Raw genomic sequence first — 72,089 nt, 5'->3', positions numbered from 1 at the left:
TATTGTTGATATGAAAAAAGATTTATCCAGAAAGCCGTGGCGGAGTTTTTTTCTTTCTTTTCTGTTTGGTCATTTGTCTCTTCGTTTAGTTTTTGCTTACTTGTAGGGGTAAATTCAGTAAAAAAAATCTCCCATTGACTTTAATGCTAATCTATGTGTGGGAATAAATTTATACCTGATTTACCTTTAGAAATTAAAATCTTTCATATATCATTCATGAAAGTACAAATGTAGCCCTATCTTTTGCAACAATAAAAACATAGGGTCATGCGGCATTTTTGGGGATTCACATGGCCTTGTTTACAAGCAATGTAGATTCGCACTGAATTCCTATACTGACCCCCATTACTTTTCAACCCTGAAGGGAAAAAAGTTAGTCCATTCAGCATATATTTTTTTATTTTTTTTCAACTCTAGTTTTGATCCATCTACCAAAAAATATTTATTACAAACATTATCTGCCAATCAGAAGAGCATATAACTTCAGTGTTATACAGAAAGCTCTCCCCTAAATGGGCGGTCCCTGATGACGTATGTTTATTTACTAAATTTACTGTATATGTCTGCAGAAAACTAGTAGTACACATTTTAGACAAAATGTAGTTCCTACGAGTAGCTGTTACTTTGTGCAAAACTAAAAGACAATGGGCAATGAATTGATACAAATCGAAAGGCTCCACGTTACAGGGTGACGGTAGAACCCATGACGGAAGTTTCACGTGAATAATGAAATAAATATTTGAAAGTATGATGTGTTTGCCTTGTTGCCTAAATCGGAAGTACCTGTTCTTATACTATGATCCACTTTTCGGGAACCAGTGTGCTCTACCATGTAATATGTTGCTTTTTTTCATCACAGTCAAGTCGGGATCAGATAATTTGGCTATCAAATAAATGCCACTTTGTTGTAACTTAAGTCGAAATAGTCATCAATGCTTAAGATTGCATAGTGGTTTTATTTAAGAAAACACATTTGAAGCAAGTGCGTGTGTGCAATTCTATATCATTCGTGTTTTTTTTTCCCTTCATCTCTCACAAAAATACAAATAAAAGCTAATGTTTAACTAGACTTGAGGTGAATTTCTAACACAATGGCTTTAATTTGCATGGACTATTTGCCACTGGACGTTAAGCAAAAACAATCAAATCAATCCACTACACTTGATGCAAAGAAACACTCGCAGTGCTTAGTCTATCCGATTTATAGGATATTGTTGTCAGCAATTAGTGCACATGGAAAATTAAGAACTGCGTGAATATAGTGGGGGTGAGAGGTCCTTTACAATGAGCAAAAAGTGGTGGGGCATAGCCATTTAGATATGATAAACAACCTTTCACGACAACGTACCTGACGTGGGACCCACACACGTTTAATAAAATGTAAATGGGATGATTATAAGGCTCTTATTTTTTAAATGTTATTACTAACACCCCCCTTTTGTCATTCAACCTGAAGAGGACAGAAGAAAGACTACTAGTATCTAAGATTAAAGTCTTTCGCCTCATGAACGAACGGGTTTCATTCCGTCCCGTTCAGGGCAACGTTCCCAACAGATGTAGACTGTGGTTTGAAATCATAGCATGCAGTGCAAACTTAAATGTATAGATTATTCAATTAAAAGGGTGTACTATATCGAATTTTTGCAAAATTTTTGTTTATTAATACGAAAAAGCCCTGACAAAGACTCATTCTATGATTGAGTCGGTGTTTTAGATTTTTAGAGATTATTAGATTTTAATCTATACATAGCACAATTTCAAAAAACAAGAAAAACGCCACAAGCCGCAAACGTATACTATACGTATATAACCAACCAGAATTTTGCCAATACCTTCTCTGAGGAAACTTTACAAAATGGGTAGTATATAATGGTTTCAAACCCATTACATCGTATGCTTACCTCTGAAAGACGAAGCTTGTTTTGTTACGAGTAATGTTTGGAAAACAATTTTTTGGTGTTTTTTGCTTTTTGCATTGTTTTGGTTTATATTATTTTATGAAGAAAAGGGGGATACCTTGAAATAGATTTTCAAATGATAAACATCAGCTATAAAAGGCGAAATAACCTTCACTGTTTAGTAAATGAGCAACAACGTTGTTGACGCATGAAACAGTCATATGAATCATAGGAGATGCAGTGTATACATCAATCAAACCAACAACTCAAAACGGAACGGTATGAAATTCGCTGTGTTTTGTTTGTTGTATTGTTTTAGGAGAATCTCAATGTGGAAATATTCACTTCTGTCCACGTGCAAGTGGTGGAGTTTCAATAAAGTTGTCTGACTATTGTTGATATGAAAAAAGATTTATCCAGAAAGCCGTGGCGGAGTTTTTTTCTTTCTTTTCTGTTTGGTCATTTGTCTCTTCGTTTAGTTTTTGCTTACTTGTAGGGGTAAATTCAGTAAAAAAAATCTCCCATTGACTTTAATGCTAATCTATGTGTGGGAATAAATTTATACCTGATTTACCTTTAGAAATTAAAATCTTTCATATATCATTCATGAAAGTACAAATGTAGCCCTATCTTTTGCAACAATAAAAACATAGGGTCATGCGGCATTTTTGGGCATTCACATGGCCTTGTTTACAAGCAATGTAGATTCGCACTGAATTCCTATACTGACCCCCATTACTTTTCAACCCTGAAGGGAAAAAAGTTAGTCCATTCAGCATATATTTTTTTATTTTTTTTCAACTCTAGTTTTGATCCATCTACCAAAAAATATTTATTACAAACATTATCTGCCAATCAGAAGAGCATATAACTTCAGTGTTATATAGAAAGCTCTCCCCTAAATGGGCGGTCCCTGATGACGTATGTTTATTTACTAAATTTACTGTATATGTCTGCAGAAAACTAGTAGTACACATTTTAGACAAAATGTAGTTCCTACGAGTAGCTGTTACTTTGTGCAAAACTAAAAGACAATGGGCAATGAATTGATACAAATCGAAAGGCTCCACGTTACAGGGTGACGGTAGAACCCATGACGGAAGTTTCACGTGAATAATGAAATAAATATTTGAAAGTATGATGTGTTTGCCTTGTTGCCTAAATCGGAAGTACCTGTTCTTATACTATGATCCACTTTTCGGGAACCAGTGTGCTCTACCATGTAATATGTTGCTTTTTTTCATCACAGTCAAGTCGGGATCAGATAATTTGGCTATCAAATAAATGCCACTTTGTTGTAACTTAAGTCGAAATAGTCATCAATGCTTAAGATTGCATAGTGGTTTTATTTAAGAAAACACATTTGAAGCAAGTGCGTGTGTGCAATTCTATATCATTCGTGTTTTTTTTTCCCTTCATCTCTCACAAAAATACAAATAAAAGCTAATGTTTAACTAGACTTGAGGTGAATTTCTAACACAATGGCTTTAATTTGCATGGACTATTTGCCACTGGACGTTAAGCAAAAACAATCAAATCAATCCACTACACTTGATGCAAAGAAACACTCGCAGTGCTTAGTCTATCCGATTTATAGGATATTGTTGTCAGCAATTAGTGCACATGGAAAATTAAGAACTGCGTGAATATAGTGGGGGTGAGAGGTCCTTTACAATGAGCAAAAAGTGGTGGGGCATAGCCATTTAGATATGATAAACAACCTTTCACGACAACGTACCTGACGTGGGACCCACACACGTTTAATAAAATGTAAATGGGATGATTATAAGGCTCTTATTTTTTAAATGTTATTACTAACACCCCCCTTTTGTCATTCAACCTGAAGAGGACAGAAGAAAGACTACTAGTAACTAAGATTAAAGTCTTTCGCCTCATGAACGAACGGGTTTCATTCCGTCCCGTTCAGGGCAACGTTCCCAACAGATGTAGACTGTGGTTTGAAATCATAGCATGCAGTGCAAACTTAAATGTATAGATTATTCAATTAAAAGGGTGTACTATATCGAATTTTTGCAAAATTTTTGTTTATTAATACGAAAAAGCCCTGACAAAGACTCATTCTATGATTGAGTCGGTGTTTTAGATTTTTAGAGATTATTAGATTTTAATCTATACATAGCACAATTTCAAAAAACAAGAAAAACGCCACAAGCCGCAAACGTATACTATACGTATATAACCAACCAGAATTTTGCCAATACCTTCTCTGAGGAAACTTTACAAAATGGGTAGTATATAATGGTTTCAAACCCATTACATCGTATGCTTACCTCTGAAAGACGAAGCTTGTTTTGTTACGAGTAATGTTTGGAAAACAATTTTTTGGTGTTTTTTGCTTTTTGCATTGTTTTGGTTTATATTATTTTATGAAGAAAAGGGGGATACCTTGAAATAGATTTTCAAATGATAAACATCAGCTATAAAAGGCGAAATAACCTTCACTGTTTAGTAAATGAGCAACAACGTTGTTGACGCATGAAACAGTCATATGAATCATAGGAGATGCAGTGTATACATCAATCAAACCAACAACTCAAAACGGAACGGTATGAAATTCGCTGTGTTTTGTTTGTTGTATTGTTTTAGGAGAATCTCAATGTGGAAATATTCACTTCTGTCCACGTGCAAGTGGTGGAGTTTCAATAAAGTTGTCTGACTATTGTTGATATGAAAAAAGATTTATCCAGAAAGCCGTGGCGGAGTTTTTTTCTTTCTTTTCTGTTTGGTCATTTGTCTCTTCGTTTAGTTTTTGCTTACTTGTAGGGGTAAATTCAGTAAAAAAAATCTCCCATTGACTTTAATGCTAATCTATGTGTGGGAATAAATTTATACCTGATTTACCTTTAGAAATTAAAATCTTTCATATATCATTCATGAAAGTACAAATGTAGCCCTATCTTTTGCAACAATAAAAACATAGGGTCATGCGGCATTTTTGGGGATTCACATGGCCTTGTTTACAAGCAATGTAGATTCGCACTGAATTCCTATACTGACCCCATTACTTTTCAACCCTGAAGGGAAAAAAGTTAGTCCATTCAGCATATATTTTTTTATTTTTTTTCAACTCTAGTTTTGATCCATCTACCAAAAAATATTTATTACAAACATTATCTGCCAATCAGAAGAGCATATAACTTCAGTGTTATACAGAAAGCTCTCCCCTAAATGGGCGGTCCCTGATGACGTATGTTTATTTACTAAATTTACTGTATATGTCTGCAGAAAACTAGTAGTACACATTTTAGACAAAATGTAGTTCCTACGAGTAGCTGTTACTTTGTGCAAAACTAAAAGACAATGGGCAATGAATTGATACAAATCGAAAGGCTCCACGTTACAGGGTGACGGTAGAACCCATGACGGAAGTTTCACGTGAATAATGAAATAAATATTTGAAAGTATGATGTGTTTGCCTTGTTGCCTAAATCGGAAGTACCTGTTCTTATACTATGATCCACTTTTCGGGAACCAGTGTGCTCTACCATGTAATATGTTGCTTTTTTTCATCACAGTCAAGTCGGGATCAGATAATTTGGCTATCAAATAAATGCCACTTTGTTGTAACTTAAGTCGAAATAGTCATCAATGCTTAAGATTGCATAGTGGTTTTATTTAAGAAAACACATTTGAAGCAAGTGCGTGTGTGCAATTCTATATCATTCGTGTTTTTTTTTTCCCTTCATCTCTCACAAAAATACAAATAAAAGCTAATGTTTAACTAGACTTGAGGTGAATTTCTAACACAATAGCTTTAATTTGCATGGACTATTTGCCACTGGACGTTAAGCAAAAACAATCAAATCAATCCACTACACTTGATGCAAAGAAACACTCGCAGTGCTTAGTCTATCCGATTTATAGGATATTGTTGTCAGCAATTAGTGCACATGGAAAATTAAGTACTGCGTGAATATAATGGGGGTGAGAGGTCCTTTACAATGAGCAAAAAGTGGTGGGGCATAGCCATTTAGATATGATAAACAACCTTTCACGACAACGTACCTGACGTGGGACCCACACACGTTTAATAAAATGTAAATGGGATGATTATAAGGCTCTTTTTTTTTAAATGTTATTACTAACACCCCCCTTTTGTCATTCAACCTGAAGAGGAAAGAAGAAGGACTATTAGTATCTAAGATTAAAGTCTTTCGCCTCATGAACGTACGGGTTTAATTCCGTCCCGTTCAGGGCAACGTTCCCAACAGATGTAGACTGTGGTTTGAAATCATAGCATGCAGTGCAAACTTAAATGTATAGATTATTCAATTAAAAGGGTGTACTATATCGATTTTTTGCAAAATTTTTGTTTGTTAATACGAAAAAGCCCTGACAAGGACTCATTCTATGATTGAGTCGGTGTTTTAGATTTTTAGAGATTATTAGATTTTAATCTATACATAGCACAATTTCAAAAAACAAGAAAAACGCCACAAGCCGCAAACGTATACTATACGTATATAACCAACCAGATTTTTGCCAATACCTTCTCTGAGGAAACTTTACAAAATGGGTAGTATATAATGGTTTCAAACCCATTACATCGTATGCTTACCTCTGAAAGACGAAGCTTGTTTTGTTACGAGTAATGTTTGGAAAACAATTTTTTGGTGTTTTTTGCTTTTTGCATTGTTTTGGTTTATATTATTTTATGAAGAAAAGGGGGATACCTTGAAATAGATTTTCAAATGATAAACATCAGCTATAAAAGGCGAAATAACCTTCACTGTTTAGTAAATGAGCAACAACGTTGTTGACGCATGAAACAGTCATATGAATCATAGGAGATGCAGTGTATACATCAATCAAACCAACAACTCAAAACGGAACGGTATGAAATTCGCTGTGTTTTGTTTGTTGTATTGTTTTAGGAGAATCTCAATGTGGAAATATTCACTTCTGTCCACGTGCAAGTGGTGGAGTTTCAATAAAGTTGTCTGACTATTGTTGATATGAAAAAAGATTTATCCAGAAAGCCGTGGCGGAGTTTTTTTCTTTCTTTTCTGTTTGGTCATTTGTCTCTTCGTTTAGTTTTTGCTTACTTGTAGGGGTAAATTCAGTAAAAAAAATCTCCCATTGACTTTAATGCTAATCTATGTGTGGGAATAAATTTATACCTGATTTACCTTTAGAAATTAAAATCTTTCATATATCATTCATGAAAGTACAAATGTAGCCCTATCTTTTGCAACAATAAAAACATAGGGTCATGCGGCATTTTTGGGCATTCACATGGCCTTGTTTACAAGCAATGTAGATTCGCACTGAATTCCTATACTGACCCCCATTACTTTTCAACCCTGAAGGGAAAAAAGTTAGTCCATTCAGCATATATTTTTTTATTTTTTTTCAACTCTAGTTTTGATCCATCTACCAAAAAATATTTATTACAAACATTATCTGCCAATCAGAAGAGCATATAACTTCAGTGTTATACAGAAAGCTCTCCCCTAAATGGGCGGTCCCTGATGACGTATGTTTATTTACTAAATTTACTGTATATGTCTGCAGAAAACTAGTAGTACACATTTTAGACAAAATGTAGTTCCTACGAGTAGCTGTTACTTTGTGCAAAACTAAAAGACAATGGGCAATGAATTGATACAAATCGAAAGGCTCCACGTTACAGGGTGACGGTAGAACCCATGACGGAAGTTTCACGTGAATAATGAAATAAATATTTGAAAGTATGATGTGTTTGCCTTGTTGCCTAAATCGGAAGTACCTGTTCTTATACTATGATCCACTTTTCGGGAACCAGTGTGCTCTACCATGTAATATGTTGCTTTTTTTCATCACAGTCAAGTCGGGATCAGATAATTTGGCTATCAAATAAATGCCACTTTGTTGTAACTTAAGTCGAAATAGTCATCAATGCTTAAGATTGCATAGTGGTTTTATTTAAGAAAACACATTTGAAGCAAGTGCGTGTGTGCAATTCTATATCATTCGTGTTTTTTTTTTTCCCTTCATCTCTCACAAAAATACAAATAAAAGCTAATGTTTAACTAGACTTGAGGTGAATTTCTAACACAATAGCTTTAATTTGCATGGACTATTTGCCACTGGACGTTAAGCAAAAACAATCAAATCAATCCACTACACTTGATGCAAAGAAACACTCGCAGTGCTTAGTCTATCCGATTTATAGGATATTGTTGTCAGCAATTAGTGCACATGGAAAATTAAGTACTGCGTGAATATAATGGGGGTGAGAGGTCCTTTACAATGAGCAAAAAGTGGTGGGGCATAGCCATTTAGATATGATAAACAACCTTTCACGACAACGTACCTGACGTGGGACCCACACACGTTTAATAAAATGTAAATGGGATGATTATAAGGCTCTTTTTTTTTAAATGTTATTACTAACACCCCCCTTTTGTCATTCAACCTGAAGAGGAAAGAAGAAGGACTATTAGTATCTAAGATTAAAGTCTTTCGCCTCATGAACGTACGGGTTTAATTCCGTCCCGTTCAGGGCAACGTTCCCAACAGATGTAGACTGTGGTTTGAAATCATAGCATGCAGTGCAAACTTAAATGTATAGATTATTCAATTAAAAGGGTGTACTATATCGATTTTTTGCAAAATTTTTGTTTGTTAATACGAAAAAGCCCTGACAAGGACTCATTCTATGATTGAGTCGGTGTTTTAGATTTTTAGAGATTATTAGATTTTAATCTATACATAGCACAATTTCAAAAAACAAGAAAAACGCCACAAGCCGCAAACGTATACTATACGTATATAACCAACCAGATTTTTGCCAATACCTTCTCTGAGGAAACTTTACAAAATGGGTAGTATATAATGGTTTCAAACCCATTACATCGTATGCTTACCTCTGAAAGACGAAGCTTGTTTTGTTACGAGTAATGTTTGGAAAACAATTTTTTGGTGTTTTTTGCTTTTTGCATTGTTTTGGTTTATATTATTTTATGAAGAAAAGGGGGATACCTTGAAATAGATTTTCAAATGATAAACATCAGCTATAAAAGGCGAAATAACCTTCACTGTTTAGTAAATGAGCAACAACGTTGTTGACGCATGAAACAGTCATATGAATCATAGGAGATGCAGTGTATACATCAATCAAACCAACAACTCAAAACTGAACGGTATGAAATTCGCTGTGTTTTGTTTGTTGTATTGTTTTAGGAGAATCTCAATGTGGAAATATTCACTTCTGTCCACGTGCAAGTGGTGGAGTTTCAATAAAGTTGTCTGACTATTGTTGATATGAAAAAAGATTTATCCAGAAAGCCGTGGCGGAGTTTTTTTCTTTCTTTTCTGTTTGGTCATTTGTCTCTTCGTTTAGTTTTTGCTTACTTGTAGGGGTAAATTCAGTAAAAAAAATCTCCCATTGACTTTAATGCTAATCTATGTGTGGGAATAAATTTATACCTGATTTACCTTTAGAAATTAAAATCTTTCATATATCATTCATGAAAGTACAAATGTAGCCCTATCTTTTGCAACAATAAAAACATAGGGTCATGCGGCATTTTTGGGCATTCACATGGCCTTGTTTACAAGCAATGTAGATTCGCACTGAATTCCTATACTGACCCCCATTACTTTTCAACCCTGAAGGGAAAAAAGTTAGTCCATTCAGCATATATTTTTTAATTTTTTTTCAACTCTAGTTTTGATCCATCTACCAAAAAATATTTATTACAAACATTATCTGCCAATCAGAAGAGCATATAACTTCAGTGTTATACAGAAAGCTCTCCCCTAAATGGGCGGTCCCTGATCACGTATGTTTATTTACTAAATTTACTGTATATGTCTGCAGAAAACTAGTAGTACACATTTTAGACAAAATGTAGTTCCTACGAGTAGCTGTTACTTTGTGCAAAACTAAAAGACAATGGGCAATGAATTGATACAAATCGAAAGGCTCCACGTTACAGGGTGACGGTAGAACCCATGACGGAAGTTTCACGTGAATAATGAAATAAATATTTGAAAGTATGATGTGTTTACCTTGTTGCCTAAATCGGAAGTACCTGCTCTTATACTATGATCCACTTTTCGGGAACCAGTGTGCTCTACCATGTAATATGTTGCTTTTTTTCATCACAGTCAAGTCGGGATCAGATAATTTGGCTATCAAATAAATGCCACTTTGTTGTAACTTAAGTCGAAATAGTCATCAATGCTTAAGATTGCATAGTGGTTTTATTTAAGAAAACACATTTGAAGCAAGTGCGTGTGTGCAATTCTATATCATTCGTGTTTTTTTTTTTCCTTCATCTCTCACAAAAATACAAATAAAAGCTAATGTTTAACTAGACTTGAGGTGAATTTCTAACACAATAGCTTTAATTTGCATGGACTATTTGCCACTGGACGTTAAGCAAAAACAATCAAATCAATCCACTACACTTGATGCAAAGAAACACTCGCAGTGCTTAGTCTATCCGATTTATAGGATATTGTTGTCAGCAATTAGTGCACATGGAAAATTAAGTACTGCGTGAATATAATGGGGGTGAGAGGTCCTTTACAATGAGCAAAAAGTGGTGGGGCATAGCCATTTAGATATGATAAACAACCTTTCACGACAACGTACCTGACGTGGGACCCACACACGTTTAATAAAATGTAAATGGGATGATTATAAGGCTCTTTTTTTTTTAAATGTTATTACTAACACCCCCCTTTTGTCATTCAACCTGAAGAGGAAAGAAGAAGGACTACTAGTATCTAAGATTAAAGTCTTTCGCCTCATGAACGTACGGGTTTAATTCCGTCCCGTTCAGGGCAACGTTCCCAACAGATGTAGACTGTGGTTTGAAATCATAGCATGCAGTGCAAACTTAAATGTATAGATTATTCAATTAAAAGGGTGTACTATATCGATTTTTTGCAAAATTTTTGTTTGTTAATACGAAAAAGCCCTGACAAGGACTCATTCTATGATTGAGTCGGTGTTTTAGATTTTTAGAGATTATTAGATTTTAATCTATACATAGCACAATTTCAAAAAACAAGAAAAACGCCACAAGCCGCAAACGTATACTATACGTATATAACCAACCAGATTTTTGCCAATACCTTCTCTGAGGAAACTTTACAAAATGGGTAGTATATAATGGTTTCAAACCCATTACATCGTATGCTTACCTCTGAAAGACGAAGCTTGTGTTGTTACGAGTAATGTTTGGAAAACAATTTTTTGGTGTTTTTTGCTTTTTGCATTGTTTTGGTTTATATTATTTTATGAAGAAAAGGGGGATACCTTGAAATAGATTTTCAAATGATAAACATCAGCTATAAAAGGCGAAATAACCTTCACTGTTTAGTAAATGAGCAACAACGTTGTTGACGCATGAAACAGTCATATGAATCATAGGAGATGCAGTGTATACATCAATCAAACCAACAACTCAAAACTGAACGGTATGAAATTCGCTGTGTTTTGTTTGTTGTATTGTTTTAGGAGAATCTCAATGTGGAAATATTCACTTCTGTCCACGTGCAAGTGGTGGAGTTTCAATAAAGTTGTCTGACTATTGTTGATATGAAAAAAGATTTATCCAGAAAGCCGTGGCGGAGTTTTTTTCTTTCTTTTCTGTTTGGTCATTTGTCTCTTCGTTTAGTTTTTGCTTACTTGTAGGGGTAAATTCAGTAAAAAAAATCTCCCATTGACTTTAATGCTAATCTATGTGTGAGAATAAATTTATACCTGATTTACCTTTAGAAATTAAAATCTTTCATATATCATTCATGAAAGTACAAATGTAGCCCTATCTTTTGCAACAATAAAAACATAGGGTCATGCGGCATTTTTGGGCATTCACATGGCCTTGTTTACAAGCAATGTAGATTCGCACTGAATTCCTATACTGACCCCCATTACTTTTCAACCCTGAAGGGAAAAAAGTTAGTCCATTCAGCATATATTTTTTAATTTTTTTTCAACTCTAGTTTTGATCCATCTACCAAAAAATATTTATTACAAACATTATCTGCCAATCAGAAGAGCATATAACTTCAGTGTTATACAGAAAGCTCTCCCCTAAATGGGCGGTCCCTGATCACGTATGTTTATTTACTAAATTTACTGTATATGTCTGCAGAAAACTAGTAGTACACATTTTAGACAAAATGTAGTTCCTACGAGTAGCTGTTACTTTGTGCAAAACTAAAAGACAATGGGCAATGAATTGATACAAATCGAAAGGCTCCACGTTACAGGGTGACGGTAGAACCCATGACGGAAGTTTCACGTGAATAATGAAATAAATATTTGAAAGTATGATGTGTTTACCTTGTTGCCTAAATCGGAAGTACCTGTTCTTATACTATGATCCACTTTTCGGGAACCAGTGTGCTCTACCATGTAATATGTTGCTTTTTTTCATCACAGTCAAGTCGGGATCAGATAATTTGGCTATCAAATAAATGCCACTTTGTTGTAACTTAAGTCGAAATAGTCATCAATGCTTAAGATTGCATAGTGGTTTTATTTAAGAAAACACATTTGAAGCAAGTGCGTGTGTGCAATTCTATATCATTCGTGTTTTTTTTTTTCCCTTCATCTCTCACAAAAATACAAATAAAAGCTAATGTTTAACTAGACTTGAGGTGAATTTCTAACACAATAGCTTTAATTTGCATGGACTATTTGCCACTGGACGTTAAGCAAAAACAATCAAATCAATCCACTACACTTGATGCAAAGAAACACTCGCAGTGCTTAGTCTATCCGATTTATAGGATATTGTTGTCAGCAATTAGTGCACATGGAAAATTAAGTACTGCGTGAATATAATGGGGGTGAGAGGTCCTTTACAATGAGCAAAAAGTGGTGGGGCATAGCCATTTAGATATGATAAACAACCTTTCACGACAACGTACCTGACGTGGGACCCACACACGTTTAATAAAATGTAAATGGGATGATTATAAGGCTCTTTTTTTTTAAATGTTATTACTAACACCCCCCTTTTGTCATTCAACCTGAAGAGGAAAGAAGGACTACTAGTATCTAAGATTAAAGTCTTTCGCCTCATGAACGTACGGGTTTAATTCCGTCCCGTTCAGGGCAACGTTCCCAACAGATGTAGACTGTGGTTTGAAATCATAGCATGCAGTGCAAACTTAAATGTATAGATTATTCAATTAAAAGGGTGTACTATATCGATTTTTTGCAAAATTTTTGTTTGTTAATACGAAAAAGCCCTGACAAGGACTCATTCTATGATTGAGTCGGTGTTTTAGATTTTTAGAGATTATTAGATTTTAATCTATACATAGCACAATTTCAAAAAACAAGAAAAACGCCACAAGCCGCAAACGTATACTATACGTATATAACCAACCAGATTTTTGCCAATACCTTCTCTGAGGAAACTTTACAAAATGGGTAGTATATAATGGTTTCAAACCCATTACATCGTATGCTTACCTCTGAAAGACGAAGCTTGTTTTGTTACGAGTAATGTTTGGAAAACAATTTTTTGGTGTTTTTTGCTTTTTGCATTGTTTTGGTTTATATTATTTTATGAAGAAAAGGGGGATACCTTGAAATAGATTTTCAAATGATAAACATCAGCTATAAAAGGCGAAATAACCTTCACTGTTTAGTAAATGAGCAACAACGTTGTTGACGCATGAAACAGTCATATGAATCATAGGAGATGCAGTGTATACATCAATCAAACCAACAACTCAAAACTGAACGGTATGAAATTCGCTGTGTTTTGTTTGTTGTATTGTTTTAGGAGAATCTCAGTGTGGAAATATTCACTTCTGTCCACGTGCAAGTGGTGGAGTTTCAATAAAATTGTCTGACTATTGTTGATATGAAAAAAGAATTAATCCAGAAAGCCGTGGCGGAGTTTTTTTCTTTCTTTTATGTTTGGTCATTTGTCTCTTCGTTTAGTTTTTGCTTACTTGTAGGGGTAAATTCAGTAAAAAAAATCTCCCATTGACTTTAATGCTAATCTATGTGTGGGAATAAATTTATACCTGATTTACCTTTAGAAATTAAAATCTTTCATATATCATTCATGAAAGTACAAATGTAGCCCTATCTTTTGCAACAATAAAAACATAGGGTCATGCGGCATTTTTGGGCATTCACATGGCCTTGTTTACAAGCAATGTAGATTCGCACTGAATTCCTATACTGACCCCCATTACTTTTCAACCCTGAAGGGAAAAAAGTTAGTCCATTCAGCATATATTTTTTAATTTTTTTTCAACTCTAGTTTTGATCCATCTACCAAAAAATATTTATTACAAACATTATCTGCCAATCAGAAGAGCATATAACTTCAGTGTTATACAGAAAGCTCTCCCCTAAATGGGCGGTCCCTGATGACGTATGTTTATTTACTAAATTTACTGTATATGTCTGCAGAAAACTAGTAGTACACATTTTAGACAAAATGTAGTTCCTACGAGTAGCTGTTACTTTGTGCAAAACTAAAAGACAATGGGCAATGAATTGATACAAATCGAAAGGCTCCACGTTACAGGGTGACGGTAGAACCCATGACGGAAGTTTCACGTGAATAATGAAATAAATATTTGAAAGTATGATGTGTTTACCTTGTTGCCTAAATCGGAAGTACCTGTTCTTATACTATGATCCACTTTTCGGGAACCAGTGTGCTCTACCATGTAATATGTTGCTTTTTTTCATCACAGTCAAGTCGGGATCAGATAATTTGGCTATCAAATAAATGCCACTTTGTTGTAACTTAAGTCGAAATAGTCATCAATGCTTAAGATTGCATAGTGGTTTTATTTAAGAAAACACATTTGAAGCAAGTGCGTGTGTGCAATTCTATATCATTCGTGTTTTTTTTTTTCCCTTCATCTCTCACAAAAATACAAATAAAAGCTAATGTTTAACTAGACTTGAGGTGAATTTCTAACACAATAGCTTTAATTTGCATGGACTATTTGCCACTGGACGTTAAGCAAAAACAATCAAATCAATCCACTACACTTGATGCAAAGAAACACTCGCAGTGCTTAGTCTATCCGATTTATAGGATATTGTTGTCAGCAATTAGTGCACATGGAAAATTAAGTACTGCGTGAATATAATGGGGGTGAGAGGTCCTTTACAATGAGCAAAAAGTGGTGGGGCATAGCCATTTAGATATGATAAACAACCTTTCACGACAACGTACCTGACGTGGGACCCACACACGTTTAATAAAATGTAAATGGGATGATTATAAGGCTCTTTTTTTTTTAAATGTTATTACTAACACCCCCCTTTTGTCATTCAACCTGAAGAGGAAAGAAGAAGGACTACTAGTATCTAAGATTAAAGTCTTTCGCATCATGAACGTACGGGTTTAATTCCGTCCCGTTCAGGGCAACGTTCCCAACAGATGTAGACTGTGGTTTGAAATCATAGCATGCAGTGCAAACTTAAATGTATAGATTATTCAATTAAAAGGGTGTACTATATCGATTTTTTGCAAAATTTTTGTTTGTTAATACGAAAAAGCCCTGACAAGGACTCATTCTATGATTGAGTCGGTGTTTTAGATTTTTAGAGATTATTAGATTTTAATCTATACATAGCACAATTTCAAAAAACAAGAAAAACGCCACAAGCCGCAAACGTATACTATACGTATATAACCAACCAGATTTTTGCCAATACCTTCTCTGAGGAAACTTTACAAAATGGGTAGTATATAATGGTTTCAAACCCATTACATCGTATTCTTACCTCTGAAAGACGAAGCTTGTTTTGTTACGAGTAATGTTTGGAAAACAATTTTTTGGTGTTTTTTGCTTTTTGCATTGTTTTGGTTTATATTATTTTATGAAGAAAAGGGGGATACCTTGAAATAGATTTTCAAATGATAAACATCAGCTATAAAAGGCGAAATAACCTTCACTGTTTAGTAAATGAGCAACAACGTTGTTGACGCATGAAACAGTCATATGAATCATAGGAGATGCAGTGTATACATCAATCAAACCAACAACTCAAAACTGAACGGTATGAAATTCGCTGTGTTTTGTTTGTTGTATTGTTTAAGGAGAATCTCAGTGTGGAAATATTCACTTCTGTCCACGTGCAAGTGGTGGAGTTTCAATAAAGTTGTCTGACTATTGTTGATATGAAAAAAGAATTAATCCAGAAAGCCGTGGCGGAGTTTTTTTCTTTCTTTTATGTTTGGTCATTTGTCTCTTCGTTTAGTTTTTGCTTACTTGTAGGGGTAAATTCAGTAAAAAAAATCTCCCATTGACTTTAATGCTAATCTATGTGTGGGAATAAATTTATACCTGATTTACCTTTAGAAATTAAAATCTTTCATATATCATTCATGAAAGTACAAATGTAGCCCTATCTTTTGCAACAATAAAAACATAGGGTCATGCGGCATTTTTGGGCATTCACATGGCCTTGTTTACAAGCAATGTAGATTCGCACTGAATTCCTATACTGACCCCCATTACTTTTCAACCCTGAAGGGAAAAAAGTTAGTCCATTCAGCATATATTTTTTAATTTTTTTTCAACTCTAGTTTTGATCCATCTACCAAAAAATATTTATTACAAACATTATCTGCCAATCAGAAGAGCATATAACTTCAGTGTTATACAGAAAGCTCTCCCCTAAATGGGCGGTCCCTGATCACGTATGTTTATTTACTAAATTTACTGTATATGTCTGCAGAAAACTAGTAGTACACATTTTAGACAAAATGTAGTTCCTACGAGTAGCTGTTACTTTGTGCAAAACTAAAAGACAATGGGCAATGAATTGATACAAATCGAAAGGCTCCACGTTACAGGGTGACGGTAGAACCCATGACGGAAGTTTCACGTGAATAATGAAATAAATATTTGAAAGTATGATGTGTTTACCTTGTTGCCTAAATCGGAAGTACCTGTTCTTATACTATGATCCACTTTTCGGGAACCAGTGTGCTCTACCATGTAATATGTTGCTTTTTTTCATCACAGTCAAGTCGGGATCAGATAATTTGGCTATCAAATAAATGCCACTTTGTTGTAACTTAAGTCGAAATAGTCATCAATGCTTAAGATTGCATAGTGGTTTTATTTAAGAAAACACATTTGAAGCAAGTGCGTGTGTGCAATTCTATATCATTCGTGTTTTTTTTTTTCCTTCATCTCTCACAAAAATACAAATAAAAGCTAATGTTTAACTAGACTTGAGGTGAATTTCTAACACAATAGCTTTAATTTGCATGGACTATTTGCCACTGGACGTTAAGCAAAAACAATCAAATCAATCCACTACACTTGATGCAAAGAAACACTCGCAGTGCTTAGTCTATCCGATTTATAGGATATTGTTGTCAGCAATTAGTGCACATGGAAAATTAAGTACTGCGTGAATATAATGGGGGTGAGAGGTCCTTTACAATGAGCAAAAAGTGGTGGGGCATAGCCATTTAGATATGATAAACAACCTTTCACGACAACGTACCTGACGTGGGACCCACACACGTTTAATAAAATGTAAATGGGATGATTATAAGGCTCTTTTTTTTTAAATGTTATTACTAACACCCCCCTTTTGTCATTCAACCTGAAGAGGAAAGAAGAAGGACTACTAGTATCTAAGATTAAAGTCTTTCGCCTCATGAACGTACGGGTTTAATTCCGTCCCGTTCAGGGCAACGTTCCCAACAGATGTAGACTGTGGTTTGAAATCATAGCATGCAGTGCAAACTTAAATGTATAGATTATTCAATTAAAAGGGTGTACTATATCGATTTTTTGCAAAATTTTTGTTTGTTAATACGAAAAAGCCCTGACAAGGACTCATTCTATGATTGAGTCGGTGTTTTAGATTTTTAGAGATTATTAGATTTTAATCTATACATAGCACAATTTCAAAAAACAAGAAAAACGCCACAAGCCGCAAACGTATACTATACGTATATAACCAACCAGATTTTTGCCAATACCTTCTCTGAGGAAACTTTACAAAATGGGTAGTATATAATGGTTTCAAACCCATTACATCGTATGCTTACCTCTGAAAGACGAAGCTTGTTTTGTTACGAGTAATGTTTGGAAAACAATTTTTTGGTGTTTTTTGCTTTTTGCATTGTTTTGGTTTATATTATTTTATGAAGAAAAGGGGGATACCTTGAAATAGATTTTCAAATGATAAACATCAGCTATAAAAGGCGAAATAACCTTCACTGTTTAGTAAATGAGCAACAACGTTGTTGACGCATGAAACAGTCATATGAATCATAGGAGATGCAGTGTATACATCAATCAAACCAACAACTCAAAACTGAACGGTATGAAATTCGCTGTGTTTTGTTTGTTGTATTGTTTTAGGAGAATCTCAGTGTGGAAATATTCACTTCTGTCCACGTGCAAGTGGTGGAGTTTCAATAAAGTTGTCTGACTATTGTTGATATGAAAAAAGAATTAATCCAGAAAGCCGTGGCGGAGTTTTTTTCTTTCTTTTATGTTTGGTCATTTGTCTCTTCGTTTAGTTTTTGCTTACTTGTAGGGGTAAATTCAGTAAAAAAAATCTCCCATTGACTTTAATGCTAATCTATGTGTGGGAATAAATTTATACCTGATTTACCTTTAGAAATTAAAATCTTTCATATATCATTCATGAAAGTACAAATGTAGCCCTATCTTTTGCAACAATAAAAACATAGGGTCATGCGGCATTTTTGGGCATTCACATGGCCTTGTTTACAAGCAATGTAGATTCGCACTGAATTCCTATACTGACCCCCATTACTTTTCAACCCTGAAGGGAAAAAAGTTAGTCCATTCAGCATATATTTTTTAATTTTTTTTCAACTCTAGTTTTGATCCATCTACCAAAAAATATTTATTACAAACATTATCTGCCAATCAGAAGAGCATATAACTTCAGTGTTATACAGAAAGCTCTCCCCTAAATGGGCGGCCCCTGATCACGTATGTTTATTTACTAAATTTACTGTATATGTCTGCAGAAAACTAGTAGTACACATTTTAGACAAAATGTAGTTCCTACGAGTAGCTGTTACTTTGTGCAAAACTAAAAGACAATGGGCAATGAATTGATACAAATCGAAAGGCTCCACGTTACAGGGTGACGGTAGAACCCATGACGGAAGTTTCACGTGAATAATGAAATAAATATTTGAAAGTATGATGTGTTTACCTTGTTGCCTAAATCGGAAGTACCTGTTCTTATACTATGATCCACTTTTCGGGAACCAGTGTGCTCTACCATGTAATATGTTGCTTTTTTTCATCACAGTCAAGTCGGGATCAGATAATTTGGCTATCAAATAAATGCCACTTTGTTGTAACTTAAGTCGAAATAGTCATCAATGCTTAAGATTGCATAGTGGTTTTATTTAAGAAAACACATTTGAAGCAAGTGCGTGTGTGCAATTCTATATCATTCGTGTTTTTTTTTTTCCTTCATCTCTCACAAAAATACAAATAAAAGCTAATGTTTAACTAGACTTGAGGTGAATTTCTAACACAATAGCTTTAATTTGCATGGACTATTTGCCACTGGACGTTAAGCAAAAACAATCAAATCAATCCACTACACTTGATGCAAAGAAACACTCGCAGTGCTTAGTCTATCCGATTTATAGGATATTGTTGTCAGCAATTAGTGCACATGGAAAATTAAGTACTGCGTGAATATAATGGGGGTGAGAGGTCCTTTACAATGAGCAAAAAGTGGTGGGGCATAGCCATTTAGATATGATAAACAACCTTTCACGACAACGTACCTGACGTGGGACCCACACACGTTTAATAAAATGTAAATGGGATGATTATAAGGCTCTTTTTTTTTAAATGTTATTACTAACACCCCCCTTTTGTCATTCAACCTGAAGAGGAAAGAAGAAGGACTACTAGTATCTAAGATTAAAGTCTTTCGCCTCATGAACGTACGGGTTTAATTCCGTCCCGTTCAGGGCAACGTTCCCAACAGATGTAGACTGTGGTTTGAAATCATAGCATGCAGTGCAAACTTAAATGTATAGATTATTCAATTAAAAGGGTGTACTATATCGATTTTTTGCAAAATTTTTGTTTGTTAATACGAAAAAGCCCTGACAAGGACTCATTCTATGATTGAGTCGGTGTTTTAGATTTTTAGAGATTATTAGATTTTAATCTATACATAGCACAATTTCAAAAAACAAGAAAAACGCCACAAGCCGCAAACGTATACTATACGTATATAACCAACCAGATTTTTGCCAATACCTTCTCTGAGGAAACTTTACAAAATGGGTAGTATATAATGGTTTCAAACCCATTACATCGTATGCTTACCTCTGAAAGACGAAGCTTGTTTTGTTACGAGTAATGTTTGGAAAACAATTTTTTGGTGTTTTTTGCTTTTTGCATTGTTTTGGTTTATATTATTTTATGAAGAAAAGGGGGATACCTTGAAATAGATTTTCAAATGATAAACATCAGCTATAAAAGGCGAAATAACCTTCACTGTTTAGTAAATGAGCAACAACGTTGTTGACGCATGAAACAGTCATATGAATCATAGGAGATGCAGTGTATACATCAATCAAACCAACAACTCAAAACTGAACGGTATGAAATTCGCTGTGTTTTGTTTGTTGTATTGTTTTAGGAGAATCTCAGTGTGGAAATATTCACTTCTGTCCACGTGCAAGTGGTGGAGTTTCAATAAAGTTGTCTGACTATTGTTGATATGAAAAAAGAATTAATCCAGAAAGCCGTGGCGGAGTTTTTTTCTTTCTTTTATGTTTGGTCATTTGTCTCTTCGTTTAGTTTTTGCTTACTTGTAGGGGTAAATTCAGTAAAAAAAATCTCCCATTGACTTTAATGCTAATCTATGTGTGGGAATAAATTTATACCTGATTTACCTTTAGAAATTAAAATCTTTCATATATCATTCATGAAAGTACAAATGTAGCCCTATCTTTTGCAACAATAAAAACATAGGGTCATGCGGCATTTTTGGGCATTCACATGGCCTTGTTTACAAGCAATGTAGATTCGCACTGAATTCCTATACTGACCCCCATTACTTTTCAACCCTGAAGGGAAAAAAGTTAGTCCATTCAGCATATATTTTTTAATTTTTTTTCAACTCTAGTTTTGATCCATCTACCAAAAAATATTTATTACAAACATTATCTGCCAATCAGAAGAGCATATAACTTCAGTGTTATACAGAAAGCTCTCCCCTAAATGGGCGGTCCCTGATCACGTATGTTTATTTACTAAATTTACTGTATATGTCTGCAGAAAACTAGTAGTACACATTTTAGACAAAATGTAGTTCCTACGAGTAGCTGTTACTTTGTGCAAAACTAAAAGACAATGGGCAATGAATTGATACAAATCGAAAGGCTCCACGTTACAGGGTGACGGTAGAACCCATGACGGAAGTTTCACGTGAATAATGAAATAAATATTTGAAAGTATGATGTGTTTACCTTGTTGCCTAAATCGGAAGTACCTGTTCTTATACTATGATCCACTTTTCGGGAACCAGTGTGCTCTACCATGTAATATGTTGCTTTTTTTCATCACAGTCAAGTCGGGATCAGATAATTTGGCTATCAAATAAATGCCACTTTGTTGTAACTTAAGTCGAAATAGTCATCAATGCTTAAGATTGCATAGTGGTTTTATTTAAGAAAACACATTTGAAGCAAGTGCGTGTGTGCAATTCTATATCATTCGTGTTTTTTTTTCCCCTTCATCTCTCACAAAAATACAAATAAAAGCTAATGTTTAACTAGACTTGAGGTGAATTTCTAACACAATAGCTTTAATTTGCATGGACTATTTGCCACTGGACGTTAAGCAAAAACAATCAAATCAATCCACTACACTTGATGCAAAGAAACACTCGCAGTGCTTAGTCTATCCGATTTATAGGATATTGTTGTCAGCAATTAGTGCACATGGAAAATTAAGTACTGCGTGAATATAATGGGGGTGAGAGGTCCTTTACAATGAGCAAAAAGTGGTGGGGCATAGCCATTTAGATATGATAAACAACCTTTCACGACAACGTACCTGACGTGGGACCCACACACGTTTAATAAAATGTAAATGGGATGATTATAAAGCTCTTTTTTTTTAAATGTTATTACTAACACCCCCCTTTTGTCATTCAACCTGAAGAGGAAAGAAGAAGGACTACTAGTATCTAAGATTAAAGTCTTTCGCCTCATGAACGTACGGGTTTAATTCCGTCCCGTTCAGGGCAACGTTCCCAACAGATGTAGACTGTGGTTTGAAATCATAGCATGCAGTGCAAACTTAAATGTATAGATTATTCAATTAAAAGGGTGTACTATATCGATTTTTTGCAAAATTTTTGTTTGTTAATACGAAAAAGCCCTGACAAGGACTCATTCTATGATTGAGTCGGTGTTTTAGATTTTTAGAGATTATTAGATTTTAATCTATACATAGCACAATTTCAAAAAACAAGAAAAACGCCACAAGCCGCAAACGTATACTATACGTATATAACCAACCAGATTTTTGCCAATACCTTCTCTGAGGAAACTTTACAAAATGGGTAGTATATAATGGTTTCAAACCCATTACATCGTATGCTTACCTCTGAAAGACGAAGCTTGTTTTGTTACGAGTAATGTTTGGAAAACAATTTTTTGGTGTTTTTTGCTTTTTGCATTGTTTTGGTTTATATTATTTTATGAAGAAAAGGGGGATACCTTGAAATAGATTTTCAAATGATAAACATCAGCTATAAAAGGCGAAATAACCTTCACTGTTTAGTAAATGAGCAACAACGTTGTTGACGCATGAAACAGTCATATGAATCATAGGAGATGCAGTGTATACATCAATCAAACCAACAACTCAAAACTGAACGGTATGAAATTCGCTGTGTTTTGTTTGTTGTATTGTTTTAGGAGAATCTCAGTGTGGAAATATTCACTTCTGTCCACGTGCAAGTGGTGGAGTTTCAATAAAGTTGTCTGACTATTGTTGATATGAAAAAAGAATTAATCCAGAAAGCCGTGGCGGAGTTTTTTTCTTTCTTTTATGTTTGGTCATTTGTCTCTTCGTTTAGTTTTTGCTTACTTGTAGGGGTAAATTCAGTAAAAAAAAATCTCCCATTGACTTTAATGCTAATCTATGTGTGGGAATAAATTTATACCTGATTTACCTTTAGAAATTAAAATCTTTCATATATCATTCATGAAAGTACAAATGTAGCCCTATCTTTTGCAACAATAAAAACATAGGGTCATGCGGCATTTTTGGGCATTCACATGGCCTTGTTTACAAGCAATGTAGATTCGCACTGAATTCCTATACTGACCCCCATTACTTTTCAACCCTGAAGGGAAAAAAGTTAGTCCATTCAGCATATATTTTTTTATTTTTTTTCAACTCTAGTTTTGATCCATCTACCAAAAAATATTTATTACAAACATTATCTGCCAATCAGAAGAGCATATAACTTCAGTGTTATACAGAAAGCTCTCCCCTAAATGGGCGGTCCCTGATCACGTATGTTTATTTACTAAATTTACTGTATATGTCTGCAGAAAACTAGTAGTACACATTTTAGACAAAATGTAGTTCCTACGAGTAGCTGTTACTTTGTGCAAAACTAAAAGACAATGGGCAATGAATTGATACAAATCGAAAGGCTCCACGTTACAGGGTGACGGTAGAACCCATGACGGAAGTTTCACGTGAATAATGAAATAAATATTTGAAAGTATGATGTGTTTACCTTGTTGCCTAAATCGGAAGTACCTGTTCTTATACTATGATCCACTTTTCGGGAACCAGTGTGCTCTACCATGTAATATGTTGCTTTTTTTCATCACAGTCAAGTCGGGATCAGATAATTTGGCTATCAAATAAATGCCACTTTGTTGTAACTTAAGTCGAAATAGTCATCAATGCTTAAGATTGCATAGTGGTTTTATTTAAGAAAACACATTTGAAGCAAGTGCGTGTGTGCAATTCTATATCATTCGTGTTTTTTTTTCCCCTTCATCTCTCACAAAAATACAAATAAAAGCTAATGTTTAACTAGACTTGAGGTGAATTTCTAACACAATAGCTTTAATTTGCATGGACTATTTGCCACTGGACGTTAAGCAAAAACAATCAAATCAATCCACTACACTTGATGCAAAGAAACACTCGCAGTGCTTAGTCTATCCGATTTATAGGATATTGTTGTCAGCAATTAGTGCACATGGAAAATTAAGTACTGCGTGAATATAATGGGGGTGAGAGGTCCTTTACAATGAGCAAAAAGTGGTGGGGCATAGCCATTTAGATATGATAAACAACCTTTCACGACAACGTACCTGACGTGGGACCCACACACGTTTAATAAAATGTAAATGGGATGATTATAAAGCTCTTTTTTTTTAAATGTTATTACTAACACCCCCCTTTTGTCATTCAACCTGAAGAGGAAAGAAGAAGGACTACTAGTATCTAAGATTAAAGTCTTTCGCCTCATGAACGTACGGGTTTAATTCCGTCCCGTTCAGGGCAACGTTCCCAACAGATGTAGACTGTGGTTTGAAATCATAGCATGCAGTGCAAACTTAAATGTATAGATTATTCAATTAAAAGGGTGTACTATATCGATTTTTTGCAAAATGTTTGTTTGTTAATACGAAAAAGCCCTGACAAGGACTCATTCTATGATTGAGTCGGTGTTTTAGATTTTTAGAGATTATTAGATTTTAATCTATACATAGCACAATTTCAAAAAACAAGAAAAACGCCACAAGCCGCAAACGTATACTATACGTATATAACCAACCAGATTTTTGCCAATACCTTCTCTGAGGAAACTTTACAAAATGGGTAGTATATAATGGTTTCAAACCCATTACATCGTATGCTTACCTCTGAAAGACGAAGCTTGTTTTGTTACGAGTAATGTTTGGAAAACAATTTTTTGGTGTTTTTTGCTTTTTGCATTGTTTTGGTTTATATTATTTTATGAAGAAAAGGGGGATACCTTGAAATAGATTTTCAAATGATAAACATCAGCTATAAAAGGCGAAATAACCTTCACTGTTTAGTAAATGAGCAACAACGTTGTTGACGCATGAAACAGTCATATGAATCATAGGAGATGCAGTGTATACATCAATCAAACCAACAACTCAAAACTGAACGGTATGAAATTCGCTGTGTTTTGTTTGTTGTATTGTTTTAGGAGAATCTCAGTGTGGAAATATTCACTTCTGTCCACGTGCAAGTGGTGGAGTTTCAATAAAGTTGTCTGACTATTGTTGATATGAAAAAAGAATTAATCCAGAAAGCCGTGGCGGAGTTTTTTTCTTTCTTTTATGTTTGGTCATTTGTCTCTTCGTTTAGTTTTTGCTTACTTGTAGGGGTAAATTCAGTAAAAAAAATCTCCCATTGACTTTAATGCTAATCTATGTGTGGGAATAAATTTATACCTGATTTACCTTTAGAAATTAAAATCTTTCATATATCATTCATGAAAGTACAAATGTAGCCCTATCTTTTGCAACAATAAAAACATAGGGTCATGCGGCATTTTTGGGCATTCACATGGCCTTGTTTACAAGCAATGTAGATTCGCACTGAATTCCTATACTGACCCCCATTACTTTTCAACCCTGAAGGGAAAAAAGTTAGTCCATTCAGCATATATTTTTTTATTTTTTTTCAACTCTAGTTTTGATCCATCTACCAAAAAATATTTATTACAAACATTATCTGCCAATCAGAAGAGCATATAACTTCAGTGTTATACAGAAAGCTCTCCCCTAAATGGGCGGTCCCTGATCACGTATGTTTATTTACTAAATTTACTGTATATGTCTGCAGAAAACTAGTAGTACACATTTTAGACAAAATGTAGTTCCTACGAGTAGCTGTTACTTTGTGCAAAACTAAAAGACAATGGGCAATGAATTGATACAAATCGAAAGGCTCCACGTTACAGGGTGACGGTAGAACCCATTACGGAAGTTTCACGTGAATAATGAAATAAATATTTGAAAGTATGATGTGTTTACCTTGTTGCCTAAATCGGAAGTACCTGTTCTTATACTATGATCCACTTTTCGGGAACCAGTGTGCTCTACCATGTAATATGTTGCTTTTTTTCATCACAGTCAAGTCGGGATCAGATAATTTGGCTATCAAATAAATGCCACTTTGTTGTAACTTAAGTCGAAATAGTCATCAATGCTTAAGATTGCATAGTGGTTTTATTTAAGAAAACACATTTGAAGCAAGTGCGTGTGTGCAATTCTATATCATTCGTGTTTTTTTTTCCCTTCATCTCTCACAAAAATACAAATAAAAGCTAATGTTTAACTAGACTTGAGGTGAATTTCTAACACAATAGCTTTAATTTGCATGGACTATTTGCCACTGGACGTTAAGCAAAAACAATCAAATCAATCCACTACACTTGATGCAAAGAAACACTCGCAGTGCTTAGTCTATCCGATTTATAGGATATTGTTGTCAGCAATTAGTGCACATGGAAAATTAAGTACTGCGTGAATATAATGGGGGTGAGAGGTCCTTTACAATGAGCAAAAAGTGGTGGGGCATAGCCATTTAGATATGATAAACAACCTTTCACGACAACGTACCTGACGTGGGACCCACACACGTTTAATAAAATGTAAATGGGATGATTATAAAGCTCTTTTTTTTTAAATGTTATTACTAACACCCCCCTTTTGTCATTCAACCTGAAGAGGAAAGAAGAAGGACTACTAGTATCTAAGATTAAAGTCTTTCGCCTCATGAACGTACGGGTTTAATTCCGTCCCGTTCAGGGCAACGTTCCCAACAGATGTAGACTGTGGTTTGAAATCATAGCATGCAGTGCAAACTTAAATGTATAGATTATTCAATTAAAAGGGTGTACTATATCGATTTTTTGCAAAATTTTTGTTTGTTAATACGAAAAAGCCCTGACAAGGACTCATTCTATGATTGAGTCGGTGTTTTAGATTTTTAGAGATTATTATTATTTAATCTATACATAGCACAATTTCAAAAAACAAGAAAAACGCCACAAGCCGCAAACGTATACTATACGTATATAACCAACCAGATTTTTGCCAATACCTTCTCTGAGGAAACTTTACAAAATGGGTAGTATATAATGGTTTCAAACCCATTACATCGTATGCTTACCTCTGAAAGACGAAGCTTGTTTTGTTACGAGTAATGTTTTGAAAACAATTTTTTGGTGTTTTTTGCTTTTTGCATTGTTTTGGTTGATATTATTTTATGAAGAAAAGGGGGATACCTTGAAATAGATTTTCAAATGATAAACATCAGCTATAAAAGGCGAAATAACCTTCACTGTTTAGTAAATGAGCAACAACGTTGTTGACGCATGAAACAGTCATATGAATCATAGGAGATGCAGTGTATACATCAATCAAACCAACAACTCAAAACTGAACGGTATGAAATTCGCTGTGTTTTGTTTGTTGTATTGTTTTAGGAGAATCTCAGTGTGGAAATATTCACTTCTGTCCACGTGCAAGTGGTGGAGTTTCAATAAAGTTGTCTGACTATTGTTGATATGAAAAAAGAATTAATCCAGAAAGCCGTGGCGGAGTTTTTTTCTTTCTTTTATGTTTGGTCATTTGTCTCTTCGTTTAGTTTTTGCTTACTTGTAGGGGTAAATTCAGTAAAAAAAATCTCCCATTGACTTTAATGCTAATCTATGTGTGGGAATAAATTTATACCTGATTTACCTTTAGAAATTAAAATCTTTCATATATCATTCATGAAAGTACAAATGTAGCCCTATCTTTTGCAACAATAAAAACATAGGGTCATGCGGCATTTTTGGGCATTCACATGGCCTTGTTTACAAGCAATGTAGATTCGCACTGAATTCCTATACTGACCCCCATTACTTTTCAACCCTGAAGGGAAAAAAGTTAGTCCATTCAGCATATATTTTTTTATTTTTTTTCAACTCTAGTTTTGATCCATCTACCAAAAAATATTTATTACAAACATTATCTGCCAATCAGAAGAGCATATAACTTCAGTGTTATACAGAAAGCTCTCCCCTAAATGGGCGGTCCCTGATCACGTATGTTTATTTACTAAATTTACTGTATATGTCTGCAGAAAACTAGTAGTACACATTTTAGACAAAATGTAGTTCCTACGAGTAGCTGTTACTTTGTGCAAAACTAAAAGACAATGGGCAATGAATTGATACAAATCGAAAGGCTCCACGTTACAGGGTGACGGTAGAACCCATGACGGAAGTTTCACGTGAATAATGAAATAAATATTTGAAAGTATGATGTGTTTACCTTGTTGCCTAAATCGGAAGTACCTGTTCTTATACTATGATCCACTTTTCGGGAACCAGTGTGCTCTACCATGTAATATGTTGCTTTTTTTCATCACAGTCAAGTCGGGATCAGATAATTTGGCTATCAAATAAATGCCACTTTGTTGTAACTTAAGTCGAAATAGTCATCAATGCTTAAGATTGCATAGTGGTTTTATTTAAGAAAACACATTTGAAGCAAGTGCGTGTGTGCAATTCTATATCATTCGTGTTTTTTTTTCCCCTTCATCTCTCACAAAAATACAAATAAAAGCTAATGTTTAACTAGACTTGAGGTGAATTTCTAACACAATAGCTTTAATTTGCATGGACTATTTGCCACTGGACGTTAAGCAAAAACAATCAAATCAATCCACTACACTTGATGCAAAGAAACACTCGCAGTGCTTAGTCTATCCGATTTATAGGATATTGTTGTCAGCAATTAGTGCACATGGAAAATTAAGTACTGCGTGAATATAATGGGGGTGAGAGGTCCTTTACAATGAGCAAAAAGTGGTGGGGCATAGCCATTTAGATATGATAAACAACCTTACACGACAACGTACCTGACGTGGGACCCACACACGTTTAATAAAATGTAAATGGGATGATTATAAAGCTCTTTTTTTTTAAATGTTATTACTAACACCCCCCTTTTGTCATTCAACCTGAAGAGGAAAGAAGAAGGACTACTAGTATCTAAGATTAAAGTCTTTCGCCTCATGAACGTACGGGTTTAATTCCGTCCCGTTCAGGGCAACGTTCCCAACAGATGTAGACTGTGGTTTGAAATCATAGCATGCAGTGCAAACTTAAATGTATAGATTATTCAATTAAAAGGGTGTACTATATCGATTTTTTGCAAAATTTTTGTTTGTTAATACGAAAAAGCCCTGACAAGGATTGAGTCGGTGTTTTAGATTTTTAGAGATTATTAGATTTTAATCTATACATAGCACAATTTCAAAAAACAAGAAAAACGCCACAAGCCGCAAACGTATACTATACGTATATAACCAACCAGATTTTTGCCAATACCTTCTCTGAGGAAACTTTACAAAATGGGTAGTATATAATGGTTTCAAACCCATTACATCGTATGCTTACCTCTGAAAGACGAAGCTTGTTTTGTTACGAGTAATGTTTGGAAAACAATTTTTTGGTGTTTTTTGCTTTTTGCATTGTTTTGGTTTATATTATTTTATGAAGAAAAGGGGGATACCTTGAAATAGATTTTCAAATGATAAACATCAGCTATAAAAGGCGAAATAACCTTCACTGTTTAGTAAATGAGCAACAACGTTGTTGACGCATGAAACAGTCATATGAATCATAGGAGATGCAGTGTATACATCAATCAAACCAACAACTCAAAACTGAACGGTATGAAATTCGCTGTGTTTTGTTTGTTGTATTGTTTTAGGAGAATCTCAGTGTGGAAATATTCACTTCTGTCCACGTGCAAGTGGTGGAGTTTCAATAAAGTTGTCTGACTATTGTTGATATGAAAAAATAATTAATCCAGAAAGCCGTGGCGGAGTTTTTTTCTTTCTTTTATGTTTGGTCATTTGTCTCTTCGTTTAGTTTTTGCTTACTTGTAGGGGTAAATTCAGTAAAAAAAATCTCCCATTGACTTTAATGCTAATCTATGTGTGGGAATAAATTTATACCTGATTTACCTTTAGAAATTAAAATCTTTCATATATCATTCATGAAAGTACAAATGTAGCCCTATCTTTTGCAACAATAAAAACATAGGGTCATGCGGCATTTTTGGGCATTCACATGGCCTTGTTTACAAGCAATGTAGATTCGCACTGAATTCCTATACTGACCCCCATTACTTTTCAACCCTGAAGGGAAAAAAGTTAGTCCATTCAGCATATATTTTTTAATTTTTTTTCAACTCTAGTTTTGATCCATCTACCAAAAAATATTTATTACAAACATTATCTGCCAATCAGAAGAGCATATAACTTCAGTGTTATACAGAAAGCTCTCCCCTAAATGGGCGGTCCCTGATCACGTATGTTTATTTACTAAATTTACTGTATATGTCTGCAGAAAACTAGTAGTACACATTTTAGACAAAATGTAGTTCCTACGAGTAGCTGTTACTTTGTGCAAAACTAAAAGACAATGGGCAATGAATTGATACAAATCGAAAGGCTCCACGTTACAGGGTGACGGTAGAACCCATGACGGAAGTTTCACGTGAATAATGAAATAAATATTTGAAAGTATGATGTGTTTACCTTGTTGCCTAAATCGGAAGTACCTGTTCTTATACTATGATCCACTTTTCGGGAACCAGTGTGCTCTACCATGTAATATGTTGCTTTTTTTCATCACAGTCAAGTCGGGATCAGATAATTTGGCTATCAAATAAATGCCACTTTGTTGTAACTTAAGTCGAAATAGTCATCAATGCTTAAGATTGCATAGTGGTTTTATTTAAGAAAACACATTTGAAGCAAGTGCGTGTGTGCAATTCTATATCATTCGTGTTTTTTTTTTCCCTTCATCTCTCACAAAAATACAAATAAAAGCTAATGTTTAACTAGACTTGAGGTGAATTTCTAACACAATAGCTTTAATTTGCATGGACTATTTGCCACTGGACGTTAAGCAAAAACAATCAAATCAATCCACTACACTTGATGCAAAGAAACACTCGCAGTGCTTAGTCTATCCGATTTATAGGATATTGTTGTCAGCAATTAGTGCACATGGAAAATTAAGTACTGCGTGAATATAATGGGGGTGAGAGGTCCTTTACAATGAGCAAAAAGTGGTGGGGCATAGCCATTTAGATATGATAAACAACCTTTCACGACAACGTACCTGACGTGGGACCCACACACGTTTAATAAAATGTAAATGGGATGATTATAAAGCTCTTTTTTTTTAAATGTTATTACTAACACCCCCCTTTTGTCATTCAACCTGAAGAGGAAAGAAGAAGGACTACTAGTATCTAAGATTAAAGTCTTTCGCCTCATGAACGTACGGGTTTAATTCCGTCCCGTTCAGGGCAACGTTCCCAACAGATGTAGACTGTGGTTTGAAATCATAGCATGCAGTGCAAACTTAAATGTATAGATTATTCAATTAAAAGGGTGTACTATATCGATTTTTTGCAAAATTTTTGTTTGTTAATACGAAAAAGCCCTGACAAGGACTCATTCTATGATTGAGTCGGTGTTTTAGATTTTTAGAGATTATTAGATTTTAATCTATACATAGCACAATTTCAAAAAACAAGAAAAACGCCACAAGCCGCAAACGTATACTATACGTATATAACCAACCAGATTTTTGCCAATACCTTCTCTGAGGAAACTTTACAAAATGGGTAGTATATAATGGTTTCAAACCCATTACATCGTATGCTTACCTCTGAAAGACGAAGCTTGTTTTGTTACGAGTAATGTTTGGAAAACAATTTTTTGGTGTTTTTTGCTTTTTGCATTGTTTTGGTTTATATTATTTTATGAAGAAAAGGGGGATACCTTGAAATAGATTTTCAAATGATAAACATCAGCTATAAAAGGCGAAATAACCTTCACTGTTTAGTAAATGAGCAACAACGTTGTTGACGCATGAAACAGTCATATGAATCATAGGAGATGCAGTGTATACATCAATCAAACCAACAACTCAAAACTGAACGGTATGAAATTCGCTGTGTTTTGTTTGTTGTATTGTTTTAGGAGAATCTCAGTGTGGAAATATTCACTTCTGTCCACGTGCAAGTGGTGGAGTTTCAATAAAGTTGTCTGACTATTGTTGATATGAAAAAAGAATTAATCCAGAAAGCCGTGGCGGAGTTTTTTTCTTTCTTTTCTGTTTGGTCATTTGTCTCTTCGTTTAGTTTTTGCTTACTTGTAGGGGTAAATTCAGTAAAAAAAATCTCCCATTGACTTTAATGCTAATCTATGTGTGGGAATAAATTTATACCTGATTTACCTTTAGAAATTAAAATCTTTCATATATCATTCATGAAAGTACAAATGTAGCCCTATCTTTTGCAACAATAAAAACATAGGGTCATGCGGCATTTTTGGGCATTCACATGGCCTTGTTTACAAGCAATGTAGATTCGCACTGAATTCCTATACTGACCCCCATTACTTTTCAACCCTGAAGGGAAAAAAGTTAGTCCATTCAGCATATATTTTTTAATTTTTTTTCAACTCTAGTTTTGATCCATCTACCAAAAAATATTTATTACAAACATTATCTGCCAATCAGAAGAGCATATAACTTCAGTGTTATACAGAAAGCTCTCCCCTAAATGGGCGGTCCCTGATCACGTATGTTTATTTACTAAATTTACTGTATATGTCTGCAGAAAACTAGTAGTACACATTTTAGACAAAATGTAGTTCCTACGAGTAGCTGTTACTTTGTGCAAAACTAAAAGACAATGGGCAATGAATTGATACAAATCGAAAGGCTCCACGTTACAGGGTGACGGTAGAACCCATGACGGAAGTTTCACGTGAATAATGAAATAAATATTTGAAAGTATGATGTGTTTACCTTGTTGCCTAAATCGGAAGTACCTGTTCTTATACTATGATCCACTTTTCGGGAACCAGTGTGCTCTACCATGTAATATGTTGCTTTTTTTCATCACAGTCAAGTCGGGATCAGATAATTTGGCTATCAAATAAATGCCACTTTGTTGTAACTTAAGTCGAAATAGTCATCAATGCTTAAGATTGCATAGTGGTTTTATTTAAGAAAACACATTTGAAGCAAGTGCGTGTGTGCAATTCTATATCATTCGTGTTTTTTTTTTTCCCTTCATCTCTCACAAAAATACAAATAAAAGCTAATGTTTAACTAGACTTGAGGTGAATTTCTAACACAATAGCTTTAATTTGCATGGACTATTTGCCACTGGACGTTAAGCAAAAACAATCAAATCAATCCACTACACTTGATGCAAAGAAACACTCGCAGTGCTTAGTCTATCCGATTTATAGGATATTGTTGTCAGCAATTAGTGCACATGGAAAATTAAGTACTGCGTGAATATAATGGGGGTGAGAGGTCCTTTACAATGAGCAAAAAGTGGTGGGGCATAGCCATTTAGATATGATAAACAACCTTTCACGACAACGTACCTGACGTGGGACCCACACACGTTTAATAAAATGTAAATGGGATGATTATAAAGCTCTTTTTTTTTAAATGTTATTACTAACACCCCCCTTTTGTCATTCAACCTGAAGAGGAAAGAAGAAGGACTACTAGTATCTAAGATTAAAGTCTTTCGCCTCATGAACGTACGGGTTTAATTCCGTCCCGTTCAGGGCAACGTTCCCAACAGATGTAGACTGTGGTTTGAAATCATAGCATGCAGTGCAAACTTAAATGTATAGATTATTCAATTAAAAGGGTGTACTATATCGATTTTTTGCAAAATTTTTGTTTGTTAATACGAAAAAGCCCTGACAAGGACTCATTCTATGATTGAGTCGGTGTTTTAGATTTTTAGAGATTATTATTATTTAATCTATACATAGCACAATTTCAAAAAACAAGAAAAACGCCACAAGCCGCAAACGTATACTATACGTATATAACCAACCAGACTTTTGCCAATACCTTCTCTGAGGAAACTTTACAAAATGGGTAGTATATAATGGTTTCAAACCCATTACATCGTATGCTTACCTCTGAAAGACGAAGCTTGTTTTGTTACGAGTAATGTTTGGAAAACAATTTTTTGGTGTTTTTTGCTTTTTGCATTGTTTTGGTTTATATTATTTTATGAAGAAAAGGGGGATACCTTGAAATAGATTTTCAAATGATAAACATCAGCTATAAAAGGCGAAATAACCTTCACTGTTTAGTAAATGAGCAACAACGTTGTTGACGCATGAAACAGTCATATGAATCATAGGAGATGCAGTGTATACATCAATCAAACCAACAACTCAAAACTGAACGGTATGAAATTCGCTGTGTTTTGTTTTTTGTATTGTTTTAGGAGAATCTCAGTGTGGAAATATTCACTTCTGTCCACGTGCAAGTGGTGGAGTTTCAATAAAGTTGTCTGACTATTGTTGATATGAAAAAATATTTATCCAGAAAGCCGTGGCGGAGTTTTTTTCTTTCTTTTCTGTTTGGTCATTTGTCTCTTCGTTTAGTTTTTGCTTACTTGTAGGGGTAAATTCAGTAAAAAAAATCTCCCATTGACTTTAATGCTAATCTATGTGTGGGAATAAATTTATACCTGATTTACCTTTAGAAATTAAAATCTTTCATATATCATTCATGAAAGTACAAATGTAGCCCTATCTTTTGCAACAATAAAAACATAGGGTCATGCGGCATTTTTGGGCATTCACATGGCCTTGTTTACAAGCAATGTAGATTCGCACTGAATTCCTATACTGACCCCCATTACTTTTCAACCCTGAAGGGAAAAAAGTTAGTCCATTCAGCATATATTTTTTAATTTTTTTTCAACTCTAGTTTTGATCCATCTACCAAAAAATATTTATTACAAACATTATCTGCCAATCAGAAGAGCATATAACTTCAGTGTTATACAGAAAGCTCTCCCCTAAATGGGCGGTCCCTGATCACGTATGTTTATTTACTAAATTTACTGTATATGTCTGCAGAAAACTAGTAGTACACATTTTAGACAAAATGTAGTTCCTACGAGTAGCTGTTACTTTGTGCAAAACTAAAAGACAATGGGCAATGAATTGATACAAATCGAAAGGCTCCACGTTACAGGGTGACGGTAGAACCCATGACGGAAGTTTCACGTGAATAATGAAATAAATATTTGAAAGTATGATGTGTTTACCTTGTTGCCTAAATCGGAAGTACCTGTTCTTATACTATGATCCACTTTTCGGGAACCAGTGTGCTCTACCATGTAATATGTTGCTTTTTTTCATCACAGTCAAGTCGGGATCAGATAATTTGGCTATCAAATAAATGCCACTTTGTTGTAACTTAAGTCGAAATAGTCATCAATGCTTAAGATTGCATAGTGGTTTTATTTAAGAAAACACATTTGAAGCAAGTGCGTGTGTGCAATTCTATATCATTCGTGTTTTTTTTTTCCCTTCATCTCTCACAAAAATACAAATAAAAGCTAATGTTTAACTAGACTTGAGGTGAATTTCTAACACAATAGCTTTAATTTGCATGGACTATTTGCCACTGGACGTTAAGCAAAAACAATCAAATCAATCCACTACACTTGATGCAAAGAAACACTCGCAGTGCTTAGTCTATCCGATTTATAGGATATTGTTGTCAGCAATTAGTGCACATGGAAAATTAAGTACTGCGTGAATATAATGGGGGTGAGAGGTCCTTTACAATGAGCAAAAAGTGGTGGGGCATAGCCATTTAGATATGATAAACAACCTTTCACGACAACGTACCTGACGTGGGACCCACACACGTTTAATAAAATGTAAATGGGATGATTATAAAGCTCTTTTTTTTTAAATGTTATTACTAACACCCCCCTTTTGTCATTCAACCTGAAGAGGAAAGAAGAAGGACTACTAGTATCTAAGATTAAAGTCTTTCGCCTCATGAACGTACGGGTTTAATTCCGTCCCGTTCAGGGCAACGTTCCCAACAGATGTAGACTGTGGTTTGAAATCATAGCATGCAGTGCAAACTTAAATGTATAGATTATTCAATTAAAAGGGTGTACTATATCGATTTTTTGCAAAATTTTTGTTTGTTAATACGAAAAAGCCCTGACAAGGACTCATTCTATGATTGAGTCGGTGTTTTAGATTTTTAGAGATTATTATTATTTAATCTATACATAGCACAATTTCAAAAAACAAGAAAAACGCCACAAGCCGCAAACGTATACTATACGTATATAACCAACCAGATTTTTGCCAATACCTTCTCTGAGGAAACTTTACAAAATGGGTAGTATATAATGGTTTCAAACCCATTACATCGTATGCTTACCTCTGAAAGACGAAGCTTGTTTTGTTACGAGTAATGTTTGGAAAACAATTTTTTGGTGTTTTTTGCTTTTTGCATTGTTTTGGTTTATATTATTTTATGAAGAAAAGGGGGATACCTTGAAATAGATTTTCAAATGATAAACATCAGCTATAAAAGGCGAAATAACCTTCACTGTTTAGTAAATGAGCAACAACGTTGTTGACGCATGAAACAGTCATATGAATCATAGGAGATGCAGTGTATACATCAATCAAACCAACAACTCAAAACTGAACGGTATGAAATTCGCTGTGTTTTGTTTGTTGTATTGTTTTAGGAGAATCTCAGTGTGGAAATATTCACTTCTGTCCACGTGCAAGTGGTGGAGTTTCAATAAAGTTGTCTGACTATTGTTGATATGAAAAAATATTTATCCAGAAAGCCGTGGCGGAGTTTTTTTCTTTCTTTTCTGTTTGGTCATTTGTCTCTTCGTTTAGTTTTTGCTTACTTGTAGGGGTAAATTCAGTAAAAAAAATCTCCCATTGACTTTAATGCTAATCTATGTGTGGGAATAAATTTATACCTGATTTACCTTTAGAAATTAAAATCTTTCATATATCATTCATGAAAGTACAAATGTAGCCCTATCTTTTGCAACAATAAAAACATAGGGTCATGCGGCATTTTTGGGCATTCACATGGCCTTGTTTACAAGCAATGTAGATTCGCACTGAATTCCTATACTGACCCCCATTACTTTTCAACCCTGAAGGGAAAAAAGTTAGTCCATTCAGCATATATTTTTTAATTTTTTTTCAACTCTAGTTTTGATCCATCTACCAAAAAATATTTATTACAAACATTATCTGCCAATCAGAAGAGCATATAACTTCAGTGTTATACAGAAAGCTCTCCCCTAAATGGGCGGTCCCTGATCACGTATGTTTATTTACTAAATTTACTGTATATGTCTGCAGAAAACTAGTAGTACACATTTTAGACAAAATGTAGTTCCTACGAGTAGCTGTTACTTTGTGCAAAACTAAAAGACAATGGGCAATGAATTGATACAAATCGAAAGGCTCCACGTTACAGGGTGACGGTAGAACCCATGACGGAAGTTTCACGTGAATAATGAAATAAATATTTGAAAGTATGATGTGTTTACCTTGTTGCCTAAATCGGAAGTACCTGTTCTTATACTATGATCCACTTTTCGGGAACCAGTGTGCTCTACCATGTAATATGTTGCTTTTTTTCATCACAGTCAAGTCGGGATCAGATAATTTGGCTATCAAATAAATGCCACTTTGTTGTAACTTAAGTCGAAATAGTCATCAATGCTTAAGATTGCATAGTGGTTTTATTTAAGAAAACACATTTGAAGCAAGTGCGTGTGTGCAATTCTATATCATTCGTGTTTTTTTTTTCCCTTCATCTCTCACAAAAATACAAATAAAAGCTAATGTTTAACTAGACTTGAGGTGAATTTCTAACACAATAGCTTTAATTTGCATGGACTATTTGCCACTGGACGTTAAGCAAAAACAATCAAATCAATCCACTACACTTGATGCAAAGAAACACTCGCAGTGCTTAGTCTATCCAATTTATAGGATATTGTTGTCAGCAATTAGTGCACATGGAAAATTAAGTACTGCGTGAATATAATGGGGGTGAGAGGTCCTTTACAATGAGCAAAAAGTGGTGGGGCATAGCCATTTAGATATGATAAACAACCTTTCACGACAACGTACCTGACGTGGGACCCACACACGTTTAATAAAATGTAAATGGGATGATTATAAAGCTCTTTTTTTTTAAATGTTATTACTAACACCCCCCTTTTGTCATTCAACCTGAAGAGGAAAGAAGAAGGACTACTAGTATCTAAGATTAAAGTCTTTCGCCTCATGAACGTACGGGTTTAATTCCGTCCCGTTCAGGGCAACGTTCCCAACAGATGTAGACTGTGGTTTGAAATCATAGCATGCAGTGCAAACTTAAATGTATAGATTATTCAATTAAAAGGGTGTACTATATCGATTTTTTGCCAAATTTTTGTTTGTTAATACGAAAAAGCCCTGACAAGGACTCATTCTATGATTGAGTCGGTGTTTTAGATTTTTAGAGATTATTATTATTTAATCTATACATAGCACAATTTCAAAAAACAAGAAAAACGCCACAAGCCGCAAACGTATACTATACGTATATAACCAACCAGATTTTTGCCAATACCTTCTCTGAGGAAACTTTACAAAATGGGTAGTATATAATGGTTTCAAACCCATTACATCGTATGCTTACCTCTGAAAGACGAAGCTTGTTTTGTTACGAGTAATGTTTGGAAAACAATTTTTTGGTGTTTTTTGCTTTTTGCATTGTTTTGGTTTATATTATTTTATGAAGAAAAGGGGGATACCTTGAAATAGATTTTCAAATGATAAACATCAGCTATAAAAGGCGAAATAACCTTCACTGTTTAGTAAATGAGCAACAACGTTGTTGACGCATGAAACAGTCATATGAATCATAGGAGATGCAGTGTATACATCAATCAAACCAACAACTCAAAACTGAACGGTATGAAATTCGCTGTGTTTTGTTTGTTGTATTGTTTTAGGAGAATCTCAGTGTGGAAATATTCACTTCTGTCCACGTGCAAGTGGTGGAGTTTCAATAAAGTTGTCTGACTATTGTTGATATGAAAAAATATTTATCCAGAAAGCCGTGGCGGAGTTTTTTTCTTTCTTTTCTGTTTGGTCATTTGTCTCTTCGTTTAGTTTTTGCTTACTTGTAGGGGTAAATTCAGTAAAAAAAATCTCCCATTGACTTTAATGCTAATCTATGTGTGGGAATAAATTTATACCTGATTTACCTTTAGAAATTAAAATCTTTCATATATCATTCATGAAAGTACAAATGTAGCCCTATCTTTTGCAACAATAAAAACATAGGGTCATGCGGCATTTTTGGGCATTCACATGGCCTTGTTTACAAGCAATGTAGATTCGCACTGAATTCCTATACTGACCCCCATTACTTTTCAACCCTGAAGGGAAAAAAGTTAGTCCATTCAGCATATATTTTTTAATTTTTTTTCAACTCTAGTTTTGATCCATCTACCAAAAAATATTTATTACAAACATTATCTGCCAATCAGAAGAGCATATAACTTCAGTGTTATACAGAAAGCTCTCCCCTAAATGGGCGGTCCCTGATGACGTATGTTTATTTACTAAATTTACTGTATATGTCTGCAGAAAACTAGTAGTACACATTTTAGACAAAATGTAGTTCCTACGAGTAGCTGTTACTTTGTGCAAAACTAAAAGACAATGGGCAATGAATTGATACAAATCGAAAGGCTCCACGTTACAGGGTGACGGTAGAACCCATGACGGAAGTTTCACGTGAATAATGAAATAAATATTTGAAAGTATGATGTGTTTGCCTTGTTGCCTAAATCGGAAGTACCTGTTCTTATACTATGATCCACTTTTCGGGAACCAGTGTGCTCTACCATGTAATATGTTGCTTTTTTTCATCACAGTCAAGTCGGGATCAGATAATTTGGCTATCAAATAAATGCCACTTTGTTGTAACTTAAGTCGAAATAGTCATCAATGCTTAAGATTGCATAGTGGTTTTATTTAAGAAAACACATTTGAAGCAAGTGCGTGTGTGCAATTCTATATCATTCGTGTTTTTTTTCCCTTCATCTCTCACAAAAATACAAATAAAAGCTAATGTTTAACTAGACTTGAGGTGAATTTCTAACACAATAGCTTTAATTTGCATGGACTATTTGCCACTGGACGTTAAGCAAAAACAATCAAATCAATCCACTACACTTGATGCAAAGAAACACTCGCAGTGCTTAGTCTATCCGATTTATAGGATATTGTTGTCAGCAATTAGTGCACATGGAAAATTAAGTACTGCGTGAATATAATGGGGGTGAGAGGTCCTTTACAATGAGCAAAAAGTGGTGGGGCATAGCCATTTAGATATGATAAACAACCTTTCACGACAACGTACCTGACGTGGGACCCACACACGTTTAATAAAATGTAAATGGGATGATTATAAAGCTCTTTTTTTTTAAATGTTATTAACACCCCCCTTTTGTCATTCAACCTGAAGAGGAAAGAAAGAGGACTACTAGTATCTAAGATTAAAGTCTTTCGCCTCATGAACGTACGGGTTTAATTCCGTCCCGTTCAGGGCAACGTTCCCAACAGATGTAGACTGTGGTTTGAAATCATAGCATGCAGTGCAAACTTAAATGTATAGATTATTCAATTAAAAGGGTGTACTATATCGATTTTTTGCAAAATTTTTGTTTGTTAATACGAAAAAGCCCTGACAAGGACTCATTCTATGATTGAGTCGGTGTTTTAGATTTTTAGAGATTATTAGATTTTAATCTATACATAGCACAATTTCAAAAAACAAGAAAAACGCCACAAGCCGCAAACGTATACTATACGTATATAACCAACCAGATTTTTGCCAATACCTTCTCTGAGGAAACTTTACAAAATGGGTAGTATATAATGGTTTCAAACCCATTACATCGTATGCTTACCTCTGAAAGACGAAGCTTGTTTTGTTACGAGTAATGTTTGGAAAACAATTTTTTGGTGTTTTTTGCTTTTTGCATTGTTTTGGTTTATATTATTTTATGAAGAAAAGGGGGATACCTTGAAATAGATTTTCAAATGATAAACATCAGCTATAAAAGGCGAAATAACCTTCACTGTTTAGTAAATGAGCAACAACGTTGTTGACGCATGAAACAGTCATATGAATCATAGGAGATGCAGTGTATACATCAATCAAACCAACAACTCAAAACTGAACGGTATGAAATTCGCTGTGTTTTGTTTGTTGTATTGTTTTAGGAGAATCTCAGTGTGGAAATATTCACTTCTGTCCACGTGCAAGTGGTGGAGTTTCAATAAAGTTGTCTGACTATTGTTGATATGAAAAAAGAATTAATCCAGAAAGCCGTGGCGGAGTTTTTTTCTTTCTTTTATGTTTGGTCATTTGTCTCTTCGTTTAGTTTTTGCTTACTTGTAGGGGTAAATTCAGTAAAAAAAATCTCCCATTGACTTTAATGCTAATCTATGTGTGGGAATAAATTTATACCTGATTTACCTTTAGAAATTAAAATCTTTCATATATCATTCATGAAAGTACAAATGTAGCCCTATCTTTTGCAACAATAAAAACATAGGGTCATGCGGCATTTTTGGGCATTCACATGGCCTTGTTTACAAGCAATGTAGATTCGCACTGAATTCCTATACTGACCCCCATTACTTTTCAACCCTGAAGGGAAAAAAGTTAGTCCATTCAGCATATATTTTTTAATTTTTTTTCAACTCTAGTTTTGATCCATCTACCAAAAAATATTTATTACAAACATTATCTGCCAATCAGAAGAGCATATAACTTCAGTGTTATACAGAAAGCTCTCCCCTAAATGGGCGGTCCCTGATCACGTATGTTTATTTACTAAATTTACTGTATATGTCTGCAGAAAACTAGTAGTACACATTTTAGACAAAATGTAGTTCCTACGGTTAGCTGTTACTTTGTGCAAAACTAAAAGACAATGGGCAATGAATTGATACAAATCGAAAGGCTCCACGTTACAGGGTGACGGTAGAACCCATGACGGAAGTTTCACGTGAATAATGAAATAAATATTTGAAAGTATGATGTGTTTACCTTGTTGCCTAAATCGGAAGTACCTGTTCTTATACTATGATCCACTTTTCGGGAACCAGTGTGCTCTACCATGTAATATGTTGCTTTTTTTCATCACAGTCAAGTCGGGATCAGATAATTTGGCTATCAAATAAATGCCACTTTGTTGTAACTTAAGTCGAAATAGTCATCAATGCTTAAGATTGCATAGTGGTTTTATTTAAGAAAACACATTTGAAGCAAGTGCGTGTGTGCAATTCTATATCATTCGTGTTTTTTTTTTTCCCTTCATCTCTCACAAAAATACAAATAAAAGCTAATGTTTAACTAGACTTGAGGTGAATTTCTAACACAATAGCTTTAATTTGCATGGACTATTTGCCACTGGACGTTAAGCAAAAACAATCAAATCAATCCACTACACTTGATGCAAAGAAACACTCACAGTGCTTAGTCTATCCGATTTATAGGATATTGTTGTCAGCAATTAGTGCACATGGAAAATTAAGTACTGCGTGAATATAATGGGGGTGAGAGGTCCTTTACAATGAGCAAAAAGTGGTGGGGCATAGCCATTTAGATATGATAAACAACCTTTCACGACAACGTACCTGACGTGGGACCCACACACGTTTAATAAAATGTAAATGGGATGATTATAAAGCTCTTTTTTTTTAAATGTTATTACTAACACCCCCCTTTTGTCATTCAACCTGAAGAGGAAAGAAGAAGGACTACTAGTATCTAAGATTAAAGTCTTTCGCCTCATGAACGTACGGGTTTAATTCCGTCCCGTTCAGGGCAACGTTCCCAACAGATGTAGACTGTGGTTTGAAATCATAGCATGCAGTGCAAACTTAAATGTATAGATTATTCAATTAAAAGGGTGTACTATATCGATTTTTTGCAAAATTTTTGTTTGTTAATACGAAAAAGCCCTGACAAGGACTCATTCTATGATTGAGTCGGTGTTTTAGATTTTTAGAGATTATTAGATTTTAATCTATACATAGCACAATTTCAAAAAACAAGAAAAACGCCACAAGCCGCAAACGTATACTATACGTATATAACCAACCAGATTTTTGCCAATACCTTCTCTGAGGAAACTTTACAAAATGGGTAGTATATAATGGTTTCAAACCCATTACATCGTATGCTTACCTCTGAAAGACGAAGCTTGTTTTGTTACGAGTAATGTTTGGAAAACAATTTTTTGGTGTTTTTTGCTTTTTGCATTGTTTTGGTTTATATTATTTTATGAAGAAAAGGGGGATACCTTGAAATAGATTTTCAAATGATAAACATCAGCTATAAAAGGCGAAATAACCTTCACTGTTTAGTAAATGAGCAACAACGTTGTTGACGCATGAAACAGTCATATGAATCATAGGAGATGCAGTGTATACATCAATCAAACCAACAACTCAAAACTGAACGGTATGAAATTCGCTGTGTTTTGTTTGTTGTATTGTTTTAGGAGAATCTCAGTGTGGAAATATTCACTTCTGTCCACGTGCAAGTGGTGGAGTTTCAATAAAGTTGTCTGACTATTGTTGATATGAAAAAAGAATTAATCCAGAAAGCCGTGGCGGAGTTTTTTTCTTTCTTTTATGTTTGGTCATTTGTCTCTTCGTTTAGTTTTTGCTTACTTGTAGGGGTAAATTCAGTAAAAAAAATCTCCCATTGACTTTAATGCTAATCTATGTGTGGGAATAAATTTATACCTGATTTACCTTTAGAAATTAAAATCTTTCATATATCATTCATGAAAGTACAAATGTAGCCCTATCTTTTGCAACAATAAAAACATAGGGTCATGCGGCATTTTTGGGCATTCACATGGCCTTGTTTACAAGCAATGTAGATTCGCACTGAATTCCTATACTGACCCCCATTACTTTTCAACCCTGAAGGGAAAAAAGTTAGTCCATTCAGCATATATTTTTTAATTTTTTTTCAACTCTAGTTTTGATCCATCTACCAAAAAATATTTATTACAAACATTATCTGCCAATCAGAAGAGCATATAACTTCAGTGTTATACAGAAAGCTCTCCCCTAAATGGGCGGTCCCTGATCACGTATGTTTATTTACTAAATTTACTGTATATGTCTGCAGAAAACTAGTAGTACACATTTTAGACAAAATGTAGTTCCTACGAGTAGCTGTTACTTTGTGCAAAACTAAAAGACAATGGGCAATGAATTGATACAAATCGAAAGGCTCCACGTTACAGGGTGACGGTAGAACCCATGACGGAAGTTTCACGTGAATAATGAAATAAATATTTGAAAGTATGATGTGTTTACCTTGTTGCCTAAATCGGAAGTACCTGTTCTTATACTATGATCCACTTTTCGGGAACCAGTGTGCTCTACCATGTAATATGTTGCTTTTTTTCATCACAGTCAAGTCGGGATCAGATAATTTGGCTATCAAATAAATGCCACTTTGTTGTAACTTAAGTCGAAATAGTCATCAATGCTTAAGATTGCATAGTGGTTTTATTTAAGAAAACACATTTGAAGCAAGTGCGTGTGTGCAATTCTATATCATTCGTGTTTTTTTTTTCCCTTCATCTCTCACAAAAATACAAATAAAAGCTAATGTTTAACTAGACTTGAGGTGAATTTCTAACACAATAGCTTTAATTTGCATGGACTATTTGCCACTAGACGTTAAGCAAAAACAATCAAATCAATCCACTACACTTGATGCAAAGAAACACTCGCAGTGCTTAGTCTATCCGATTTATAGGATATTGTTGTCAGCAATTAGTGCACATGGAAAATTAAGTACTGCGTGAATATAATGGGGGTGAGAGGTCCTTTACAATGAGCAAAAAGTGGTGGGGCATAGCCATTTAGATATGATAAACAACCTTTCACGACAACGTACCTGACGTGGGACCCACACACGTTTAATAAAATGTAAATGGGATGATTATAAAGCTCTTTTTTTTTAAATGTTATTACTAACACCCCCCTTTTGTCATTCAACCTGAAGAGGAAAGAAGAAGGACTACTAGTATTAAGATTAAAGTCTTTCGCCTCATGAACGTACGGGTTTAATTCCGTCCCGTTCAGGGCAACGTTCCCAACAGATGTAGACTGTGGTTTGAAATCATAGCATGCAGTGCAAACTTAAATGTATAGATTATTCAATTAAAAGGGTGTACTATATCGATTTTTTGCAAAATTTTTGTTTGTTAATACGAAAAAGCCCTGACAAGGACTCATTCTATGATTGAGTCGGTGTTTTAGATTTTTAGAGATTATTAGATTTTAATCTATACATAGCACAATTTCAAAAAACAAGAAAAACGCCACAAGCCGCAAACGTATACTATACGTATATAACCAACCAGATTTTTGCCAATACCTTCTCTGAGGAAACTTTACAAAATGGGTAGTATATAATGGTTTCAAACCCATTACATCGTATGCTTACCTCTGAAAGACGAAGCTTGTTTTGTTACGAGTAATGTTTGGAAAACAATTTTTTGGTGTTTTTTGCTTTTTGCATTGTTTTGGTTTATATTATTTTATGAAGAAAAGGGGGATACCTTGAAATAGATTTTCAAATGATAAACATCAGCTATAAAAGGCGAAATAACCTTCACTGTTTAGTAAATGAGCAACAACGTTGTTGACGCATGAAACAGTCATATGAATCATAGGAGATGCAGTGTATACATCAATCAAACCAACAACTCAAAACTGAACGGTATGAAATTCGCTGTGTTTTGTTTGTTGTATTGTTTTAGGAGAATCTCAGTGTGGAAATATTCACTTCTGTCCACGTGCAAGTGGTGGAGTTTCAATAAAGTTGTCTGACTATTGTTGATATGAAAAAAGAATTAATCCAGAAAGCCGTGGCGGAGTTTTTTTCTTTCTTTTATGTTTGGTCATTTGTCTCTTCGTTTAGTTTTTGCTTACTTGTAGGGGTAAATTCAGTAAAAAAAATCTCCCATTGACTTTAATGCTAATCTATGTGTGGGAATAAATTTATACCTGATTTACCTTTAGAAATTAAAATCTTTCATATATCATTCATGAAAGTACAAATGTAGCCCTATCTTTTGCAACAATAAAAACATAGGGTCATGCGGCATTTTTGGGCATTCACATGGCCTTGTTTACAAGCAATGTAGATTCGCACTGAATTCCTATACTGACCCCCATTACTTTTCAACCCTGAAGGGAAAAAAGTTAGTCCATTCAGCATATATTTTTTAATTTTTTTTCAACTCTAGTTTTGATCCATCTACCAAAAAATATTTATTACAAACATTATCTGCCAATCAGAAGAGCATATAACTTCAGTGTTATACAGAAAGCTCTCCCCTAAATGGGCGGTCCCTGATCACGTATGTTTATTTACTAAATTTACTGTATATGTCTGCAGAAAACTAGTAGTACACATTTTAGACAAAATGTAGTTCCTACGAGTAGCTGTTACTTTGTGCAAAACTAAAAGACAATGGGCAATGAATTGATACAAATCGAAAGGCTCCACGTTACAGGGTGACGGTAGAACCCATGACGGAAGTTTCACGTGAATAATGAAATAAATATTTGAAAGTATGATGTGTTTACCTTGTTGCCTAAATCGGAAGTACCTGTTCTTACAAAAATGTATACTATGATCCACTTTTCGGGAACCAGTGTGCTCTACCATGTAATATGTTGCTTTTTTTCATCACAGTCAAGTCGGGATCAGATAATTTGGCTATCAAATAAATGCCACTTTGTTGTAACTTAAGTCGAAATAGTCATCAATGCTTAAGATTGCATAGTGGTTTTATTTAAGAAAACACATTTGAAGCAAGTGCGTGTGTGCAATTCTATATCATTCGTGTTTTTTTTTTCCCTTCATCTCTCACAAAAATACAAATAAAAGCTAATGTTTAACTAGACTTGAGGTGAATTTCTAACACAATAGCTTTAATTTGCATGGACTATTTGCCACTGGACGTTAAGCAAAAACAATCAAATCAATCCACTACACTTGATGCAAAGAAACACTCGCAGTGCTTAGTCTATCCGATTTATAGGATATTGTTGTCAGCAATTAGTGCACATGGAAAATTAAGTACTGCGTGAATATAATGGGGGTGAGAGGTCCTTTACAATGAGCAAAAAGTGGTGGGGCATAGCCATTTAGATATGATAAACAACCTTTCACGACAACGTACCTGACGTGGGACCCACACACGTTTAATAAAATGTAAATGGGATGATTATAAAGCTCTTTTTTTTTAAATGTTATTACTAACACCCCCCTTTTGTCATTCAACCTGAAGAGGAAAGAAGAAGGACTACTAGTATTAAGATTAAAGTCTTTCGCCTCATGAACGTACGGGTTTAATTCCGTCCCGTTCAGGGCAACGTTCCCAACAGATGTAGACTGTGGTTTGAAATCATAGCATGCAGTGCAAACTTAAATGTATAGATTATTCAATTAAAAGGGTGTACTATATCGATTTTTTGCAAAATTTTTGTTTGTTAATACGAAAAAGCCCTGACAAGGACTCATTCTATGATTGAGTCGGTGTTTTAGATTTTTAGAGATTATTAGATTTTAATCTATACATAGCACAATTTCAAAAAACAAGAAAAACGCCACAAGCCGCAAACGTATACTATACGTATATAACCAACCAGATTTTTGCCAATACCTTCTCTGAGGAAACTTTACAAAATGGGTAGTATATAATGGTTTCAAACCCATTACATCGTATGCTTACCTCTATCTGAAAGACGAAGCTTGTTTTGTTACGAGTAATGTTTGGAAAACAATTTTTTGGTGTTTTTTGCTTTTTGCATTGTTTTGGTTTATATTATTTTATGAAGAAAAGGGGGATACCTTGAAATAGATTTTCAAATGATAAACATCAGCTATAAAAGGCGAAATAACCTTCACTGTTTAGTAAATGAGCAACAACGTTGTTGACGCATGAAACAGTCATATGAATCATAGGAGATGCAGTGTATACATCAATCAAACCAACAACTCAAAACTGAACGGTATGAAATTCGCTGTGTTTTGTTTGTTGTATTGTTTTAGGAGAATCTCAGTGTGGAAATATTCACTTCTGTCCACGTGCAAGTGGTGGAGTTTCAATAAAGTTGTCTGACTATTGTTGATATGAAAAAAGAATTAATCCAGAAAGCCGTGGCGGAGTTTTTTTCTTTCTTTTATGTTTGGTCATTTGTCTCTTCGTTTAGTTTTTGCTTACTTGTAGGGGTAAATTCAGTAAAAAAAATCTCCCATTGACTTTAATGCTAATCTATGTGTGGGAATAAATTTATACCTGATTTACCTTTAGAAATTAAAATCTTTCATATATCATTCATGAAAGTACAAATGTAGCCCTATCTTTTGCAACAATAAAAACATAGGGTCATGCGGCATTTTTGGGCATTCACATGGCCTTGTTTACAAGCAATGTAGATTCGCACTGAATTCCTATACTGACCCCCATTACTTTTCAACCCTGAAGGGGAAAAAGTTAGTCCATTCAGCATATATTTTTTAATTTTTTTTCAACTCTAGTTTTGATCCATCTACCAAAAAATATTTATTACAAACATTATCTGCCAATCAGAAGAGCATATAACTTCAGTGTTATACAGAAAGCTCTCCCCTAAATGGGCGGTCCCTGATCACGTATGTTTATTTACTAAATTTACTGTATATGTCTGCAGAAAACTAGTAGTACACATTTTAGACAAAATGTAGTTCCTACGAGTAGCTGTTACTTTGTGCAAAACTAAAAGACAATGGGCAATGAATTGATACAAATCGAAAGGCTCCACGTTACAGGGTGACGGTAGAACCCATGACGGAAGTTTCACGTGAATAATGAAATAAATATTTGAAAGTATGATGTGTTTACCTTGTTGCCTAAATCGGAAGTACCTGTTCTTATACTATGATCCACTTTTCGGGAACCAGTGTGCTCTACCATGTAATATGTTGCTTTTTTTCATCACAGTCAAGTCGGGATCAGATAATTTGGCTATCAAATAAATGCCACTTTGTTGTAACTTAAGTCGAAATAGTCATCAATGCTTAAGATTGCATAGTGGTTTTATTTAAGAAAACACATTTGAAGCAAGTGCGTGTGTGCAATTCTATATCATTCGTGTTTTTTTTTTCCCTTCATCTCTCACAAAAATACAAATAAAAGCTAATGTTTAACTAGACTTGAGGTGAATTTCTAACACAATAGCTTTAATTTGCATGGACTATTTGCCACTGGACGTTAAGCAAAAACAATCAAATCAATCCACTACACTTGATGCAAAGAAACACTCGCAGTGCTTAGTCTATCCGATTTATAGGATATTGTTGTCAGCAATTAGTGCACATGGAAAATTAAGTACTGCGTGAATATAATGGGGGTGAGAGGTCCTTTACAATGAGCAAAAAGTGGTGGGGCATAGCCATTTAGATATGATAAACAACCTTTCACGACAACGTACCTGACGTGGGACCCACACACGTTTAATAAAATGTAAATGGGATGATTATAAAGCTCTTTTTTTTTAAATGTTATTACTAACACCCCCCTTTTGTCATTCAACCTGAAGAGGAAAGAAGAAGGACTACTAGTATTAAGATTAAAGTCTTTCGCCTCATGAACGTACGGGTTTAATTCCGTCCCGTTCAGGGCAACGTTCCCAACAGATGTAGACTGTGGTTTGAAATCATAGCATGCAGTGCAAACTTAAATGTATAGATTATTCAATTAAAAGGGTGTACTATATCGATTTTTTGCAAAATTTTTGTTTGTTAATACGAAAAAGCCCTGACAAGGACTCATTCTATGATTGAGTCGGTGTTTTAGATTTTTAGAGATTATTAGATTTTAATCTATACATAGCACAATTTCAAAAAACAAGAAAAACGCCACAAGCCGCAAACGTATACTATACGTATATAACCAACCAGATTTTTGCCAATACCTTCTCTGAGGAAACTTTACAAAATGGGTAGTATATAATGGTTTCAAACCCATTACATCGTATGCTTACCTCTGAAAGACGAAGCTTGTTTTGTTACGAGTAATGTTTGGAAAACAATTTTTTGGTGTTTTTTGCTTTTTGCATTGTTTTGGTTTATATTATTTTATGAAGAAAAGGGGGATACCTTGAAATAGATTTTCAAATGATAAACATCAGCTATAAAAGGCGAAATAACCTTCACTGTTTAGTAAATGAGCAACAACGTTGTTGACGCATGAAACAGTCATATGAATCATAGGAGATGCAGTGTATACATCAATCAAACCAACAACTCAAAACTGAACGGTATGAAATTCGCTGTGTTTTGTTTGTTGTATTGTTTTAGGAGAATCTCAGTGTGGAAATATTCACTTCTGTCCACGTGCAAGTGGTGGAGTTTCAATAAAGTTGTCTGACTATTGTTGATATGAAAAAAGAATTAATCCAGAAAGCCGTGGCGGAGTTTTTTTCTTTCTTTTATGTTTGGTCATTTGTCTCTTCGTTTAGTTTTTGCTTACTTGTAGGGGTAAATTCAGTAAAAAAAATCTCCCATTGACTTTAATGCTAATCTATGTGTGGGAATAAATTTATACCTGATTTACCTTTAGAAATTAAAATCTTTCATATATCATTCATGAAAGTACAAATGTAGCCCTATCTTTTGCAACAATAAAAACATAGGGTCATGCGGCATTTTTGGGCATTCACATGGCCTTGTTTACAAGCAATGTAGATTCGCACTGAATTCCTATACTGACCCCCATTACTTTTCAACCCTGAAGGGAAAAAAGTTAGTCCATTCAGCATATATTTTTTAATTTTTTTTCAACTCTAGTTTTGATCCATCTACCAAAAAATATTTATTACAAACATTATCTGCCAATCAGAAGAGCATATAACTTCAGTGTTATACAGAAAGCTCTCCCCTAAATGGGCGGTCCCTGATCACGTATGTTTATTTACTAAATTTACTGTATATGTCTGCAGAAAACTAGTAGTACACATTTTAGACAAAATGTAGTTCCTACGAGTAGCTGTTACTTTGTGCAAAACTAAAAGACAATGGGCAATGAATTGATACAAATCGAAAGGCTCCACGTTACAGGGTGACGGTAGAACCCATGACGGAAGTTTCACGTGAATAATGAAATAAATATTTGAAAGTATGATGTGTTTACCTTGTTGCCTAAATCGGAAGTACCTGTTCTTATACTATGATCCACTTTTCGGGAACCAGTGTGCTCTACCATGTAATATGTTGCTTTTTTTCATCACAGTCAAGTCGGGATCAGATAATTTGGCTATCAAATAAATGCCACTTTGTTGTAACTTAAGTCGAAATAGTCATCAATGCTTAAGATTGCATAGTGGTTTTATTTAAGAAAACACATTTGAAGCAAGTGCGTGTGTGCAATTCTATATCATTCGTGTTTTTTTTTCCCTTCATCTCTCACAAAAATACAAATAAAAGCTAATGTTTAACTAGACTTGAGGTGAATTTCTAACACAATAGCTTTAATTTGCATGGACTATTTGCCACTGGACGTTAAGCAAAAACAATCAAATCAATCCACTACACTTGATGCAAAGAAACACTCGCAGTGCTTAGTCTATCCGATTTATAGGATATTGTTGTCAGCAATTAGTGCACATGGAAAATTAAGTACTGCGTGAATATAATGGGGGTGAGAGGTCCTTTACAATGAGCAAAAAGTGGTGGGGCATAGCCATTTAGATATGATAAACAACCTTTCACGACAACGTACCTGACGTGGGACCCACACACGTTTAATAAAATGTAAATGGGATGATTATAAAGCTCTTTTTTTTTAAATGTTATTACTAACACCCCCCTTTTGTCATTCAACCTGAAGAGGAAAGAAGAAGGACTATTAGTATCTAAGATTAAAGTCTTTCGCCTCATGAACGTACGGGTTTAATTCCGTCCCGTTCAGGGCAACGTTCCCAACAGATGTAGACTGTGGTTTGAAATCATAGCATGCAGTGCAAACTTAAATGTATAGATTATTCAATTAAAAGGGTGTACTATATCGATTTTTTGCAAAATTTTTGTTTGTTAATACGAAAAAGCCCTGACAAGGACTCATTCTATGATTGAGTCGGTGTTTTAGATTTTTAGAGATTATTAGATTTTAATCTATACATAGCACAATTTCAAAAAACAAGAAAAACGCCACAAGCCGCAAACGTATACTATACGTATATAACCAACCAGATTTTTGCCAATACCTTCTCTGAGGAAACTTTACAAAATGGGTAGTATATAATGGTTTCAAACCCATTACATCGTATGCTTACCTCTGAAAGACGAAGCTTGTTTTGTTACGAGTAATGTTTGGAAAACAATTTTTTGGTGTTTTTTGCTTTTTGCATTGTTTTGGTTTATATTATTTTATGAAGAAAAGGGGGATACCTTGAAATAGATTTTCAAATGATAAACATCAGCTATAAAAGGCGAAATAACCTTCACTGTTTAGTAAATGAGCAACAACGTTGTTGACGCATGAAACAGTCATATGAATCATAGGAGATGCAGTGTATACATCAATCAAACCAACAACTCAAAACTGAACGGTATGAAATTCGCTGTGTTTTGTTTGTTGTATTGTTTTAGGAGAATCTCAGTGTGGAAATATTCACTTCTGTCCACGTGCAAGTGGTGGAGTTTCAATAAAGTTGTCTGACTATTGTTGATATGAAAAAAGAATTAATCCAGAAAGCCGTGGCGGAGTTTTTTTCTTTCTTTTATGTTTGGTCATTTGTCTCTTCGTTTAGTTTTTGCTTACTTGTAGGGGTAAATTCAGTAAAAAAAATCTCCCATTGACTTTAATGCTAATCTATGTGTGGGAATAAATTTATACCTGATTTACCTTTAGAAATTAAAATCTTTCATATATCATTCATGAAAGTACAAATGTAGCCCTATCTTTTGCAACAATAAAAACATAGGGTCATGCGGCATTTTTGGGCATTCACATGGCCTTGTTTACAAGCAATGTAGATTCGCACTGAATTCCTATACTGACCCCCATTACTTTTCAACCCTGAAGGGAAAAAAGTTAGTCCATTCAGCATATATTTTTTAATTTTTTTTCAACTCTAGTTTTGATCCATCTACCAAAAAATATTTATTACAAACATTATCTGCCAATCAGAAGAGCATATAACTTCAGTGTTATACAGAAAGCTCTCCCCTAAATGGGCGGTCCCTGATCACGTATGTTTATTTACTAAATTTACTGTATATGTCTGCAGAAAACTAGTAGTACACATTTTAGACAAAATGTAGTTCCTACGAGTAGCTGTTACTTTGTGCAAAACTAAAAGACAATGGGCAATGAATTGATACAAATCGAAAGGCTCCACGTTACAGGGTGACGGTAGAACCCATGACGGAAGTTTCACGTGAATAATGAAATAAATATTTGAAAGTATGATGTGTTTACCTTGTTGCCTAAATCGGAAGTACCTGTTCTTATACTATGATCCACTTTTCGGGAACCAGTGTGCTCTACCATGTAATATGTTGCTTTTTTTCATCACAGTCAAGTCGGGATCAGATAATTTGGCTATCAAATAAATGCCACTTTGTTGTAACTTAAGTCGAAATAGTCATCAATGCTTAAGATTGCATAGTGGTTTTATTTAAGAAAACACATTTGAAGCAAGTGCGTGTGTGCAATTCTATATCATTCGTGTTTTTTTTCCCCTTCATCTCTCACAAAAATACAAATAAAAGCTAATGTTTAACTAGACTTGAGGTGAATTTCTAACACAATAGCTTTAATTTGCATGGACTATTTGCCACTGGACGTTAAGCAAAAACAATCAAATCAATCCACTACACTTGATGCAAAGAAACACTCGCAGTGCTTAGTCTATCCGATTTATAGGATATTGTTGTCAGCAATTAGTGCACATGGAAAATTAAGTACTGCGTGAATATAATGGGGGTGAGAGGTCCTTTACAATGAGCAAAAAGTGGTGGGGCATAGCCATTTAGATATGATAAACAACCTTTCACGACAACGTACCTGACGTGGGACCCACACACGTTTAATAAAATGTAAATGGGATGATTATAAAGCTCTTTTTTTTTAAATGTTATTACTAACACCCCCCTTTTGTCATTCAACCTGAAGAGGAAAGAAGAAGGACTACTAGTATCTAAGATTAAAGTCTTTCGCCTCATGAACGTACGGGTTTAATTCCGTCCCGTTCAGGGCAACGTTCCCAACAGATGTAGACTGTGGTTTGAAATCATAGCATGCAGTGCAAACTTAAATGTATAGATTATTCAATTAAAAGGGTGTACTATATCGATTTTTTGCAAAATTTTTGTTTGTTAATACGAAAAAGCCCTGACAAGGACTCATTCTATGATTGAGTCGGTGTTTTAGATTTTTAGAGATTATTAGATTTTAATCTATACATAGCACAATTTCAAAAAACAAGAAAAACGCCACAAGCCGCAAACGTATACTATACGTATATAACCAACCAGATTTTTGCCAATACCTTCTCTGAGGAAACTTTACAAAATGGGTAGTATATAATGGTTTCAAACCCATTACATCGTATGCTTACCTCTGAAAGACGAAGCTTGTTTTGTTACGAGTAATGTTTGGAAAACAATTTTTTGGTGTTTTTTGCTTTTTGCATTGTTTTGGTTTATATTATTTTATGAAGAAAAGGGGGATACCTTGAAATAGATTTTCAAATGATAAACATCAGCTATAAAAGGCGAAATAACCTTCACTGTTTAGTAAATGAGCAACAACGTTGTTGACGCATGAAACAGTCATATGAATCATAGGAGATGCAGTGTATACATCAATCAAACCAACAACTCAAAACTGAACGGTATGAAATTCGCTGTGTTTTGTTTGTTGTATTGTTTTAGGAGAATCTCAGTGTGGAAATATTCACTTCTGTCCACGTGCATGTGGTGGAGTTTCAATAAAGTTGTCTGACTATTGTTGATATGAAAAAAGAATTAATCCAGAAAGCCGTGGCGGAGTTTTTTTCTTTCTTTTATGTTTGGTCATTTGTCTCTTCGTTTAGTTTTTGCTTACTTGTAGGGGTAAATTCAGTAAAAAAAATCTCCCATTGACTTTAATGCTAATCTATGTGTGGGAATAAATTTATACCTGATTTACCTTTAGAAATTAAAATCTTTCATATATCATTCATGAAAGTACAAATGTAGCCCTATCTTTTGCAACAATAAAAACATAGGGTCATGCGGCATTTTTGGGCATTCACATGGCCTTGTTTACAAGCAATGTAGATTCGCACTGAATTCCTATACTGACCCCCATTACTTTTCAACCCTGAAGGGAAAAAAGTTAGTCCATTCAGCATATATTTTTTAATTTTTTTTCAACTCTAGTTTTGATCCATCTACCAAAAAATATTTATTACAAACATTATCTGCCAATCAGAAGAGCATATAACTTCAGTGTTATACAGAAAGCTCTCCCCTAAATGGGCGGTCCCTGATCACGTATGTTTATTTACTAAATTTACTGTATATGTCTGCAGAAAACTAGTAGTACACATTTTAGACAAAATGTAGTTCCTACGAGTAGCTGTTACTTTGTGCAAAACTAAAAGACAATGGGCAATGAATTGATACAAATCGAAAGGCTCCACGTTACAGGGTGACGGTAGAACCCATGACGGAAGTTTCACGTGAATAATGAAATAAATATTTGAAAGTATGATGTGTTTACCTTGTTGCCTAAATCGGAAGTACCTGTTCTTATACTATGATCCACTTTTCGGGAACCAGTGTGCTCTACCATGTAATATGTTGCTTTTTTTCATCACAGTCAAGTCGGGATCAGATAATTTGGCTATCAAATAAATGCCACTTTGTTGTAACTTAAGTCGAAATAGTCATCAATGCTTAAGATTGCATAGTGGTTTTATTTAAGAAAACACATTTGAAGCAAGTGCGTGTGTGCAATTCTATATCATTCGTGTTTTTTTTTTCCCTTCATCTCTCACAAAAATACAAATAAAAGCTAATGTTTAACTAGACTTGAGGTGAATTTCTAACACAATAGCTTTAATTTGCATGGACTATTTGCCACTGGACGTTAAGCAAAAACAATCAAATCAATCCACTACACTTGATGCAAAGAAACACTCGCAGTGCTTAGTCTATCCGATTTATAGGATATTGTTGTCAGCAATTAGTGCACATGGAAAATTAAGTACTGCGTGAATATAATGGGGGTGAGAGGTCCTTTACAATGAGCAAAAAGTGGTGGGGCATAGCCATTTAGATATGATAAACAACCTTTCACGACAACGTACCTGACGTGGGACCCACACACGTTTAATAAAATGTAAATGGGATGATTATAAAGCTCTTTTTTTTTAAATGTTATTACTAACACCCCCCTTTTGTCATTCAACCTGAAGAGGAAAGAAGAAGGACTACTAGTATCTAAGATTAAAGTCTTTCGCCTCATGAACGTACGGGTTTAATTCCGTCCCGTTCAGGGCAACGTTCCCAACAGATGTAGACTGTGGTTTGAAATCATAGCATGCAGTGCAAACTTAAATGTATAGATTATTCAATTAAAAGGGTGTACTATATCGATTTTTTGCAAAATTTTTGTTTGTTAATACGAAAAAGCCCTGACAAGGACTCATTCTATGATTGAGTCGGTGTTTTAGATTTTTAGAGATTATTAGATTTTAATCTATACATAGCACAATTTCAAAAAACAAGAAAAACGCCACAAGCCGCAAACGTATACTATACGTATATAACCAACCAGATTTTTGCCAATACCTTCTCTGAGGAAACTTTACAAAATGGGTAGTATATAATGGTTTCAAACCCATTACATCGTATGCTTACCTCTGAAAGACGAAGCTTGTTTTGTTACGAGTAATGTTTGGAAAACAATTTTTTGGTGTTTTTTGCTTTTTGCATTGTTTTGGTTTATATTATTTTATGAAGAAAAGGGGGATACCTTGAAATAGATTTTCAAATGATAAACATCAGCTATAAAAGGCGAAATAACCTTCACTGTTTAGTAAATGAGCAACAACGTTGTTGACGCATGAAACAGTCATATGAATCATAGGAGATGCAGTGTATACATCAATCAAACCAACAACTCAAAACTGAACGGTATGAAATTCGCTGTGTTTTGTTTGTTGTATTGTTTTAGGAGAATCTCAGTGTGGAAATATTCACTTCTGTCCACGTGCATGTGGTGGAGTTTCAATAAAGTTGTCTGACTATTGTTGATATGAAAAAAGAATTAATCCAGAAAGCCGTGGCGGAGTTTTTTTCTTTCTTTTATGTTTGGTCATTTGTCTCTTCGTTTAGTTTTTGCTTACTTGTAGGGGTAAATTCAGTAAAAAAAATCTCCCATTGACTTTAATGCTAATCTATGTGTGGGAATAAATTTATACCTGATTTACCTTTAGAAATTAAAATCTTTCATATATCATTCATGAAAGTACAAATGTAGCCCTATCTTTTGCAACAATAAAAACATAGGGTCATGCGGCATTTTTGGGCATTCACATGGCCTTGTTTACAAGCAATGTAGATTCGCACTGAATTCCTATACTGACCCCCATTACTTTTCAACCCTGAAGGGAAAAAAGTTAGTCCATTCAGCATATATTTTTTAATTTTTTTTCAACTCTAGTTTTGATCCATCTACCAAAAAATATTTATTACAAACATTATCTGCCAATCAGAAGAGCATATAACTTCAGTGTTATACAGAAAGCTCTCCCCTAAATGGGCGGTCCCTGATCACGTATGTTTATTTACTAAATTTACTGTATATGTCTGCAGAAAACTAGTAGTACACATTTTAGACAAAATGTAGTTCCTACGAGTAGCTGTTACTTTGTGCAAAACTAAAAGACAATGGGCAATGAATTGATACAAATCGAAAGGCTCCACGTTACAGGGTGACGGTAGAACCCATGACGGAAGTTTCACGTGAATAATGAAATAAATATTTGAAAGTATGATGTGTTTACCTTGTTGCCTAAATCGGAAGTACCTGTTCTTATACTATGATCCACTTTTCGGGAACCAGTGTGCTCTACCATGTAATATGTTGCTTTTTTTCATCACAGTCAAGTCGGGATCAGATAATTTGGCTATCAAATAAATGCCACTTTGTTGTAACTTAAGTCGAAATAGTCATCAATGCTTAAGATTGCATAGTGGTTTTATTTAAGAAAACACATTTCAAGCAAGTGCGTGTGTGCAATTCTATATCATTCGTGTTTTTTTTTTCCCTTCATCTCTCACAAAAATACAAATAAAAGCTAATGTTTAACTAGACTTGAGGTGAATTTCTAACACAATAGCTTTAATTTGCATGGACTATTTGCCACTGGACGTTAAGCAAAAACAATCAAATCAATCCACTACACTTGATGCAAAGAAACACTCGCAGTGCTTAGTCTATCCGATTTATAGGATATTGTTGTCAGCAATTAGTGCACATGGAAAATTAAGTACTGCGTGAATATAATGGGGGTGAGAGGTCCTTTACAATGAGCAAAAAGTGGTGGGGCATAGCCATTTAGATATGATAAACAACCTTTCACGACAACGTACCTGACGTGGGACCCACACACGTTTAATAAAATGTAAATGGGATGATTATAAAGCTCTTTTTTTTAAATGTTATTACTAACACCCCCCTTTTGTCATTCAACCTGAAGAGGAAAGAAGAAGGACTACTAGTATCTAAGATTAAAGTCTTTCGCCTCATGAACGTACGGGTTTAATTCCGTCCCGTTCAGGGCAACGTTCCCAACAGATGTAGACTGTGGTTTGAAATCATAGCATGCAGTGCAAACTTAAATGTATAGATTATTCAATTAAAAGGGTGTACTATATCGATTTTTTGCAAAATTTTTGTTTGTTAATACGAAAAAGCCCTGACAAGGACTCATTCTATGATTGAGTCGGTGTTTTAGATTTTTAGAGATTATTAGATTTTAATCTATACATAGCACAATTTCAAAAAACAAGAAAAACGCCACAAGCCGCAAACGTATACTATACGTATATAACCAACCAGATTTTTGCCAATACCTTCTCTGAGGAAACTTTACAAAATGGGTAGTATATAATGGTTTCAAACCCATTACATCGTATGCTTACCTCTGAAAGACGAAGCTTGTTTTGTTACGAGTAATGTTTGGAAAACAATTTTTTGGTGTTTTTTGCTTTTTGCATTGTTTTGGTTTATATTATTTTATGAAGAAAAGGGGGATACCTTGAAATAGATTTTCAAATGATAAACATCAGCTATAAAAGGCGAAATAACCTTCACTGTTTAGTAAATGAGCAACAACGTTGTTGACGCATGAAACAGTCATATGAATCATAGGAGATGCAGTGTATACATCAATCAAACCAACAACTCAAAACTGAACGGTATGAAATTCGCTGTGTTTTGTTTGTTGTATTGTTTTAGGAGAATCTCAGTGTGGAAATATTCACTTCTGTCCACGTGCAAGTGGTGGAGTTTCAATAAAGTTGTCTGACTATTGTTGATATGAAAAAAGAATTAATCCAGAAAGCCGTGGCGGAGTTTTTTTCTTTCTTTTATGTTTGGTCATTTGTCTCTTCGTTTAGTTTTTGCTTACTTGTAGGGGTAAATTCAGTAAAAAAAATCTCCCATTGACTTTAATGCTAATCTATGTGTGGGAATAAATTTATACCTGATTTACCTTTAGAAATTAAAATCTTTCATATATCATTCATGAAAGTACAAATGTAGCCCTATCTTTTGCAACAATAAAAACATAGGGTCATGCGGCATTTTTGGGCATTCACATGGCCTTGTTTACAAGCAATGTAGATTCGCACTGAATTCCTATACTGACCCCCATTACTTTTCAACCCTGAAGGGAAAAAAGTTAGTCCATTCAGCATATATTTTTTAATTTTTTTTCAACTCTAGTTTTGATCCATCTACCAAAAAATATTTATTACAAACATTATCTGCCAATCAGAAGAGCATATAACTTCAGTGTTATACAGAAAGCTCTCCCCTAAATGGGCGGTCCCTGATCACGTATGTTTATTTACTAAATTTACTGTATATGTCTGCAGAAAACTAGTAGTACACATTTTAGACAAAATGTAGTTCCTACGAGTAGCTGTTACTTTGTGCAAAACTAAAAGACAATGGGCAATGAATTGATACAAATCGAAAGGCTCCACGTTACAGGGTGACGGTAGAACCCATGACGGAAGTTTCACGTGAATAATGAAATAAATATTTGAAAGTATGATGTGTTTACCTTGTTGCCTAAATCGGAAGTACCTGTTCTTATACTATGATCCACTTTTCGGGAACCAGTGTGCTCTACCATGTAATATGTTGCTTTTTTTCATCACAGTCAAGTCGGGATCAGATAATTTGGCTATCAAATAAATGCCACTTTGTTGTAACTTAAGTCGAAATAGTCATCAATGCTTAAGATTGCATAGTGGTTTTATTTAAGAAAACACATTTGAAGCAAGTGCGTGTGTGCAATTCTATATCATTCGTGTTTTTTTTTTCCCTTCATCTCTCACAAAAATACAAATAAAAGCTAATGTTTAACTAGACTTGAGGTGAATTTCTAACACAATAGCTTTAATTTGCATGGACTATTTGCCACTGGACGTTAAGCAAAAACAATCAAATCAATCCACTACACTTGATGCAAAGAAACACTCGCAGTGCTTAGTCTATCCGATTTATAGGATATTGTTGTCAGCAATTAGTGCACATGGAAAATTAAGTACTGCGTGAATATAATGGGGGTGAGAGGTCCTTTACAATGAGCAAAAAGTGGTGGGGCATAGCCATTTAGATATGATAAACAACCTTTCACGACAACGTACCTGACGTGGGACCCACACACGTTTAATAAAATGTAAATGGGATGATTATAAAGCTCTTTTTTTTTAAATGTTATTACTAACACCCCCCTTTTGTCATTCAACCTGAAGAGGAAAGAAGAAGGACTACTAGTATCTAAGATTAAAGTCTTTCGCCTCATGAACGTACGGGTTTAATTCCGTCCCGTTCAGGGCAACGTTCCCAACAGATGTAGACTGTGGTTTGAAATCATAGCATGCAGTGCAAACTTAAATGTATAGATTATTCAATTAAAAGGGTGTACTATATCGATTTTTTGCAAATTTTTTGTTTGTTAATACGAAAAAGCCCTGACAAGGACTCATTCTATGATTGAGTCGGTGTTTTAGATTTTTAGAGATTATTAGATTTTAATCTATACATAGCACAATTTCAAAAAACAAGAAAAACGCCACAAGCCGCAAACGTATACTATACGTATATAACCAACCAGATTTTTGCCAATACCTTCTCTGAGGAAACTTTACAAAATGGGTAGTATATAATGGTTTCAAACCCATTACATCGTATGCTTACCTCTGAAAGACGAAGCTTGTTTTGTTACGAGTAATGTTTGTGTAACCTCCGAAAACGATAAAACTGGCTTACGAAAGCACAAATGTAAGGTTCATGAATTTATTATACTGGATTCATATATTCTATTCACATTATACATATATTGAAAATAACATTAATTATTGGCAACGCTGAATAGTTCAATATTTGTGGAAAAATAGAAAAACACAAAACATCATAAGTCTAATGAAATGCAGATATAAATTCAATTAAATTTAACTTGAAATAAAGATTGCTTTTCCAAATATCAATTCAATACAATAGAAACATTTATTTAACCAAAGCTATATAAAAGCGTTAAGAACTTGATTATCTCCCTTTCTGAATATTACAATTCATAACATTTCTCAAATCAAAATATGAACACAAGAGAAAGTCTTCAAAGTAAACAACATTTGTTTATGAATAATCAATAATGTTTCAAGTAGAAATATCAAAAATTAACTAAACATAATCATAATATCAATCAAGGGCACATAATAACAATTCAATATACATACCCTAAATAAGGAAATGGCAGACAATTTTACTGCAATAATATCATCCTCTAGTATGAAAATCACATTGATCTACCTGTGAACAATATTTACTTTATCAGAACCTTTTATATTAAAAATGTAAAACACATCTTTCATAGTATAAATATTTCTCAACAATGCCTATCAATTAGTTCAATAAAACTATATTTCAAATTCAAATGATTAAACAAAATTTCAAAATCATATTTGCATTTGCAAAACTTCAGATAAAAATATAGAATGTTATTTACATGTACATATCATATTTTTGTTCTTTTTGTATTTTATAAAACTCTTTTATATCAAACAGTCATATTCACAATCATTATAAATATTTACAAAATACACCAACCTTAAATCTTCAAATATTCTTGTTCACAAAACTGAGACACAACTGCACCTGTCGGTCAGTTATTTATCAATGGTAAAAATATACAATGTAGTGAACAGTTTTTACCTGTACACTTATTACTAGAATGAAGTAAATAATATTTTGAAATACCTTTAAATAATATTTGGACAAAATAATCAAACTGTATCATAAATATGATTTGATAAAATATATAAAAGCTAATATAAAATTATCTTTTCTTTTTTTTTCCAATTTAATTAATTTCCAAATTTTACTTCAATTGTTTAACTCTATACAAAGATAGATAACTCATGTTACAAAACTTCAAGAGCTGAACTCTATATATACAAAGAGAGGTAACTCAAAAATTTCTAATATAATTTTTGGCATGTTACAAATCTGCCTTGTTTTCTTTTTGTTGCCCTCAACAAACAATATAAAAAATACACAACTACATATTCAATATCATTACCATACTTATCATAATGATCTAGCATAAAAATATTCTGATCGTTTGACTATACAAATAAAATATAATTCTCTCAAAATTAACAGTTTTCAACATAAATCTAATTGTTTGACATATTATGCTTTAACCATCCTTCTTGGAGTGTTTGTCCTAAACTCTGTCCAAGACTAGTTCCTAATGCAGCAATTGCTTCGCCCAATTGTTCAAATTTCACTGGTTCTATGTTTCCATGAACAGATGTTTCTTTTAACAAGACAGACTTTGGCAAGTTAAAAGGATTTGAATGTTTTCCAGCGTTTGTTCGTTTTGATCTCCTTAATGAACTGTCATCATCTACGCTAGCTGTAGTTACATCTTGTTCATCTTCGCCAGATTCCTGATGGTCAATTTGAATAGGTAACGAATTCGGGTCAACAATAGTCACATTCCATCCTCCAAAACTGGAATTACTGTCCTCAGTAATATCTAAACTAGAGTTTTGCATCATGTCTACTTTTCCTGTGTCACATATTTCTCTTCTAATGACATTTCTAACGGGACCACTACCATCCGCTAACTGAATTCCGTACACATTGTCTTTAAAACGGTGAACAACTCTGTACGGTGTTGGATGCCAATTGTCTTGCATTTTGTTTCGTCCTTGTACATGTTTCTTCAATAAGATGTTGGAACCAATGTCTATAGACTTGTCATCTGTTCCTCTGTTCATAATGTCTTGTCTTTCACTCGCTTTCTTGTGAATGTTCTCATTAGCTGTCTTCAAAGCTTCAGTCATTCGCTTTTGATGATTAGCTAAATAAGTGTCTAAATCGGTGTCTATTTCTGTCATATCATTATGAAAAAGATTGTCAATAGGGAGTCTCGGCTCATGACCAAACATAAGAAAATATGGAGTATATCCAGTTGAAGAATGCGGTGTTGCATTGTACATAAAAGTTAGTTCTGGCAAATACTCGGGCCATTTAGCTTTCTTTTCAGGCATTAATGTTCTTAATCTGTCATGCATAGTCCTATTGAATCTCTCAGTTTGAGCGTTTCCTTCTGGTTTGTACGGTGTTGTGCGTGATTTCTTAATGTCGTATATCCTACAGAGTTCACGTATCACTACACCCTCGAAATTCCTACCCTGATCACTGTGTAACCGTTTTGGTATCCCTAGTTTCAAAAACCAGTCCTTAACTAATACTTTAGCGACAGTTGTTGCCTTCTGGTCTCTCGTCGGAAATGCTTGTGTGAATTTAGTAAACACATCAGTTAGTACTAAAACGTTTTCCCTACCATCTGAAGATTTCTCTAACACTGTAAAATCCATAGCTAAAATATCTAGTGGTTTACATGCTATTAAGGAACCCATTGATGGACGAACTTTTGGTAACGGATTTTTAGCAACTAAACAACGTTCACATGTTTTGATCCAATGTTTTACATCGTTTACCATATCTGACCAGTAACATCGTTTATGTAATAACGCTAATGTTCGTTCTGTACCTTGGTGTCCTGATAGATTGTGTAGTGTTTCAAGAACATAGTGTTTCAATGTTTCTGGTATTACTAACTGTTTACACTCACCACATTCTATGTCATTTATCTTTCTATATAAAATACCATTGTCTATCACCAATGAATCAATTTTCCTCAGTAACTTCTTCACTGGTTTCGTTTGTCTCGTCAGCATCTGTGTTGTCAGTTTACCCTGCTCTACAAAATTTAAAACAACAGAGAGAACATTATCACTACTTTGTAATTGTTTTATTTCGTTTGCAGTATACTCTGGAAATGTTGACATTGTCTCTATTTTATCAGTCAAATTTATTTGATTTATCTGTATGTGTTGTACATCGTTGTTTTTACACTCTCGCAATTTGCTTAAAGAAGAACTTTGTACGATTTGTCTGATATTTGTCTCAACATCTAATGCATTCCTGCTCAATACATCTGCATTGACATTAGATCGTCCTGATCTGTATTTGACCTCATAGTCAAATTGTGCAAGTTGAGAACCCCATCTCATTTCAGTCGCACCCAATTTTGCAGTTTGCAGGTAACATAAAGGATTGTTATCGGTATAAACTATAAATTTACTTCCTATCAAATAGTCTCTGAATTTTTCGGTCACAGCCCATTTTAGAGCCAACATTTCAAGTTTCATAGAACTGTAGTTTTCCATATTCTTTTCATTCGGATGTAAGCTGCGTGATGCGTACGCTATTACAACAGTTCCTTGTTCTTGTTCTTGCGATAGAACAGCGCCTAAACCTTCTATACAGGCATCGGTTTCTAAACGAAATGGCTTTTTGAAATCAGGAAAGCCTAGAATTGGTGAACTTACTAACTTCTGTTTTAGCTCTTCAAATGACTCTAAACATTTCGAATCCCATTTTTCTAGAAATTCTTTTGCACTTAGTAATTTGAATTGTTTTGATTTTCCCTTCTTTCCATTTGTTTTTGTAATGAGTGAATGTAACGGAGCAGCTATCTTACTGAACTTTGGAACAAACTTCCTATAGTAACTACATAGTCCTAGGAATGATCGGAGTTCTTTTTCTGTGGTAGGTACTTTCCAATCTTGGATTGCTTTTGTTTTGTCTGGGTTTGTTTTTATGCCATCTTGTGAAATAACGTGTCCTAAGTATCTTACCTCCTTCTTGAAGAAATGACATTTTGACAATTTTAATTTCAAACCATGCTGTCTTAGTCGTTGAAACACAAACTCCAGGCGTTCTAACTGTTCTTCAACTGTCTTTGAAAAAATAAGAATATCATCTAAATAAATTAGTAATATTTCAAAATTTTTGTCATTAAAACATGCTTCCATTATCTTTTGAAATGTAGCCGCACTATTAGAAAGTCCCATTGGCATTCTTAAGTACTCATAAAGACCTCCCGTTCCAACACGAAATGCAGTCTTATGTATATCTCTTTCATCGGTCGCTACCTGATAATAACCTTGGGATAAGTCTAAAGTAGTATAAAACTTTGTTCCGTGTAAAGTGTCTAATGCCTCCTCGATTCTTGGAAGTGGATATGCGTCACGTATTGTCTTTTTATTCAGTAATCTGTAATCTACGCACAGTCTAATAGACTTGTCGTGCTTGCGTACTATTACTACGGGCGCAGCATAAGGACTACTACTCTTACGAATAATGTTTTGATTTAACAATTGTTTGATATGTGCTCTAACTTCTTCCATTTGATTAGGTGGAATGCGTCTATGTGGAATCGCAATTGGTTTCTCGTCTGTTGTAAGAATTCTATGCTTTACAATGTCTGTATATCCTAAATCTAAATCGTTCTTACAAAATATATCGGTGTTCTTGTTTAACAAATCTTTAACTTTTTCTATTTGTTCATCGGTAAGGTTTTCCTTTTCTATGTCGAGGTCATTCAATTGTATTTTCTTATTCTCTGTATTTGTTGTAGCTTGCTTACAAACAGCAATATCTATTTTCTTTATTTGAACATTAATTTGAGTCTGATCTATATCAATGTCAATATTGTCTTGTGACACCTCGTGTATCAGTGAAGCTGAATGTAATGTACCAACTCTTGTTTTCTGATTAATCCATATATCTTCTAATCCTATATTAATCATACGTACCGGTACTGTTCCTTGACTTATCTCAGCATAACTATCAACTACCATAATGTTTCTCGGTAAAGAGCCTTGGTTACCTTGTAATGACTGAACAACTGCACAATACTTTTCATTATTGTCTTTTTGTCTGGTTGTACACATTACTGTCTTCATGGAATTTCCCGGTATATGTACTGGATTGCTACCTGCTATCTTAACAAAAGATATTTTTGGAGAATCTATTTCACAGTCAAAAGAATTATTATATACAGTTAAAATACCTGACAATTGCTTCCCAATAAGAGTGTTTGTTTCGGTTTCATTATAAACTTCTAAAGCTTCTTTCATCTTCATAAAAAAATTACTTCCTAGTAAAAATGGCAATTTACTAATGTTATCAGTGTCTTTCACAACAAGAAAACCAACATTCGGAATCATTGTTTTCGCTACTGCAACGTTAAGTTCAATATAACCTAAATATGGGATCGGTAAATCATTGGCTCCAGTGACTTTCATCCATTTTGTTATATCGTGTAGTATTGGTTTCTTTTGTAATAATGTTTTAAAATATGTTTCAGTAACTGTTGAAACCTGGGAACCAGTATCTATAAGTGCTATAGCTGATTGATTTTCAACAACAATTTCTGTCTCTGGACTTTTACTAGCAATGTTTTTAAAAATATTACTCTGAAATGAATTGGAGTCTACTTGTACTGTAGTATCTTCTACTGATCGACTCACCGCAGTAGAAGCTACTCTTTTACCTCTTCTGACTCACTAGGAACAACACCACCTCGGCCTTGATATCTGTTACCTCTTTGGTTATATCTACCACGATAACTTCTTCCTCTACCTCTAAATTGTCCTCGAGTATGTGTTGTCTGTGTATCTTCGTCACTTCTTTGTACTTGAAAAGCTGATGGACATTCTGGACGTTTATGACCCTTACCACCACAATTATAACAAACAATTGGTTTATGGCTATTATATACATCATTGTTTGTTGAATCACTATATGTTTTAACATTAGACCTGTTAGACAACCTATCAATTTGCTGTTGTTGCTTTTCTAACATTTCCTGTTGTTTTGTGAGAAGTTTTAATATCTCGGAGTTGTCTTTCGATGTGTGTTCTGATTTTATTGCTTGATTGCTAACAACTTCGGCATCTTGCATTTGAAGTTTTACTTTCCAACTTTGTGTATTTTCATTTACCCAAAGTAACACTTCTTGTCTAAACTTAAGAAATTTCATTGTTTTGTGCTCATAACTGAATCGTTTGACTTCTCGTTTCAAGTGTGGTTCTTTAATACCTTCTATAAATCGATCTTTAAGAACTTTATCTTTGTCACCCAAAACTGTGTTATCTCGCTTGTTTATTTGATCAAAAATTTTCATCAGATTCAAAGAATAGTCTTGCAAAGTTTCATTCTCTTTTTGATTTCTTTGAAAAAATAGCTGTTGTAATTGACTTACTGAATCATCACCATCATAAATACTATGAATCAAAAGCAAAATTTTATCAGCAGAATCTCTTTCTAATAACGGTCTAAGTCTTATCTCATCTTTAGCTGGAGATATTAGATTTTGCATAAGAAAGTCAATTTTGGCTTTTTCGTCTGGTATTGTAACGAGATGTTCTCGGGCATCTTCCAACCAATCACTTATAATCGGATCTTTGTCTTTTTCGGATCTACCGGATAATTTTGTAAACGGTCTGTCTTTTGCAACGTATACAGTTTTTGTTGATTTTTGTAATTGTTCAATGATTTTGTTATTATGTTCTAATTGTTGCTTTAACTGTAAGTTTTCACCTTTTTCCTTGTGCATATGGTATAATTTCTTACTCAATTCATCTACTTCTTTCTGTAACTTTTCTTCTTTAGTTTCCATCTTGCTTGAAATATCTAGTACTTTAACCCTAGAAAATATTGTCTTAACCAACGTTGCCAATTTATAAGTATATATATAATTATCCTGTCGACGACGCCATTTTTGTAACCTCCGAAAACGATAAAACTGGCTTACGAAAGCACAAATGTAAGGTTCATGAATTTATTATACTGGATTCATATATTCTATTCACATTATACATATATTGAAAATAACATTAATTATTGGCAACGCTGAATAGTTCAATATTTGTGGAAAAATAGAAAAACACAAAACATCATAAGTCTAATGAAATGCAGATATAAATTCAATTAAATTTAACTTGAAATAAAGATTGCTTTTCCAAATATCAATTCAATACAATAGAAACATTTATTTAACCAAAGCTATATAAAAGCGTTAAGAACTTGATTATCTCCCTTTCTGAATATTACAATTCATAACATTTCTCAAATCAAAATATGAACACAAGAGAAAGTCTTCAAAGTAAACAACATTTGTTTATGAATAATCAATAATGTTTCAAGTAGAAATATCAAAAATTAACTAAACATAATCATAATATCAATCAAGGGCACATAATAACAATTCAATATACATACCCTAAATAAGGAAATGGCAGACAATTTTACTGCAATAATATCATCCTCTAGTATGAAAATCACATTGATCTACCTGTGAACAATATTTACTTTATCAGAACCTTTTATATTAAAAATGTAAAACACATCTTTCATAGTATAAATATTTCTCAACAATGCCTATCAATTAGTTCAATAAAACTATATTTCAAATTCAAATGATTAAACAAAATTTCAAAATCATATTTGCATTTGCAAAACTTCAGATAAAAATATAGAATGTTATTTACATGTACATATCATATTTTTGTTCTTTTTGTATTTTATAAAACTCTTTTATATCAAACAGTCATATTCACAATCATTATAAATATTTACAAAATACACCAACCTTAAATCTTCAAATATTCTTGTTCACAAAACTGAGACACAACTGCACCTGTCGGTCAGTTATTTATCAATGGTAAAAATATACAATGTAGTGAACAGTTTTTACCTGTACACTTATTACTAGAATGAAGTAAATAATATTTTGAAATACCTTTAAATAATATTTGGACAAAATAATCAAACTGTATCATAAATATGATTTGATAAAATATATAAAAGCTAATATAAAATTATCTTTTCTTTTTTTTTCCAATTTAATTAATTTCCAAATTTTACTTCAATTGTTTAACTCTATACAAAGATAGATAACTCAAACATTTTTAATGTAATACAATGTATTTGACATGTTACAAAACTTCAAGAGCTGAACTCTATATATACAAAGAGAGGTAACTCAAAAATTTCTAATATAATTTTTGGCATGTTACATTTGGAAAACAATTTTTTGGTGTTTTTTGCTTTTTGCATTGTTTTGGTTTATATTATTTTATGAAGAAAAGGGGGATACCTTGAAATAGATTTTCAAATGATAAACATCAGCTATAAAAGGCGAAATAACCTTCACTGTTTAGTAAATGAGCAACAACGTTGTTGACGCATGAAACAGTCATATGAATCATAGGAGATGCAGTGTATACATCAATCAAACCAACAACTCAAAACTGAACGGTATGAAATTCGCTGTGTTTTGTTTGTTGTATTGTTTTAGGAGAATCTCAGTGTGGAAATATTCACTTCTGTCCACGTGCAAGTGGTGGAGTTTCAATAAAGTTGTCTGACTATTGTTGATATGAAAAAATATTTATCCAGAAAGCCGTGGCGGAGTTTTTTTCTTTCTTTTCTGTTTGGTCATTTGTCTCTTCGTTTAGTTTTTGCTTACTTGTAGGGGTAAATTCAGTAAAAAAAATCTCCCATTGACTTTAATGCTAATCTATGTGTGGGAATAAATTTATACCTGATTTACCTTTAGAAATTAAAATCTTTCATATATCATTCATGAAAGTACAAATGTAGCCCTATCTTTTGCAACAATAAAAACATAGGGTCATGCGGCATTTTTGGGCATTCACATGGCCTTGTTTACAAGCAATGTAGATTCGCACTGAATTCCTATACTGACCCCCATTACTTTTCAACCCTGAAGGGAAAAAAGTTAGTCCATTCAGCATATATTTTTTAATTTTTTTTCAACTCTAGTTTTGATCCATCTACCAAAAAATATTTATTACAAACATTATCTGCCAATCAGAAGAGCATATAACTTCAGTGTTATACAGAAAGCTCTCCCCTAAATGGGCGGTCCCTGATCACGTATGTTTATTTACTAAATTTACTGTATATGTCTGCAGAAAACTAGTAGTACACATTTTAGACAAAATGTAGTTCCTACGAGTAGCTGTTACTTTGTGCAAAACTAAAAGACAATGGGCAATGAATTGATACAAATCGAAAGGCTCCACGTTACAGGGTGACGGTAGAACCCATGACGGAAGTTTCACGTGAATAATGAAATAAATATTTGAAAGTATGATGTGTTTACCTTGTTGCCTAAATCGGAAGTACCTGTTCTTATACTATGATCCACTTTTCGGGAACCAGTGTGCTCTACCATGTAATATGTTGCTTTTTGTCATCACAGTCAAGTCGGGATCAGATAATTTGGCTATCAAATAAATGCCACTTTGTTGTAACTTAAGTCGAAATAGTCATCAATGCTTAAGATTGCATAGTGGTTTTATTTAAGAAAACACATTTGAAGCAAGTGCGTGTGTGCAATTCTATATCATTCGTGTTTTTTTTTTCCCTTCATCTCTCACAAAAATACAAATAAAAGCTAATGTTTAACTAGACTTGAGGTGAATTTCTAACACAATAGCTTTAATTTGCATGGACTATTTGCCACTGGACGTTAAGCAAAAACAATCAAATCAATCCACTACACTTGATGCAAAGAAACACTCGCAGTGCTTAGTCTATCCGATTTATAGGATATTGTTGTCAGCAATTAGTGCACATGGAAAATTAAGTACTGCGTGAATATAATGGGGGTGAGAGGTCCTTTACAATGAGCAAAAAGTGGTGGGGCATAGCCATTTAGATATGATAAACAACCTTTCACGACAACGTACCTGACGTGGGACCCACACACGTTTAATAAAATGTAAATGGGATGATTATAAAGCTCTTTTTTTTTAAATGTTATTACTAACACCCCCCTTTTGTCATTCAACCTGAAGAGGAAAGAAGAAGGACTACTAGTATCTAAGATTAAAGTCTTTCGCCTCATGAACGTACGGGTTTAATTCCGTCCCGTTCAGGGCAACGTTCCCAACTGATGTAGACTGTGGTTTGAAATCATAGCATGCAGTGCAAACTTAAATGTATAGATTATTCAATTAAAAGGGTGTACTATATCGATTTTTTGCAAAATTTTTGTTTGTTAATACGAAAAAGCCCTGACAAGGACTCATTCTATGATTGAGTCGGTGTTTTAGATTTTTAGAGATTATTAGATTTTAATCTATACATAGCACAATTTCAAAAAACAAGAAAAACGCCACAAGCCGCAAACGTATACTATACGTATATAACCAACCAGATTTTTGCCAATACCTTCTCTGAGGAAACTTTACAAAATGGGTAGTATATAATGGTTTCAAACCCATTACATCGTATGCTTACCTCTGAAAGACGAAGCTTGTTTTGTTACGAGTAATGTTTGGAAAACAATTTTTTGGTGTTTTTTGCTTTTTGCATTGTTTTGGTTTATATTATTTTATGAAGAAAAGGGGGATACCTTGAAATAGATTTTCAAATGATAAACATCAGCTATAAAAGGCGAAATAAC

At 34.1% G+C, this 72,089-nt stretch overlaps 1 protein-coding gene and 1 long non-coding RNA gene across 2 annotated transcripts; both read right to left on the bottom strand.

Moving 5' to 3' along the window:
• Positions 1 to 61,511: 61,511 nt before the first annotated feature.
• Positions 61,512 to 62,559, bottom strand: LOC134723561 (uncharacterized). Its single transcript, XR_010108112.1, has 2 exons — positions 61,966 to 62,559; positions 61,512 to 61,596 (listed from the first exon to the last, which is right to left on the bottom strand). It is a non-coding gene; the product is annotated as an uncharacterized LOC134723561 (long non-coding RNA).
• A 3,083-nt stretch (positions 62,560 to 65,642) lies between these two features.
• On the bottom strand, positions 65,643 to 69,466 carry LOC134721554 (uncharacterized). The gene is made up of 2 exons (XM_063584652.1): positions 68,873 to 69,466; positions 65,643 to 68,503 (listed from the first exon to the last, which is right to left on the bottom strand). Exon 2 carries the CDS (start codon positions 68,268 to 68,270, stop codon positions 67,131 to 67,133), a length of 1,140 nt encoding a protein of 379 aa, XP_063440722.1. The 5' UTR covers positions 68,271 to 68,503; positions 68,873 to 69,466; the 3' UTR covers positions 65,643 to 67,130.
• Positions 69,467 to 72,089: the final 2,623 nt, after the last annotated feature.

Source organism: Mytilus trossulus, chromosome 6, assembly GCF_036588685.1.
Source record: "Mytilus trossulus isolate FHL-02 chromosome 6, PNRI_Mtr1.1.1.hap1, whole genome shotgun sequence".
NCBI lineage: Eukaryota > Metazoa > Mollusca > Bivalvia > Mytilida > Mytilidae > Mytilus > Mytilus trossulus.
Note: the sequence above shows the minus strand (reverse complement) of the source record. Positions and strands in the feature narration are given on the sequence as shown.

Bases quoted from the DNA above. Each gene is read 5' to 3' on its own strand.
- LOC134721554 (XM_063584652.1), bottom strand. From the start codon at position 68,270: ATGGAAACTAAAGAAGAAAAGTTACAGAAAGAAGTAGATGAATTGAGT.